We start from the raw sequence: 72,089 nt of genomic DNA, 5'->3' as shown, positions 1-72,089 counted from the left end.
CAAATCAATAGATCAAAGAGATTTATGAAGCTATAATGATCATGCAAATAAGAATTATATTTTGAATTCACGGAACACTAAATATTTATCATGAATAATCTTAACATACACCCGCAATTCATCAGATCCCAACAAACACACTGGACAAAAGAATTACAACAGATATATCAAAGCAAAGATGTGATGATCATTGTATTGAAGATCAAGAGAGAGAGATTGTCATCTAGGTACTAACTACGGGCCCGTAAGTCTGTGGTGAACTATTCACAAAACACCATGGGAGCAGCAAGGATGATGTAGAGGCCCCTCATGATCGATCCCCCCTCCGGTAGGGCGTTGGAAAAGAGCTCAGATGGTCACATGGCGGAACGGAGACTTGCAGCGGCGAAAAAAGTGATGCGGGTGCCTCTCTAGGGTTTTTGGGATATATGTGAATTTATAGGACGAAGAGATGCGCCAGGAGGCAACCGAGGGGGGCATGAGGCAACAGGGCACTCCCTGTTGTGTAGCACCTCCCTCGTGAGGCTTCGAGCCTCCTCCCGAAGCTTCCCAGTCTTATTTTGGTCCAAAAAAATCAAAAAGTTTTGTGGCAACTGGACTTTGTTTGGTACTATAACAGTGAAAAGCCAAAAACATGCGGAAAATAGCAACTGGCACTTGGCACTGGGTCAATAGGTTAGTGCTATAAAATAATATAAAATGTTATATAAAATACCAAAAAGTATCCTAGAGTGATAATATAATAGCATGAGACAACAAAAAATTATAGATACGTTGGAGGCGTAACACCCCCCTCCGACATGGCACCGTAACAGGGCTCCAGATGGCCACACGACAGAACAAAGACTTGCGGTGGCAAAAAAAAGTGTTTCGGGAGGCTTCCTAGGGTTTTGGGGGAATATGTGAACATATAGGACATAAAGGAGGGCGAGAAGCCAAGGGAGGTGGCTTAACCCACCAGGGCGCGGCCGCCCCCTGGGCGCACCCTGTTGGCTCTAGTCCTTCGAAGCTTCCATGTCCTTATTTTGTCTAGCAAAAATCGTCAAAACTTCTCGAGATATTTGGTCATTGTTTGGTACAGTATTGGTGAAAACCAAAAACATGCAGGAAAGAGCAATTGGCACTTGGCACTGGGTTTATAGGTTAGTTCTAAAAAATAATATAAATTAGCAAGTAAATGCCTAAAAAGCATCCTAGAATGATAATATAATAGCATGGAACAATCAAAATTATAGATACGTTGGAGACGTATCAGAGACAAACTTTGTTGCGGAGTAGAGGGCGGTCTGCGAGGCCGCACGTGCTCAAAGCGCTACTCGCAACAAACAATCAGTGCAGGCATCCGCAAAGGCGACAACACGCGCGCACGCACTAGTGGCCGAGGACAAGAATGCCTCCAACTATGTGTTGTATGCACTATCATATAACTTTCGCGGGTGCATGTGCCACGTAGACAGTGACATACTCTCCACGTCTATCATCGACCTCATGTCCACTCGCACTGGCGATGGACAGGTCGTGGACTCCTTCGAGGATGAGTAGAGCATGAGACCTAGTGTCCCATGTGGGCTAGTACGTCTCTCATGTCCCACTCTTCCTTGCTAGAGAACACACATTCACTTCATGGGTCTTAAATCTCCCGGTGCTCATGGAGATGGCATGTGAGGACATGGTCGCTAATTCGTAATACAAAGGAAGTGGACGACGACCGCCACCTTAGAATATGTTTAGAGTCGTGTTTCTTTTTTGTCCTAAGTATTCAAATGCAATGAAATTTTGATGTGTTTGCATGAATCTCACCGGGTTTATATGAAAACCAGCATGTTGGCATGAATTTTGCCCGACTAGTTGAAACCGTGTTTGACGTATCGACAATTTATGAAGTATTCATGCCTTATTTACCCATGTTTACAATATTTTTATATGGTTCTGATCCACTTTATATTATTTAATTGGAACTAACCCAATTTGAGACAATTTTTAGCGGAATTACGATGGTGTTGTTTTTGTGCTAGCAAATAAAAGTTCTCGGAATCACCCAAAACTTTATGATGATTTTTCTGGAGAAAATAAGAAATACTGAAGCGAAAAACCACGAAAGGAGGGCCACCTGTTGGTGCCAAGACAATAGGGCACGACCACCCCCGTGGGCGCGCCGTGATGGCTTGGGACTACCTCGTGGCTCTGTTTGACGTGATTCCAATGCTAAAAATCCTATAAATCCAGAAACCCCCAGAAGTTAACCTATAACTTCCACTCCACCACCGCAAGCGTCTATACCAAAGAACACTCATCCAGAGCCCAGTTTTGGCACTCTGCCGGAGGGGGCAATCATCATCGGGGCCATCTTCATCATCCCGTCGGTGTCCACGATGAGGAGCGAGTAGTTCACCCTCGGGGCTGAGGGTATGTACCAGTAGCTATGTGATTGATCTCTCTCTCTCTCTCTCTCTCTCTCTTGTGTTCTTGAGATGTCACGATCTTGATGTATCACGGGTGTTGGCATCAAAACCGGCAGATCTCGAGTAGGGGGTCCCGAACTGTGGAGCTTAGATCGATGGCTGCAGGAAAGAGGGGAAGACAATGTTTACCCAGGTTCGAACCCTCTTGAGGATGTACTCCCTACGTCAAGCTTGATTATATTGATGGGAACGATGGTTACAGAGTTGATCTACCTCAAGATCGTACGATCTAAACCCTACATGAGATAACCTGCCTCTACACATAAGAGCCTCTAGTTTATATAGACACCAGGACCCCTAGGGTTACATGTTACCGACATAGATCGGGGGTAGATGGGCCGAACTGGTCCTCCTGCGTTGGAGTGCACGCCTAGTCTTCGAAGCTTTCCATATTGATTACACAGTCGTCAGATAATCTGGTCTTCAATAACGCAACCCATATGATCGGCCCATAAGGGACAACCCGACTGCCCGAGGACCCCTTAATCCGGAACTCCCTGAGTAGCCCCCGAACTGGCCTTCAACGCCGTTGTGTATGGTCTTCGGTAGCCGATCACATAGACAGATCGGCTTGCATGGCGAGTTCCCTTTATATTCGGCTGGTATCATTTTAGTCGCTCCAATGATGTAGTATTCTCGAAGACAGGCGTCATTAAATTCAGAGGCTTTTAGCCCGAAGGTGAATAGTAATCCATCTCACAACTCTTATGATGAAAAGTCACAATAACAAATAATGAGTAAAACGAGTAAAACTCGAGTCGCGACTCGAGGCCACTTTCCCTGGGGCACGTTCTATCAACAACAGAGATCGTGTCCCATATTTAAGGGGATTTCGAATTAATGACCCGAGCCAATTGCTACGTCGACAAAAACCTTCTGTCGTCTCTTGAGCTTGCGTTGGTTTTCCCTTGAAGAGGAAAGGGCGATGAAGCACAGGAGCAGTAAGTATTTCCCTCAGTTTGAGAACCAAGGTATCAATCCAGTAGGAGAATCGCGTCAAGTCCAAAGTACCTGCACAAACACAAAAGAGCTTGCACCCAACGCTATAAAGGGGTTGTCAATCCTTTAAGATTGAATGCAAAGTGAGATCTGAAGGCGAAAAGTACAATGAAGTAAAAGAGTAAGGCTGAAAATATGGTGTGAAGTAGACCCGGGGGCCATAGTGTTCACTAGAGGCTTCTCTCAAAATAGCAAATATTACGGTGGGTGAACAAATTACTGTCGAGCAATTGATAGAACCGCGCAAAGTCATGACGATATCTAAGGCAATGATCATACATATAGGCATCACGTCCGAGACAAAGTAGACCGATAATTTCTGCATCTACTACTATTACTCCACACATCGACCGCTATCCAGCATGCATCTAGTGTATTGAGTTCATGACGAACAGAGTGACGCCTTAAGTAAGACGACATGATGTAGAGGGATAAACTCAAACCAATGATGAAAACCCCATCTTTTTACCCTTCATGGCAACAACACGATGCGTGCCTCGCTACCCCTTCTATCAGTGGGTGAGGTCACCGCACGGTATGAACCCAAAACCAAGCACTTCTCCCATTGCATGAATCATAGATCAAGTTGGCCAAACAAAACCCACAACTCGAAGAGAATTACAAAGATATGAAATCATGCATATAAGAGATCAGAAGAAACTCAAATAAGATTAATAGATAATCTGATCATAAATCCATAATTCATCGGATCTCGACAAACACACCGGAAAAGAAGATTACATCGGATAGATCTCAATGAAGATCATGGAGAACTTTGTATTGAAGATCCAAGAGAGAGAATAAGCCATCTAGCTACTAGATATGGACCTGTAGGTCTATCATGAACTACTCACGCATCATTGGAGAGGTCATGATGTTGATGAAGAAGCCCTCCGTATCCGAATCCCCCTTCGGCAGGGCACCAGAACGTGCCCCAAATGGGATCTTGCGGAGACAGAAGCTTGCGGCGGTGGAAAAGTACTTGTGATGATCTCCTGATTTTTTATGGGATTTTAGGGAATATATAGGCGAAAGACCTAGGGCAGGGGAGGCCCAGGGAGCCCACAAGCCTGGGAGGCACGGGCCCCTTGGCCGTGCCATGAGGGCTTGTGGGGTCCCTGGTGACCCTCTGCCTTGGTTCTCAAGTCTCTCGGTCGTCTTTTGTTTCGGAAAAAATCTTTTCGGAAGTTTTATTCCGTTTGGACTCCGTTCAAAATCCTCCTCTGAAAAGGGTCAAAAACAAGGAAAAAACAGGAACTGGCACTTGGCACTGAGTTAATAAGTTAGTCCCAAAAAAGATATAAAAGGCATACAAAACATCCAAAGTTTGACAAGATAATAGCATGAAACCATCAAAAATTAGAGATACGTTGGAGACGTATCACCAACCTACACACGTTCCAACTATGTGGTTGTTTCGGGAAGTGGCGGAGCTGGTGGCATAGTAAGCGGAAACCCCCGGTTTCACGACCTCCCTTTAAAAGGGGAAAAAGATCCAAATCCCACCACACGCATTCCAAACCCTTCCTCCTTCTACTTCCAAGCTCAAGCACCCAGATCCATTCTGTCTCCCACCCCTTCTAGTTGCCCTCCGTCTCAAGCTCTGCAATGGCCAGCTCGGGCTCTCAAGGCAAATGGGAGGTCCCCTTTTTCTCCTAAGGAGAGATCAAGGAGCTGAAGCGTTGTAGCTATATCGCAGCCGGCATCGCCCACCGAGAACCGGAAAAGGGCCAGGTGGTTCCTACGCCAAGGCCCGAGGAGCGGGTGTTGTTCGTCCCCCTCCGGGGACTAGGCTTCCCGCTTCACCCCTTTGTCGAGGTCTGATGTTTTACTATGGGGTAGATTTCCATGACCTCCCCCCAAATTCCATGATGCACATCTCTATCTTCATCACCGTATGCGAAGCTTTCCTGCGGGTTCATCCGCATTTCGGTCTTTGGCTCAAAGTCTTCAATGTCAAACCAAAGTCGGTCAGCCGCCAGCATGCCTACTGTGGTGGGGCCATGATAAGCAAGATATGTCGCGTGCCATGGCCGGAGGGCACGCTGGTCGACACCATCAAGAACTGGTAGAAGGAGTGGTTCTATACCACAAAACCCCGAGAAGAACACTGGGCGGTGCCTGCCGAATTCAGGTCTGGTCTCCTGGTGAGGCTAACCTCATGGGTCAGGAAAGGCCTGGACTGGGGCTCGTCTTGGGATGTGGAGCAGCTGCAAAAATGCATCAAGCAAATGGTGGCGTCCAACATCTGGCTGGCCGATGTGGTCCAGGTCACGCTCCATCGCCATATCCTTCCCTGCGAGCATCGGGACAACCCGATGTGGTCTCACAAGGACGACGAGCCTTGGACGGTGCTCGAGTTCTACCGCACCACCCATGAAGATGTGTGGCAGATACTACTCAAACCGCAGGAGGAGTTGTCGGTCGAGGACGAAGACACCGGCTTGGATGACAATACTCCCCTAGTGGAGGTACGTCCGAGATCTTATATATACTCCGGGTTTCGGTTTTATCGAAGGTCTTACTATCCTTTTTATTTCATGGGAGTGACTGGAACTGGCAGAGAACATAGAAGGCCCAGCTCCCCTGCTTGAGGAACCCCGGACTTCTCTGCTGGAGCTGATGCTAGTAGAGTCGCCGTACGTGGTGCCAGACAATAAGAAGAAGGAGACCCATGGGGTCTCCTTTCGAGGTATCCCTCGGATACAAAATCCAAGGATACCCATGCCTCCTCTACCCATGAGGGGAGGAGGCATACGAGGAGGAAGAGAAAGATTCTCTTCAGGCGAGGAAGAGGGAGGCACCGGAGGTGGCCGAGGAGGGACTATCTCCTATGGCTCTGAAGACATCTTGCAAACGCAAGGTCGCCCTTCTTGGTGCAAGCCCAGCCTCCGACAAAGAGGTCGGAGCCTACGGGGTGGTTCCTCGCCGAACAGTTAAGGTCAAGACCACGACCCGAAGGTACGGAGTCCACTTCCTAATTTAATTGAGTTGTACCAAAATTTTGCCAACAATGAGAATCGAGTTGTTTCCTATCACAGCCCGGTCTGAGATCTTCCGACAGATAAAGTGTCGGAGGGGGATTCGCTACCCACCGAGGTGGCAGAGAGCGGGAACAGGTCCCACAGCACCCCTCCCCGGTCCTCGGACGAGCTGGACGAGGTGGCGTCTCATCAAGCCCCACCGGCCACTTCCGAGGTGGTGATGGTCGAGGCGGACAGATCAAACACCAAGGATCGGGAGGTCCCGGCCGAACTAGATACACCAGCATCCGAGGACCGAGAGGTTCCGACTGGTGTTAATACACTGGTCGCTGAGGACTAGGAGATTTTGGTTGAGGTACATATCTCAGTCATTGAGACCCAGGGGGCAGGTTCCTTCATCGTAGGTGGAGAAAAGAACCAAACTCCCTCCGAGCATTGCCCGGAGACACCTTCCAGGGGACCTGATGCTCCGACGTCTTCTGTGCCACCCCCAGCGCCGCCCACAACAGAACAAGCTATGGTTGGGTGACCGACCATAATGGAGGACGCATTGACTGGCTCCTTTATAGTCCAAGAACATCGCACCCTTATGGGTGTGGTTTTAAAAAGTATCCAGTCTGTTAACAGCGGACTGAATGAAGCTTTCAACAGCTTGCTGACGGGTTTCAAGGTAAGCCGAGTAATTTTGTAGGTTTTATTTTACAAAGTTATCTATATGCCTTTATGGGTATAACAACCCCCGAGCCATGGGTAAGTTTGACAAGCTTACTCGTGGCTCAGAATAACTCCTAGGCACGAAGAGTAATGCTGATATTTTCTAATTATAACGGGACACTGAAGTAGTTCCGGCCACATGCCTTGTATGGTAGTGACTCATAGTCGTTGGAATTTTATAATTCTTCTGTGCAGGCTTCATGCTCCACTGCAAATGCCAACATGCTGGATATAGCTGAGCTAAACCGGAAGCTGAAGGTTTCTGATGATGAGCTTAGCCGTGTTAATGTTCGGCTTGAAGAAAAGGAGGGTAAGCTGCAAGTACTGTCGTAAATAGTATTATTCCTTTTTAATACAGAAGGTCTCTCCTGATTTTTAATGGCTGACCACGTTATGCTGATTTCGCCAGCAGCACGGGATGAAAAGTTTGAGAAAATCAAGGACGAACTGGAGCAGGCTAAGAAGGAGGCCGCTGCTCACAAGGCGGTGTCCGAACAAGCGGTTGTCGAGCTTAGCTCCATTAAGGTGGAGAGTAGCAAGCATGAGGCCAGGGTGGTCGAGATTCAACAGGAGCTGCAAGAAGCCAGCTTCGAATGTGAGGCTTTGGAGCAGAAGTCTCGGGAACAGGTGACTAAGCTCTCCAATCTTTCCGTCGGGCTCAAATCAGAGTTGGTGGAGCGAAGGTTCTATGAAGAAGTGTGCTAGGCAAAGCAGATGGCAACTGGTAAGCAATACTTATTGCAGTGTGCCTTTGGTTGAAACAGGTATGAATTTCTTATGCGGATATGACGTTCCTCTGACACCTTCATGGACCTCCCAGGGAGTGTGGCAGAAGCAAACAAGCACTACTCGGCCCATGACGGGGATGTTGGGTAGAGGCTCTTATGGGCTCAGTTTCAGAATCCCGAGCCCAACCCCATCCTGAGTTATCAAATGAAACAACTCATGGAGCTGCATGGGATGGCAGAGTCGGCCATGAAGGATCTCTTTATCTGGCTATGGCCTACCGAGCCCTTGCCGAATAGTTACTTCGGCTTAGTGCAAAAGTTGGTTGATGTCGTGCCTCGGATTGAGGTCCTGAAGCATTCCGCCTGCATAGAAGGACCTCGGATGGCCTTTGCAAGAACCAGGGTGCACTATCCAGGGATGAAGCCCCTGATGATGGCGACCACGCCTCCACTTGCCGGGAAGGAGCACAGACGCCCCGATCTGTATTTTCCCACTGCGACGGAGAGTGCTCGAGTTGTAGAGACCTAGTGCTCAAAAGTTGTAATCTTTGAGTAATTGTATTATCATGTGCCTCCCAGACAACTTATATTTATAATGTTTAGCATTTGTGTTTTGTGTATTATTTTGACTCCTATCAGTTGGCCGATTAATCTGAAACTTACGAGTCATCGGCTTCAACCCCCAGGTAGATACTACTCGGGGTGTTTCATCGCACTATTACCCTTAGCCGAATAGTCGGTGCCCGAAGGTGGTAGTGTGCGGAGGAAACGAGGCAATCGGACATGCAGTTTTACCTCTTTCACTTTGCCTTAGGAGTTGAAATTATGGGGCTGATCGGAAGCCCCCATGTTTTTCATGGTAGTCGGGTAAGACAAATTTTGAAATAGCTACCATAGGTCCCGCAAAATCGTAAACCCTTTGTATAACACGGAATAGCCTCCAACGAGTTTTTGTGGTTGAGCTCGGGTTGCAGACCGGTTCTCGCTTATTATGATGGTCAGTTTTCGGCTTTCTCAACTGACATATTTTTAGTCGAACTAGTCGGCAATACAATCGCAGTGGTTCTCCCTTTACCCCTTAGCCGAACTAGCGGAACGTAAGGAGGTAAGCACAGGAGCAGGGCAATCCAACTATAGACCCAAGACATAATTCGGAACCGATGCATATAACAGAAGACCTGATAGACCTAACACTTAAGAACCAGTGACAGTATAGTAATCGGGGTGGTGTTTACCATCCAAGCCCCTAGTCTATGATCGATAGCATATGGTTTGATACACGTTCTTGTCCTACTTTCTCTAATAGAAATCTTGGGGTACTCATTGAAGTTCTTTGTGTTGGATTGAATATGATGAATCTGAAATTGTTTGATGCATGTCAAATAATTAACCCACAGATACCTATGGTGAAATTGGAGTATCTAGGTGACATTATGGTTGATTTATGCATATCATATGGTGTTATTATAGTACGAACTCTAGGTCTGCTTGTGACACCTATAGGAATAGCTTAATAGATTGATCGGAAATGATAACTTTGAGGTGGTTCTACTACCTACAACAATTTCATCTTATGTTCTCCATTACCTATGAACTTTGGAGTGATTGTTTGTTGCACGTTGAGGGATGATCATATGATTCTATTATGTTAGCATTGTTGAGAGATTGCACTAGTGAAAGTATGAACCCTAGGCCTTATTTCCAAGAATTGCAATACCATTTATGCACACTATTACTACTTGTTACCTTGTTGTTTTTATGTTTTCATATTACAAAAGCCTATTTCTACTATCCATATTGCATTTGTATCACCATCTCTTCATCTAACTAGTGCACCTGTACAATTTACCATTGTATTGGGTGTATTGGGGACACAAGAGATTTCTTGTATTTGATTGCAGGGATGTTTGAGATAGACCATGTTCATCCTACACCTCCCATGGATTGATAAACCTTAGGTCATCCACTTGAGGGAAATTTGTTGTTGTCCTACAAAACTTTGCACTTGGAAGCCCAGCAACGTCTACAAGGATAAAGTTGCATAGTAAACATCAAGATCTTTTCTGGCATCGTTGTTGGGGAGGTGAGTACTTGAAGGTATATCTTTAGATATTGCAACTGAATCTTTTATTTTATTGTTTCTCACTAGTTTGGTTTATAAAAGAAACTACAAAAGAAAATGGAGTTTAGGTTGCCTCAATTACTTCACCTTTATAATGTCTTTCGTGAAAATGATGGTTCAGAAAATTGTGCCAAAGTGTTAGAAGAAGAATTTAATAAACTTTTTGGCACTAAATCCTTGGATGATGAGCATGCTAGCAATATTGTTAGTATGAATTCCTTGAATATCCATGATGCTAATGATGATTGCACTTGTCATGCTAAAAAATATTTCTTATAAGCATGTCAATTTCTATGGAGTGAATAAAACTTGTGAACACATGCCTTATAGGGATGATAGATTTTGTAAGAAGCATAAACATGATAAAACTAATTGGTGGCTTAAAGGGATTGATGAATTTGCTACGAAATTATGCTCTCTTCATCCCATTACTTGTGAATTTTGTAATAGGGTTGATTATCTTAATTTTCAATGCATGCGTTTTCACGATCGAATCATGATGAAATATTGTAATGACTTGATAACCCTTGAACTTTATAATGAACTTTATTCATTTTTCGGGTGTGAGGAATTGACAAAATATATAGTTGGTTTAAAGCATTCTTATTCACAAACTATTTTGAATCTAATTTACAAGAGGTCTATATGTTTTGTGTAGTAAATTGCAACGAGAATGCTTATATTGCCAACTATAGGAAGATGGGAAAACTGATGGAATATAAAAGAAGTACTAATTAAAAGGTAAAGATTTCCACTTTCTCTCATATTGTCTCTCATGATAAAATAGGTGATGAGAAGGAGCTTCCTATCCAACCAATCTCATTATTAAGAAGCTTCAAAAATTGATTAAACCCACACATGATGTGGTGCAGAAGAAGAAAATAAGAAAAAGTAGAGGTAAAAAGGTATCTCTCCCAAATAATGTTGGTCCTATGATTGTTGATAATGAATCCTATAGTATTTAGGACGATGATACACTTGATGATGTTGTTATGCCTATTACTTGTCATGATAGTTATGGTTGGGAAGATAATGATACTTCTTATAATCTTGAAAATATTTTTGGCGCCAACTTGGAATGTTATGATGATAATAATTGTTACACTATTGGTGCCATTCTTACTATTGATAATAAAAGTGATTATGCTAAGGACATGCAAACCCACAAGCTTGGGGATGCTAAGCTTGATGAGAATTACATGTTTGAGAATATATTTGTTGTTATTAATGTTTGTCCCAAGCTTGGGGATACTATGCTTGATGAGAATGACATGTTTGAGAATATATCTGCTGCAATTAATGTTTGTACCAAGCTTGGGCATGCTATGCTTACTGAAGATGATCCTTTTAGTCCCCCTACTTAGAATGATCAAATTTATTATGATGATCGCATGCCTTATAATTATGATGGTTATTGTGATGATACTTATGTTATAAAAAGTAGTAATGATTATTATTATAAAACTTGTCATAATTATGAATACCCTTTTTATGAACATTACTCTTTTAATTTGAAAACAATTTATAATACTCAAGTTTCATATGATACTCCCACTATTATGTATGAGAAGTTTGCTTATAGGGAGAGTAATAAATTTTCTATGCTTGTGGATCATGAAGATAATGCTTTATGTGATAGCTACATTGTTGAATTCCTTCATGATTCCACTGAAAAGTATTATGAGGGAGGAACATGTTCTTGTAGGTATTGATATAATATCAAGTTTCCTCTCTGTGTGTTCAAAGTTTTGAAGTTCCACTTGTTTAGCCTTCATATGCTAGTTGATTCTTGAAACAACAAATTGTTTGCTTGAAAAATCCCTATGCATAGGAAGTGGGTTAGAATTAAATGTGCTTGACATGTGATTCATGATGCTCTCTTTCATGTTTCAGTTACTACTTTCTATGTGAGCATCACGGAAATCATCATGCCTAGCTAAAAGGTATTAAAGAAAAGCGCCTGTTGTGAAACAACCCAGTACTTCTACCTACTGTTTCTACGTATTCATAAGATTAAGCTAATGTAGTAACCATGTTTTATGCCTTTTATTTCAATAATGTGCTAGGTAAGGCCTTTGGGATAGTGTGGATACTTGTTGATTTGATTCTATCCAAAAATAGAAACTTTTGCATCCAGTATATGAATTATGTGATTTTACTGTAGGGTAAAAAAATCCGAAATTTTTATAAAGTTTTGATATGCAACATATCTGCGTTGACCCAATCTCTCATATTTTCAGAGATAGGGAAGTATGGTGTTAGTTCAGATCTTTATAGAATGTTTTGTTTGTTGACATATTTTTTTCTTGCATAGTTTGTTTGTTTGAATGTTTCCATGGCTTATATTGAGTGATATAAATTACGATAATGATATAATATATTAGGTATTATGTGAGAAAAATTATGAATCTTGTCTTGCCTCTACCTAAGTGAATGATATATCTTTATTACACTAACCCATCTCACGAAGTTTCGTTAAGTTTTGTGTGATTGAAGTTTTCAAGTTTTTTGCTGATATACCGATATGAGGAGAATAAGGAGCAGCATGAACCTAACCTTGGGGAGCCCCAAGGCACCCCACGGGTAATATACAAGGAAGACTAAAGCGGCTAAGTGCTACTTATTGAGCTTGCGTTGGTTTTCCCTTGAAGAGGAAAAGGTGATGCAGCGAAGTAGATAAGTATTTCCCTCAGTTTGTTGAGAACCAAGGTATCAATCCAGTAGGAGGAATAAGGAAAGACCTAATAGTAGTACCTACATAAAAAATCGAACAATTGCACCCAATGCTATAAAGGGGTTGTCAATCCCTTCAGAGTTATTTGCAAGGATGAGATCTGATAGAGATAGATATAAAAGATTGCAGAAACAAAAGTAAATAACTTGCACTAAGATATTTTTGGTATTTTTGGTTCACAGATTTGAAAGTATAATATGGAAAATAGATCTGGGGGCCAAAGGTTTCACTAGAGGCTTCTCTCATAAAGGAAAATAATACGGTGGGTGAACAAATTAGTGTCGACCAATTGATAGAAAAGCGAATAATTATGAAGATATCCAAGGCAATGATTATGCATATAGGCATCACGTCCGTGTCAAGTAGACCGAAACGATTCTGCATCTACTACTATTACTCCACACATCAACCGACTCCTGCCTGCATCTAGAGTATTAAGTTCATGAAGAACAGAGTAACGCATTAAGTAAGATGACATGATGTAGAGGGATAAACTCAAGCAATATGGTGAAAACCCCATCCTTTTATCCTCGATGGCAACAATACAATACGTGCCTCGCTACCCCTACCATGTCACTAGGTGAGGACACCGCAAGATTGAACCCAAAACTAAGCACTTCTCCCATTGCAAGAATTACCAATCTAGTTGGACAAACCAAACCAATAATTCAAAGAGACTTGCAAAGATATGAAATCATGCATATAAGAATTCAGAAGAGACTCAAATAATATTCATAGATAATTGGAACATAAATTCACAATTCATCGGATCTCGACAAACACACCACAAAAGAGTATTACATCACATAGATCTACATGAAGATCATGAAGAACATGGTATTGAAGATCAAAGAGAGAGAAGAAGCCATCTAGCTACTAGATATGGACCCGTAGGTCTGTGGTGAACTACTCACACATCATCAGAGGGGAAATGGAGTTGATGTAGATGCCCTCCGTGATCAATTCCCTCTTTGGCAGATTGGATCTCGCGAGAAGAGAGGCTCCCGGCGGCGTAAAAGTATTTTCGTGGCTTTTTTTTGCATTACGGGACTATTTGGGAAATTATAGGACAAATAATAGGGTTACGAGACCTGCAGGGGGCCCACAAGCCAGGGGCGCGGCCACCCCCCCAGGGTGCGCCCTGCAGGCTTGTGGTCTCCCAGCAAATGCCATGCCCCTACTCCAAGTGTGTTGGGTGCTTTCGGTCCAAGAAAAATCTTTCCGGAGATTTTGTTCCATTTGGACTCTGTTTAATGTTCCTTATCTGCAATACTCAAAAACGTTGAAAAAACGGAAACTCCCACTAGGCTCTAGATTAATAGGTTAGTCCCAAAAACAATATAAAACAACATATAAATGCATATAAAACATCCAAAATAGATAATATAATAGCATGTCACAATAAAAAATTATAGATACGTTGGAGACGTATCAAGCATCCCCAAGCTTAATTACTGCTCGTCCTCGAGTAGGTAAATGATAAAAACAGAATTTTTGATGCGGAATGCTACTTAACATATTTATCCATGTAATGTTCTCTATTGTGGCACGAATATTCAGATCCATAAGATTCAAAAGAAAAGTGTAATATTGACGTAAAAACAATAATACTTCAAGCATACTAATAAGGCAATTGCTTCCTTTTGAAATAACATGGTCTTAGAAAGTTATCCCTACAAAATTATATGGTCTGGCTATGCTCCATCTTCACCACACAAAGTATCTAAATCATGCACACCCCCGATGAAAATGAAGCAACTGTCTCAAACTTTTTATAACTATCACGCAATACATGAGCGTGAGCCATGGACATAACACTATAGGTGGAATGGAGTGTGGTGGAGGTTGCAAAAAAAAGGAGGAGATAGTCTCACATCAACTAGGCATATCAACGGGCTATGGAGATGCCCATCAACAGATATTAATGTGAGTGAGTAGGGATTGCCTTGCAAAAAATGCACTAGAGCTATAAGTGTATGAAATCTCAAAAATAAAACTAAGTGGTTGTGCAAAAGATTTAATCCCACTAGTTATATGGAATGACAAAATAGGAGACTCTCTATTGAGAACATGGTGCTACTTTGAAGCACAAGTGTGGAAAGAGGTAGTAGCATTGTCCCTTCTCTTTTTCTATCATTTTTCTTTCTTTTCTTTCTTTTTTTTCCTTTTTTGGTGAGCTTCTTTGGCCTCTTTTATTTTTTTATGGGCTTCGCTGGCCTCTTTTATTTTTTGTAAAGTCCAGAGACTCGTCCCAACTTGTGAGGGAATCATAGCTTCCACCATCCTTTTCACACACGGGACAATGCTCTAATAATGTAAATCATCACACTTTTATTTACTTACAATTCAAAGTGACCAAGTCTGAGCCAACAATGTTAAAAGGGTGAGCCAACAATCAATGTACTAAGAATGACACTATCAGTCATTAACTTCAAAGCAATAGGGTTGCCAGAAGTATTGGCATCACACATCGGAGTTCACTTGTCGGTATTCCGGTTAGGAACAACACAGGGACCAAGAATGAATGGTTATGGTGAGAAGTATCATTACATCAAGAATTCTTAATAGGTGCAACAACTCTCATAGCACCCTTGACATAAAAGATGGTAATACTTCAAGGTAGAACATAGCATAAGCTGGATAATAAGGAACTCACGGGACAACACAAAATAGGAACAAGTTTATGTTGGAGGGAAGGCAACATGGTTGTTGAAGTTAACACAAATCATCGAGGGGAAAAGATGGTATTTCTCATAAAGAATTCAATTGATATCCTGGAAGAGCTCAAAATGCTGCTCATGATCACGAGACATTTGTCGAGAAGTTTCATTAAGATGTAATCGTTCAACAATGACATCGAGCAAAGTAATGGTGAAGCGAAAGGTTCTTGAAAACACAGATAATATTGCTAGCTCGGAATCAAAATTGCCTTTCAGGACAACCAACATAATGTTGAAAACTTGATGTAAGCTTATTGCCATGTTGGAAATATGTTTCAGGGATGAAGGACATAGAAAGCATGGTCAAGCTTTATCATGATGATGATGATGTAGCCAATCAAATAGGAATGACATGATCAAGTAAAACTCGTATGTAAAGGAGATTACTAAGAGTTGTTGAATCGCAATGCATACTCGATTTAGTTATCGGTGTCCTTGAGTGTCCAACAACTCAGAACACGAGGAAAAATGGAATCAATGAAATATCATAGTCGATGAGGAGTTCATAAGAAGTTATATATCTCTATGGTATTCTCCAGATACCAGGGATAATACTTAGAGGTAGATCATAATAGAGGTTAAGACTAGTGTATTAATCTGTGGAAGACAAGAGCTTTAACTTTTCTAAGAATGGGATCAAAGGACAGCAATCATGGTTGGAACCACGACTGTAAAGTACCAAATCACAGATACAAGACCAAATCATACAACGAATGATTATTGATACAAGAAGCTTCTATGATAGTATCAACATTGTTTCCTTGGGCAAGGTTGACTCCCACTTCATCAATGCATCACATGCCATTTACTCCTCGCTGTTGATGAAGTTGTAGCTTGGAAAGATTATCCGGTCAAACACCAGAAGAGTAAAACTCATGAAAACTCCCGGGTTCACACAGATTAGGGAAGGTATAGGTTCAAACCATTAGGGAACATATGCCGCAAACTTTAAGAGTAATTAACACATGCTTGAAGAGCATGGCTGACAAAAGCATAGGGTACAACTTATCAAAGCGAGAAGACACAATTTACCAATCGTATCATGTATGAGGGAAACAATATCACAAGAATTTAGAATGTGAAGGATGCCATTGGATGATAACCCAACAATGGGTCCGGTGGTCCACAAATGGACCTGATATGAGTACCGATACCCAATGAGAGGAAGAAGAAATGCAAGGCATCGGATTAGAGATCATGTGAGCAGTATCGGTACTTAAACACCAAAAAAATTATGATCTCCATGTTGGTGTATAAGAATCAGATGCTTCGATCAAATATAAGTAAGTTTAATGGACTTAGATGGGCAATCAATCAAGGTTGATTTGCCAAGAACTAGCTCCTGTTTAGAAGACGTTTGAGCCGAAAGATAATTTATGAGGATCAACTGATGATTGCGTGCATTCACACATAGTTTGAATCAATAAGATCAAATGACAATCACAAAGGATTTTAATGAATGTTGCTAGATATATGGAATTAACCATAATGCAAGCAGGTGACGAAAGTCAAGAGCAATAGGCTACTGAGAATTTCAGAAGATCGAATAGCAATTCAAAGGACTCGCAAAACCCATGACAACTAACGACGAATGAATCCCTGGTAAAATAATTTAATGTACCTTGTAATAATAAGAGCAACTGGAAAAATGAAAGTATTAGCGACAGTCGTATGCAATCGTCCATGGGGGTTGACGATGGAAGGGAATCGCAAAAGCGATGGGCACAAGTTCTCGCGAGAACATCGAAGAGTATCTTCGGAGTCTTCTGATGAATCAAGTCATCATCTGGGACGAGGGGATCTCCGGGGGGAAGTAGTTACAAGAACCTAGAGTTAGAGTTAGTTAATTCTTGAACCCAAAAGAGAGGAGAGATCAAAACCAAGAGTATAGAAGAGAAGTAAAAGATCCTAATACCACCTCATTGAGATGTGGGCCCGTAAGCCGCACAACAATGTTAGTAACAGTTTTTCAAGTACTAGACTCAATTTTGGCCAAGGAGTTGGAAAGGGGGCTACCTACACGCAGTTGGCTCTGGTACCAACTTGTGATGCCCTTGATTTGATCGTACGCTAATCATGCATGGAAATGCGTATGACCAAGATCAAGGACTCATGGGAAGATATCACAAGACAACTCTAAACACAAATAAACACATACAAGCTTCATATTACAAGCCAGGGGCCTCGAGCGATCGAATACAGAAGCCCGAGTACAAATGACTCAACAGAAGCAACAATATCTGAGTACAGACAAAAGAAACAAGTTTATGCCTTAGAGAAGGCTAGCACAAAAGATACATTGATCGAAATAGGTGAGGCCTCCTGCCTGGGAACCTCCTAATATACTCCTGGTCGTCAGCAACCTCCACGTAGTAGTAGGCACCGTCAGGGTAGTAATCGTCGACGGCGGGATACGCCATCTCCTGGAATCCATCATCTGGTTGCTCCAATCGTATCAAGGGGAAAGAGGGTGCAAAGCAGTGGTGAGTACTTGTCCAAATTACTCACAAGAGTGACATTATAACTAAGCTAAGTTATGCATGAGTATCAAAGCAATGGGGTTATATCTTGACTGACTAGAGCAATGCGAGGATAGAGAGAAGGTCTAGTCCTATCGAAGACTAGCATCTTCAGAGTCTTGCATCATTAGAAGAGTACAGATTAGTAATACATTTATAGTCATAGAGAGGCGATTTCCTATGCATGGTGGTAGCTACACACATTGTGGCATAAGTGCATTTTTGATATATGCGGTGTTGGGTTTCAATGGTATTGGCACAAGTGCATGTTTGTTGTATATAAGTGACTTTTTCTCACTTATGTTTATCTTTTTTATTTACCTTTTTGACACAAATGTATTTTTGTTGTGTAGAAGAGACGCCTCTGACTTCACTTAGTCTTTTTTCTTGCCTTTTTGCCTAGGGGGAGGCTGCGCCACCAGGCAGCATGGGCGAGTGGGACCTCCCTTGGTGCCCCCCTTTGGCCCTATTTTTACCCCCATGGAGGAAACACTGATTCCAGAATCCTTTTCTCCAGAAGTAATTCCGATCTCCGCCGCCATCGCCAACAAGTTTCGGGGAACCAAAATTCCTATGTCGGCACCCTGTCGGGACGGGGAAGTGCCCCCGGATTCATCTCCATCGACGTTGCTTCCTCCCTCCATGAAGCGGGAGTAGTTCCTCCTCGGGGCTGAGGTCTTTGATAACCCACAAGTATAGGGGATCGCAATAATTTTCGAGGGTAGAGTATTCAACCCAAATGTATAGATTCGACTCAAGGGGAAGCCAAAGAATATTCTCAAGTATTAGCAGTTGAGTTGTCAATTCAGCCACACCTGAAAGATTTAGTATCTGCAGCAAAGTATCAGTAGCAAGATAGTATGATAGCAGCAATAGCAACAGTAACCGGTAGTAGTAAAGTGACAGCAGTAGCAGCAAAGTAACAACAGTAGCAACAGAGTAACAGTAGCAGTAATGACAGCATTAGCAGCAAAGTAACGTAGCAAGGACCAGTAGGAAAAGACTCGTAGGCATTGGATCGGTGATGGATGATTATGTCGGATGCTATTCATCATGCAACAGTTATAACACGGAGAGATATGTAACTAGCTCCAGTTCGTCAATGTAATGTAGGCATGTATTTCGTATGTAGTCATACGTGCTAAGGGAAAAGAACTTGCATGATATCTATTGTCCATCCCTCCCGTGGCAGCGGGTTCCTAATGGAAACTATGGGATATTAAGGTTCTCCTTTTAATAAAGAACCGGACCAACGCATTAACACTTGGTGAATACATGAACTCCTCATACTACGGTCATCTTCGGGAGTGGTTCCGACTATTGTCACTCCGGGGTTGCGAGGTCATACCACATAGCAGGTGACTACAACTTGCAAGATAGGATCAAGAACACACATATATTGGCGACAACATAATAGGTTCAGATCTGAAATCATGGCACTCGGGCCCTAGTGACAAGCATTAAGCATGGCAAAGTAGTAGCAACATCAATCTCAGAACATAGTGGATACTAGGGATCATCCCCGTCAAAACTAACTTGATTACATGATAGATCTCATCCAACCCATCACCGTCCAGCAAGCCTACAATGAGATTACTCACGAACGGTGAAGAGCATCATGGAATTGGCGATGAAGGAAGGTTGGTGATGACGATGGCGACGATCTCCCCTCTCAAGAGCCCAGAATGGACTCCAGATCTGCCCTCCAGAGGAAGAACAGGAGGTGACGGCGCCTCCGTATCGTAAAATGCGATGAACTCTTCTCCTTGATTTTTTTCTGGACAAAAGGGACTAAATAGACCTCGGATTGGAGGCGGTGGAGTTTTGTGGGGCCCCCAAGCTTGCCAGGCACGGCCAAGGGGTGGCCGCGCCTGGTGGGCTTGTGGGATCCACGCTCAACTTCCTCCGTTTACTCTTGCGCCAGTATTTTTTATATATTCCACAAAAATTCTCCGTAAATTCATTCGAGAACTTTTATTTCTGTGCAAAAACAACACCATGGCAATTCTGCTGAAAACAGCGTTAGTCCGGGTTAGTTTCATTCAAATCATGCAAATTAGAGTCTGAAACAAGGGCAAAAGAGTTTGGAAAAGTAGATACGATGGAGGCGTATCAACTCCCCCAAGCTTAAAACCTTGCTTGTCCTCAAGCAATTCAGTTCACAAACTGAAAGAGACAAAAGAAAAACTTTTACGAACTCTGTTTGATCTTATTGTTGCAACTATGTCTAACTCATAACCAGACTTTCAGCAAGATCACAAGCAAACCACATAAGCAAATGGCATGCATCTAGGTCTCATGGTAAACTCATATCAATGGTATAATCAACTAGCGAGCAAATAATAATAAGTCTCAAACGTCAACACTTCAATCAAAACAATCATGAAGCAGTACGAATAGATGGTATCTCGCTAGCTCTTTCTGAGACCGCAAAACATAAATGCAGAGCACCTTCAAAGACCAAGGGCTGACTAAACATTGTAATTCATGGCAAAGAAGATCCAGTCACAGCCATACTCAACACAGTTAAAAGCAAAGCATAAAAATGACAGAGGTGCTCTCTAATTGGTGCTTTTATAAGAAGAGGATGACTCAACGGGAACATAAATAGACAGGCCCTTCGCAGAGGGAAGCATTGATTTGCAGAGGTGTCAGAGCTCAAGCTTTTAAAACAGAGATAATAATTTTGGGTGGCATGCTTTCATTGTCAATACAATGACTAAGAGTTTTCACCATCTTCCACGCTACACATGCTATAGGCGGTTCCCAAACAGAAAAGTAAAGTTTTGACTCCCCCACCATCGATCAATCACACTCCACGACTAGCCGAATACTCGGGTGCCGTCCATACCAACATCAATCCAGGGGGAGTTTTGTTTGCAATTATCTTTTTGATTTGAGCATGGAACCGGGCATTGCAATTACCGGCCCCTTTCTCGTAAATGATAGTGAATAAACACATATTGAGGATAACACGCCTAGCATGGAAGATACTGATAGCCCCTTGTCACCACATGAGCGGTTCGGGCATGCAAAACAGATTATTTCTTGAAGGTTTAAAGAGTGGCACATGCAAATTTACTTGGAACGGCAGGTAGATACCGCATATAGGTAGGTATGGTGGACTCATATGGAACAACTTTGGGTTTATGGAAGTGGATGCACAAGCAGTATTCCCGCTTAGTACAAGTGAAGACTCGGAAGCGACCAACTAGAGAGCGACAACAGTCATCAAAAATGCATTTAGATTAACCAACATTGAGTGCGAGCATGAGTAGGACATAAATCACCATGAACATGAATATCATAGAGGCTATGTTGATTTTGTTTCAACTACATGCATAAACATGCGCCAAGTCAAGCCATTTGAATCATTCAAAGGAGGATACCATCCTATCATACTACATCATAGTCATCTCAAGATTCATGTTGGCATCCAAGACAAACCATTATAAGCTCCTAGCTAATTGAGCATGGCATCAGAAACTATGATCTCTAAGTTGTCATTGCAAACATGTTTCTCTCACAACAAAGTTGAACTAGGAATGATGAGCTAGTCATATTTACAAAAACAAAATAGATCGAGTTCATACCAGCTTTTCCAGGCTCAGTCACTTCATCATATATCGTCATTATTGCCTTTCACTTGCACGACTGAATGATGTGAACAATAATAAGCGTGATCGTGCATTGGACTAAGCTGGAATCTGCAAGAAAACACAAAGGAGAAGACAAAGAAATATGGCTCTTTGACAGATAAACAGATATGCATGTGAGAGCCACTAAACATTGTAACCATGGTCTTCTACCTTGACCCAAAGAAAAAAGAAAACTATTTACACAGGAAAGCTCCCAACAAGCAAAAGAAGAACAAGAAAATCTTTTTGGGTTTTTCTCAAACTAGACAGACACACGAAAATAAAACGAGAAAAAGAAATAAACTAGCATGGATGATACAGTGGCAAAGTGTGAACACCGACAAACAAGGTGAAAGCATAAGCAAGAATATAAAGTCGGTGAGAAACACGTACTCCCCCAAGCTTAGGCTTTTGGCCTAAGTTGGTCTACTCCCAAGGAGGGAAATAACCAGCTCCGGGGTACTCCGGCAGTGGACTGAGGATGCCACTGCTGTGTGAGCTCCTCTGGCTCCCACTGATAAACTGGCGTTTGGTACTCGACTGGTGGCTTGGGCACGGGCACCTGTGGTTGGGCTATGCCCCAATATGCGTAGATGTCTGAGGGCATAATAATGTACCTGCCTGCATGAATATTGAACAAAGAAGGAGCAGGCAAAGTAATAATCTCACGAGTACCCTGACTAAATACCAGGTTATAAATCGTCCTTCCATTTATATCTCTATCAAGAAAGTCATGGCGAACCATGCTATCATAATCTAGATATCTCTCGGGAAGAAGAATCTCTTCTTCCTTGTCCAGTCTAATAGGTATCTCAAAATGTCTAGCAAGACGAGTAGCATAGATACCTCCATAGACAGCGCCTTTAGAACGGTTCGTGTTCAACCGTTGAGCTACTATAGCGCCCAAGCTATAAGTTTTACCATTATAAAGGGCTTCGCACAAAACTGCAAGATCTGGGGAGCTAAGGGACCCAGCTTTCCCACGGCCAATCAAACATTTCCCCACAAATAATGATAAGTACCGAAGCACGGGAAAATGTATGCTAGCAGCTCTAGCGCAAGACACTCCTCTCTCTTCTCCTACGGCAATAGTATCTATGAAAGCTTCCAAGTCCCGTGGACGAGGTTCATGAATATCCCCAACATAAGGTAATTTCAAACATTGCAAAAATCCTGAAGTGACATGCGCTGGGCGATATCATATAATTTGAACTCAACCATAGGAGGATTCTTCCTTGGATAGAAGTTAAAGTTTTGTACGAAGATATTAGTGAGGAGGAGGTATTGCGGACACTTATCTTCAACGAACGTGGTATGGCCTGCGTTCTCCACCAAGTAATAAAAGTCCTCATAAAGTCTGGCGGCGCATAAGAACACATCGCTTGGCCACTCGCACGCTCAAACTTCTGCAACTCGAGGGACATGATACATGGGTTTCTTCTTCTCACTTCCATCATCCTTGGGGTCACGGCTTGAAGAGCCTCTCCTCATCTTTTCCCTTTTCTATCTCTGAAAATTTCTGAAATTTTTAGTGATTCTAAGGAAAAGTGAACAAGGCTCAACAAAACTCATAGCAACTACTCCCACAAGTGTCTAGAGGCCATATTACGCATCAAAAATACTTGGGACCAGCTAAAATTAGCATGCAAAGCTCATGAACATGGTCACCAAGGCAGCAAAAATACGCGAATTATAAGGCACTAGAGCAAAAACTAATTGGACCAATGGAGGAGTCACTTACCATGGAGCGATTTCCCCAAAACAGTTTGGTGAATGGTGCTTTGCACAAGGAGATCGAAAATCCTAGCAAGAAGAGCAAGAACACGGGTTTGAACTGCGAAACGATTTTTTCTGGAGGTAGGAGAACCAGATGGGAGCTAGAATGAGTGGAGGCGGTGCACGTGGGCCCCACAAGCCTGGGTGGCGCGGCCAGGGGTGGTGCCCGCGCCTCCAGGGCTTGTGGCCCACTGGTGCAGCCCCCCAGACTAGCTCTTCGTCTCAGTATTTTTCAAAAAATCCAGAAAAAATCATACTTGATTTTCACGACATTCGGAGAACTCTTATTTTCGGGGTACTTTTCTACAGGACGCTAAAACAAAAAACAGGGAAAACTAAACTAAATCTATCATTTTTCTTCTAAGAAACCGAAGGTGAAAGCTTGGAACAGAGGTTTGTGACTCCTCGATTCATCCATCTCATGGTCATCGAAAGAAATCCGTCAATGAGGTTGATCAAGTCTCCTTGACAAACTTTTTCGAATCGCAAAATAGAACGGAGAATTTTCAAATAGTCACTAGGTCACCCAATGGGGATGTGCATATCCCCGACAATCAAATCATACTTCATCTTGACAGGAGGTATAGGGCATTCAAAGCTCCCAATAAGAATCGATGAAGTTTTTTTGATAGCATTGATGCAATGTACTCGATATTGTTTCTTCGGAAAGTGCACTGTATGCTCATTACCGTTGACATGGAAAGTGACATTGCCTTTGTTGCAATCTATAACAGCCCCTGCAGTGTTTACAAAGGGTCTTCCAAGGATGACCGCCATGGCATCATCCTCGGGAATATCCAGAATAACAAAGTATGTTAAGATAGTAACGTTCGCAACCACAACAGGCACGTCCTCGCAAATGCCGATAGGGAAAGCAGTTGATTTGTCGGCCATTTGCAGAGAGATTTCAGTGGGTGTCAACTTATCCAGCTCAAGTCTACAATAAAGAGACAGAGAGGCATAACACTAACACCGGCTCCAAGGTCGCATAAAGCAGTTCTAACGTAGTTACCTTTAATGGAGCAAGGTATAGTGGCACTCCGGGATCACCTAATTTCTTAGGAGTTCCACCCTTGAAGGTATAATTAGCGAGCATGGTGGAAATCTCAACCTCAGGTATCCTCCTCTTATTAGTCACAATATCTATCATGTACTTAGCATACGGAGATATTTTGAGCATATCTGTCAAACGCATTTGCAGAAAGACAGGTCTAATCATTTCAACAAATCGCTCAAAATCCTCATCATCTTTTTTCTTGGATGGTTTGGGAGGAAAGGGCATGGGTTTCTGTACCCATGGTTCCCTTTCTTTACCATGCTTCCTAGCAGCAAAGTCATTCTTATCGTATCTTCTATTCTTAGGCTATGGGTTATCAAGATCAACAGGTTCAATCTCCACATACTTATCATTGCTAGGTTGAGCATCAACATGAACATCACTATCGATATTATCATTAGGCTCATGTTCATCACTAGATTGCGTTTCAGCATCAGAGACAGAGACATCGTTTGGACTCTCAGGTGTAGCAGCAACAGGGTTGCTAGCATGCAAATCCCTATCATATTTCTTCCTCTTCCTAGGATGACTAGGTGCATCAGTGCTAACTCCTTGAGAATCTTGTTCAATTCTCTTAGGATGACCCTCAGGATACAAAGGATCCTGAGTCATTCTACCACCTCTAGTGACGACTCTAACGGAATTGTCATTCACCTCATCGAGCAAGTCATTCTGAGCCTTAAGTACTTGTTCTACCTGAGCAGTAACCATAGAGGCATGTTTACTCAAGATCTTAAGATCATTGACATTTCTGTCCACACAAGCACTTAAATGACTAAGCATACGAGCATTATGTTCCAATTGTCTGCTAACATAATCATTGAAACTCTGTTGTTTGGCAACAAAGTTATCAAATTCATCCAGGCATAGGCTAGCAGGTTTATCAAAAGAAATATCACTCTCATCAAACCTACGCAGAGAATTTACTTCTACTAACTGTATCGGGTTATCAAGACCATGGATCTCTTCGATAGGTGGGGGAGTAATATCACTTGTTAATGTTGTTGGTTTATCACATTATGGGGGAGTAATATGCTATGTGCATATTACAAACCTAGAAAATGTGTACATTTGACGTGTTGCCACTTAGTGTTGATATTGTAAATTATCTTGTTCCTAGGTGGCATGTTAGCTCTACAAGTGTCATTTGCTTGTGTTTTATGGGTAAAGATGATCTTGGATATATTTGTGATCTACCAATGAGTATCACTTCGAAAATACTTCTTGTCCATGACAATTGGTATTCCCATCATGTGATAGGAATTGCTAATCATCTTTACATTGGATTTTGTGTTTCGTTTGTCTTCCTTGCCTCTTATGAATCTATTTTAACATGTCTAGTGTTTTTATAGATATAGAGGAAGTGATGATCCCATCGAGTGCGTTTTGTATTCAAATGCAAATTCTATATAATGCACGTCCCTTGGGGGAGCTATCCTATTTTCTTTAGAACACTCTCTTTATTCACCCATCATAAAATATTTTGATCCCCATCAAGTGTGTGTTGATGGGAGGCAAGTCTTGCTCTTTATGATGCTTTGTGCCATCATGAAAATTTGTCGAGGGCTTGGTTTGTTGGAACCTAGCTCTCTTTTGGAAACTAGATACCTCGTGTTTGTTTTCCTTCAATTGGTTTCTTGTTGCCTTCTATTTGGCATGTGTCAATGGATATCTCATTCCTTGAGGTATCTTTTAATTGATATCCTTCAAGTGATAGTTCTTTTTGTTTTAGGATCTTATTATCACTTCATACCTTGTCTTTTGGTGACTTATCAACTTTGTGTTGAGTTGATTCTTGAGAGTCTTGAGCATGCGTATCTAGCTACTATATACAACTTCTTTTGCTTGCTTTCCTTCTTTGACCCAATATATAGGGGAAACTCCACCTTGTCATAAATTGGCTAAAGTGTGCATGAAATTCAAATTCATATCTATATGCACATATGTATGTGGAGTTTGTCCTATGTATTGCTGGTTTTCTAACTCTTTGGTCCCAATGAGTTTGGGCACCATTTTGTTTGTTTTGCTGTTCCAGGAACAACTGGAGATGCATTGGATGCTCGGCTCACCTATAAGGAAGGTGTTGAGACCATGTGATTATTGGAGCCAAGTTAGGATGATCAAAGAACAACTATCTACTACATCAATCCAATGTTGTCTCGGTAACAAGTATCCACTTCATGCATTCTTTTCTTGCAAAGGCCCCAACCTGTCTTTTATTTTCCAGGTTGCATCATAGCATGAATCTCTTGATTCGTTCTTGTAGTACTTGTTTGCTTTCTCAAAGCATCCGAACGATGATGTCTTACTACTAGTTGGGATGTCTTTGATGTTCGTATGTTGTAAGTTCATATTATACAATAAGAAAATATTAGGCCATGTGCTATGCTTCCAAGCAAAAGATCTCATTGATATATTTATGACTTCCTTTTTGGATATCTAGTTTGTTCCTTCTTGTAACCATTTTGTGTGTCTATCCTTCTTTGTGGATATATATCATCATGATTGTCTTCTACTTAGAATCTTTTACACATAAGAGAAGTTACATCTCTAATTGATATCCTCTTTTCTTTCACGTCCATCGTTACATTTCCTTTTTCAGTTTTTCGTGGCTTCGTGAAAATATTTGTTTTGAGTGCGTATCTTATTTTCCTACATCTTGATGCACTCTTTGGTCGCGAAGATTATTTTTCCTCATGCTTGTCTTGATGAGGGTTTTGCCATTTCAATTAGTATCCCTCCTCTTGATAAGGTTCTTACTTCCTATCTTCACAATGGGTTGCCACAAGCGTTGGTTCTTATTTTGTTTATTAGTAAGCTTGTGAACCCTTTTTCTAGTATGTGTGTGTGGGAATGATATGTCTTGCACTTTGTATCTCATTTCATCAAGACTATGTTGATGAGTAATGCTCATCCTTATCTTAGTCTTCTCAAGTGCTTTGCCATGACTCACACACATTACTTTGGTTGAGCCTATTCTTAAGTTGCTTCTTTTACATGTTGCTCAACCATTTGTTTTGTGCAATCGATATGCTTATTGTCTCATCTATCGTCTTGCACTCGTTGTGTGTTTTTTTTAATTTTGGGGGAGCAACCATCCTATTTTGTGCACCTATATCAAATACAAAAATCTTGTATTAGTGCACAAATCATGGGGAGCTTCTCTAGTTTTTGATAAAACACTTTGTTGCCTTTATCATAATATCTTCTATTCATGTGGTTCGAAGGACCATATGATTGTTTGTTCCATCAGGAATCTTTTGATTGCTTGCCTCTATTTTTGTATGTCTTTGTGGCATATGATCCTTTTATTTGCAATCTTTGGGTCCTCAATATAGTTTGTTTCCCTCCAACTACTTATCATTGTATTTGTGTATTTCTCTGCACTCATTTGCTGAGAAGTACACACCTTTTGGAGGACCACCTACTATATTGACTTTCTAAACTTTTTGTCCATTTTGGCAATTGATGCCAATGGGGGAGAAGTTTAGAGAGTTTACTTCGGATATGTTTAGAGGGTTTTGCTTTTATTGCATAAGCATTTACGTCTTCACGCATGCATTATTACCTTGTATGTGTGCGCTTGGTTATGCTTATTTCTTATATAAACTCTCTTGAAGTGGTTGTCTTCAATTACCAAAATGGGGGAGATTGTTAGAGCATATATCTCCATATGTGGCTTTGGTAATTGATGACAATTCCTATGGACTAATGGTTTCCTTAAGTTATATTTATAGGATTTGTCCATAGGGACTTCTTGAAGTCCATCTGTTGGGTTCAAGGAGTTTATATGATGACCAAGATGGTATTCAAGGTATTATCCAAAGAATGGTCATAGAGACACTAGGTTGATCAAGATCTTAGACAAAGAGTAAATCAAGATGATCAACACACAAAGCGTATAAGATGTACCGAGAGGGATCAAGTGATCCCATGGTATGGTAAGCATTGTACATTACATGTTTGTGTACTAACCCATGGTCTTTGTGAGAGTCCTATGTGGGGGTTAGGTGTGCTTCCATGGGCTTGCGTCAAAAGGAAGATCTCATACAACCCATGAAGGATGACGTCAAGTGGCGATCGTCATCAAGATTGTGGTGTGCAAGTTCAAGTGGATCATCACGAATATATCATTGAAACTATTGTTAATGATCATGTGTTGATAAGGACAAGCTCATGTGCTAACAAGGACAAGATCAAGATAAGCATTCCTGAGCACTATATGCTTGATTCTTGTGGATGTTCACATGGTGGACAAATGAAGATGAATACATAAGCTAGGCTTTCCACATTGTGTATGGGAGAGCTACTTGAAGACTTCATCATGTCCTGCTTTCAACTTGAGCCAAGAAGGAACAACAACATCAAGCTCAAGTGAAAGGGCTAACTCAAAGGTATCAGTTCCTTTGACGTTAGTTGTGCGGAGTGATGATCAGTGAATAAAATTATACACTCAAGTATGGATCATCAGTACCCCTTTTATGATTCTTGAGTCTTTAAGGATCCCGCACTATTAAGAGGGGATCAAAGGTTTTGCGATGAACTTGCTCAAACTACATCTCCACTATTCTGCTCAGACCACATCTCCACTTCTCTGCTGTTATCTGAAAACAGAACCAGTGCCTTGGACATCCGGCTTCCTTCGGACGTCTGAGGGCCGGACGATCGACTGCTTCGGAAATCCGGAATCCTATACCAGAGAAATCAGAGCCGTATAACTCAGACTTCCGGCTCCCTCCGGACGTCCGAGGCCCGGATCCGACCAGCTTCGGAATTCCGAAACTATGCACGAGAGAAACTTGAGCCATATAGCTCGGACTTCCAGCTCCCTCCGGACGTCCGAGGGCCGGTCAAGGGTCGGACGACCGACAAGCTTTGGAAATCTGGAGCCCTGCACCAGAAGAACTTGAGCCCTATAACTCGGATTTCTAGCTCCCTCCGGACATCCGAGGGCTGGTCGACCGACCAGCTTCGGAAATCCGGAGCCCTGCACCAGAAGAACATGAGCTCTATAACTCGGATTTCCGGCTCCCTCCGGACGTCCAAGGGCCGGACGTCCGTCCCCTTTCGGAAATCCGGAACCTCCCACCAGAAGAAGTTGAGTCGAATAACTCGGATTTCCGGCCTTCTCCGGACGTCCGGTCGCTGTTCAATTCACAATGTTTCCAATCATAGCTACAACCCTCGGACGACCGACCCTTGTCGGACGTCCGACCCCTTGCGAACGCCCGGACTTCCGAGAACTGCCGGACGTCCGGACCCTGTGTGACTTAAAGTGTCCCCAACGGCTGTTTTTCTCTCCCCACTATAAATACCCCTCTCCCACTTCGTGAGAGGGTGCCCAACACAGCCTTATCCTCATAAGAACACACTTCTACCTCACACACATTTGCTCACACCAAATCTTAGATCCCAAGAGCATTTGTGAGCCCCTTTGAGAGTTGTTCCAATCAAAAGATAGATCGTCTCCCTCTCCTCTCAACCCAAGCTATTTGAGATTTGAGCAAGTTTTGAGTATTCCCTGTGATCTTGTTACTCTTGGAGGTTGGAGACTCCTAGGCGGTAGGAGTTCTTCAGAGAGGAATCAATCCGTGTGATTACCCCCCGGAAAAGTCTGTGAGGGTTTGGAAGCCACCTCAAAGGCTTACCACTAGTGGTTGAGAAACGCCTTCGTGCTGTTATCTCAAAGGGAGAATAGGGTGAGCCTTCGTGGCATTGGTGTGCCTTCGTGGTAACATCCACCTCTCTAACGGTGACTAGCTTCCCTCCAAGGAAGTGAACATCGGGATACATCTTCGTCTTAGTGACCTTGGTTATCCTTAACCCTAACTCCTTACTTGTGGTTTACTTGTGTTACTTGAGCATACATACATTGCATATTGTTTGTGCTCATTATATTGTGTTGGCTATTTCTTGTACAAGATTAATCATTCAAGCATACCCTCTATATCCACACGTTCATACTTGCAGCCTTTGATATATCGTTTGATATAGTGTGATCTAGTATCTTGTGTTGTTCACCTACTTGTCGCGTGATATAGCTCAAGTAAGTTTGTGTAACTTACTTGTGCTTGTTAGTAACTGTATTTTGTCCATCTTGATAGATCGTGTTGTTGATACACGTTGCAGTGCCTAGTGCATTTAGGATTTGTGCTTGACAAGTACCCTCTTAGTTTATTTCCGAATTAGTTTCAAGCCAAATCCGAAGAAGTTTTTAAATAGCCTATTCACCCCCCCCTAGGCGTCATCGAGGTCTTTTCAACAGGCGACATATCAAGATTTCTAGCACGAGGTGGTGTCGCAAACTTACTCATAACTGAAGGTGAATCAAGTGCAGAGCTAGATGGCAGTTCCTTAACTGTCCTCGTAGTTGAGGGCAATACTTTAGTTCTTGGATCTTTCGGATTCCTCGTAGTGATCAGCAGACGTAAATCCCAAGTGACTCAGAGAATATAGTTGTGCTTCCCCGGAAACGGCGCCAGAAAATAGTCTTGATAACCCACAAGTATAGGGGATCGCAACAGTTTTCGAGGGTAGAGTATTCAACTCAAATTTATTGATTCGACTCAAGGGGAAGCCAAAGAATATTCTCAAGTATTAGCAGTTGAGTTGTCAATTCAACCACACTTGAAAGATTTAGTATCTGTAGCAAAGTATCACTAGCATGGTAGTATGATAGCAGCAGTAGCAGCAGTAACCAGTAGTAGCAAAGTGACAACAGTAACAGCAAAGTAACAGCGGTAGCAACAGAGTAACAGTAGCAGCAGTGACAGCAGTAGCTGCAAAGTAACGTAGCAAGGACCAGTAGGAAAATACTCGTAGGCATTCGATCGGTGATGGATGATTATGTCGTAGGCAACAGTTATAACACGGAGAGATATGTAACTAGCTCCAGTTCGTCAATGTAATGTAGGCATGTATTCCGTATGTAGTCATACGTGCTTAGGGAAAAGAACTTGCATGACATCTATTGTCCATCCTTCCCGTGGCAGCGGGGTCCTAATGGAAACTACGGGATATTAAGGTTCTCCTTTTAATAGAGAACCGGACCAACGCATTAACACTTGGTGAATACATGAACTCCTCATACTATGGTCATCTCCGGGAGTGGTTCCGGCTATTGTCACTCCGGGGTTGCCGGGTCATAACACATAGTAGGTGACTACAACTTGCAAATAGGATCAAGAACACACATATGTTGGCGACAACATAATAGGTTCAGATCTGAAATCATGGCACTCGGGGCCTGGTGACAAGCATTAAGCATGGCAAAGTAGTAGCAACATCAATCTCAGAACATAGTGGATACTAGGGATCAATACCCGTCAAAACTAACTCGATTACATGATAGATCTCATCCAACCTATCACCGTCCAGCAAGCCTAGATTACTCACGAACGGTGAAGAGCATCATGGAATTGGCGATGAAGGAAGGTTGGTGATGACGATGGCGATGATCTCCCCTCTCTGGAGCCCAGAACGGACTCCAGATCTACCCTCCAAAGGAAGAACAGGAGGTGGCGGCGCCTCCGTATCATAAAACGTGAAGAACTGTTCTCCTTGATTTTTTTTCCAGACAAAAGGGACTAAATAGCCTAAGATTGGAGGCGGTGGAGTTTTGTGGGGCCCACAAGCCTGCCAGGCGCGACCAGGGGGGCCGTGCCTGGTGGGCTTGTGGGCTCCACGCTCCACTTCCTCCGTTGATTCTTGCGCCAATATTTTTTTATATATTCCACAAAAATTCTTCGTAAATTTTCACGTCATTCCGAGAACTTTTATTTGTGCGCAGAAACAACACCATGGCAATTCTGCTGAAAACAGCGTTAGTCCGGGTTAGTTCCATTCAAATCATGCAAATTAGAGTCCAAAACAAGGGCAAAAGAGTTTGGAAAAGTAGATACGATGGAGGCGTATAAGTCTTCTAGAGTAGCCATGTGGTTAATTCTCTCTCCCATGATGTGATCTTGATTGTGATCATAGGCTATGTTAATCTAGGGTGATCCCATGATGTTTCCCCTTCTTCTATGTATTGGATTGATGTACTCAATTGATCTTATCTAGTATAATCTTCGAGACCATGGTGACATCAGTCTATTGTACATGGATTAGAAGAATATTTTCATGAGTGATTTCCTCTTTTGTGAATTGATTGAAGATTGAGAGTCTCTTGGAGCTTGTCTTTGACTATCCTTGAGATATGTTGTGGTGATTTTGGCACTCTCTTTGGATGGTTGCGGTGACATTGGGCAATCCATAGATGAGAACTACAAACTCTGAGGTATGCTTTTGTAGCGCTACATAATTTTTGTCCTCCCTTGATCACAAAGGAATGACCTCCGAGTACGTCTACATTGCATGTTTTAGTGGAAATATCATGTGAATAGACTATGTTAATGTTGTTGGGAGTTGCCCCTAGTGAAAGTATGAAGCCTAGGCCTTGTTTTCACCATTGTTACACCGTTTGTGCTCACTTTTGTCACTTGCTACCTTGTTGTAATTTTTTATTATAGATTTATATTACCTTGATTTGCCACACCTATCACCCATATTTTACCATATCTCCGCTAAACTAGTGCACCTATACAATTTACCATTGTATTAGGTGTGTTGGGGACACAAGAGACTTCTTGTTTCTTAATTGCAGGGTTGCTTGAGAGAGACCATCTTCAACCTCTACTTCCCTGAGTTCGATAAACCTTAGGTCATACACTTGAGGGAAATTGTTGCTGTCCTACAAACCTCTGCGCTTGGAGGCCCAACATAGTCTACAAGAATAGAAGTGTGCGTAGACATCAAGCTATTTCTGGCGCCGTTGCCGGGGAGGTGAGTGCTTGAAGGTATATCTTTATATCTTGCAATTAAATCTTTTCGTTTCTTGTTTATAATTTCACTAGTTAGGCTTATGGAAAACTGCACTCTTAGTTCGCTGCTTGGGGAAGGCCGCTTTACCACACCCGTGGTAGAGAAGTCTCCTCCACCTACTGAATGTATCCCATTCGAAATACCACTTGGGATAATTGAAATAATTAGGAATGATTGTTATGCAGGAGATGGAATAGTCAATCCGAGTATTCATTTGTTGAAACTTACAGAACTTTGTGAGTTGTTTAAGATTTCAGGTTTGAAAAGAGATGGAGTCATAAGGAAATTAATTGCCTTTTCACTGAAAGGAAAAGCATTGGAATGGTATAGGCTACTAGATGATTCTCACCTACGGGATTCGGAAGAGATCCAGTCTCTCTTTTACTCCAAGTTTTATTCTCTTCATGAAGTCCATGAGAATAGGAATTATGTTTATAATTTCTATCCTCATGACGGAGAGAGCATAGCTCAAGCTTGGGGGAGACTGAAAACTTTAATGCTAAAATGTCCTAACCATGGGCTCCCCAAAGATATGATTATTACTAATTTCTATGTGAGACTCTCTCGACGGGATAAAGACTTGCTCGATGCTTCCTCTATGGGTTCTTTCACAAATGAAAGGATTGATGCTAAATGGGAACTCCTTGAAAGAATTCAACGCAATACTGAAGATTGGGAGATTGATAAAGGTAAAGAGTCAGGTATAAATTATGAGTATGATTGCATTAAGGCCTTTGTTGAAACTGCAAGTTTTAATAAGTTTAGTGCTAAGTTTGGGCTTGATTCTCAACTCCTTGTTGATTTCCTCAAATATTTTGCTTCACATCTTAATATGCCTAAGGAGAATTGGATCAAGCATCATGAACCTTTTAAAGAGTTTTGCAATGAAACGAAATTGTTAATGATAATTGCAACATGCATGATCCAATTCCTGAAAATGAAGTTTTATATAAGCATGTTAATTATTGTGGAGTGGATAGACCATGTGAAAGTCCTATGATTGAAGAAGAGAAGTATTGTAAGCAACATAATCATGAAAGAACAACCACTTGGGTTAGAAATTTAAATGAAATTGCTAGAGAATTGTGTGACCTTTATCCTTTTACTTGTGAACTTTGTGGTATAGAGGGTCACTTTAATTTTCAATGCATGTATTTTCAAAACATAACTGTTAACCAATTGTGTGATAACATGATCACTTCTGATCTTTATGATGAACTTATGTTATTTTTGATGTGTGAAGAGTTATCAGAAAAAACTTCTTGGCTAGATGATAATGCCTTAGGAATAAACAACACTTTGCAAAAATGACATCTCTATTGTGTTGTTAATTGCCATAAAAATGATTACATAAGTAAGGTTAGAAAGGAGGGAACTTTACCAAAGCATAAAAATGTCTCTTATGTTTGCACTTATAAAAAGGAGAGTTTCTCCCAAGTCTCCCCTATTGCTTCTAATGATAAACCAGAATATGTGGAGAAACTTCCTCTCCAACCACTCCCTCCTAAGGTGAAGAAGAAGAAAAATAAGAGGAGGAAGATAAACAAGAAGGAAGAAAAATGGGTATCAACCTGGCCTGAGCATATTCCTCGCATCAACTTTTATCCTAACGGACATAAATTTATGGAGGATGGTGGTCCTGATTGCACATTATTATCTTGATGATAAGTACGTAGGTACTATTTACGATGATTTTGATAATGATATGCATGTTACTTATTGTGATTGGGAAGATGGTGATAATGCTACTTATGATCTTGAAAATCTTTTTGGTACCAACTCTGAAAATGATGATATGGAAAGCTCTAGGCTTGGGGATGTTAGGATTGCAAGTCCTTTACCCATTAGTGGTGTGATAATTGATAATTCTTTTGTTGGTAATAATAAAGAGAGCATTATTACAAATATAGTTGCTAGCAATAATAATGCTCTTCTCTACCATGATGATGTTATAACTCTTATCTATAGTGATTGTAAAGATACCTATTACATAAGGATAAATTATCCATATGAAACTAGTCATAATCATGGAGGTAATTACTCCCTTGCTGAACACCATCTCCCCAATACACAATTAATCTATAGTGTTCAAGTTGTCTATGATAGTCCTACTCCCACTATTACCAATGAGGAAGATTATGCTTATGTGGAGAGTAAGAGTACCTTTTTGCATGTGGATAATGGTAACAATGCTTTATGTGATACTTATATTGTTAAGTTTATTCATGATCCCATTGAAAATTATTATGATAAGGGAACATATGCTTATAGATATTTCAATAATCAAGTTCCCTCTCTTTATGTTGAAGGTTTTGAAGCTGCACTTGTTTTCCCTTCCTATGCTTATTGATTTGTGCTCTTGCAATATTCCTATGCATAGGAACCATGTTAGACTTAAATGTGTTTTATATTTGCTTCTTGATGCTCTCTTTTGTTCTACAACTCTTATTGCTACGAGAGCATCATTGAAATCTTAAGCCTATGTTTATGGCTATAAAGAAAGAGCTCTAGGGAGACAACCCTTGTTATCTTTACTTTGAGTTTTTACTTTCAGTTTTTAGTGGTGTTGATGTGTGTTACTACTGTAGCAACATCATTATATCTTTATTTTTAAGTTTTGTGCCAAGTTTTAGCCTCCGTTTGCAAGAAAGTTCAAAAGTTGTGACATGCTGTCCAGAAACAGCTAATGTCTGCTTGACGGAAAAATTCACCAAAAATCACCATATCATATTTTTGATCCAACTTTTTTGATAGTATGCTCTATACAATTGGATTTCTGGCGTCTATTCTGAGTTTTTTTATTTGAGTTGCAGAAGTGCCCCAAAAAAATTATTTACTACCTGTTGGTCTGGTTTTCACAGATTTTGCCACGTTTTGCAAATCTTGAGCTTGCTTTTTCTTTGCAATTTTGTTGGCAATCTTGAGAAATAGTAGCTCTTCATGAAAATATTTATTTCCAGTGTAGAAAAATTATTTTATTATGGGTACTAACCACTCTAATCAGCTTACGATGAGTTTCGTATGAAGGGAGTTTTGAAGTATGCGATGGAAGATGATGAAAGAAGATCGAGGAGTGTCAAACGCTCAAGCTTGGGGATGCCCCCATGCACCCCCAAGAAATATACAAGGATACTCAAGTGTATAAGCTTGAGGATGCCCCCCTGCATCCCCTTCTCCATCAAAAATCATCAGTTCGTCCTTCTCCATGCTGTATTTTTATATCTTCATGTGTTATGTGCTAAACTTGGAGCGTCTCGCTCTTTACTTTTTAGTTTGCTTTAGTTTTTCTTGATGTTCATAACAAGTTGGACCCTAGCCTTCATTGTTTGGGAGAGAAACACGCTTCACTCCACCCTAGAACACAACATAGGTTTTCATGCTTATCTTCTTATGTGTTCTTTATCTTTTCATAGCTGTTGTCATGCTTAGCTCTTAGTTTTCATGCTTATCTTTTTAAGAGCTTTTATTTAGGTTGCTTTTGGAACTCTCTTGAGTTATCATGCTTATCTTGTTTAGAGAGTTGGCTTGTTGCACGGGTTTGTCTTGCATGAGTAGGTAATTGAGGTTGCTATTTAAGTATAGTAGTAACTTGCAATAGTTTTGAGGTATTGATTTGAGTAATATTTAGACCTTTGGTGTCAAGAGCCTGAGACTATTAGTGGTAGGTGTCGTATTTTGGGCAATCCGTGTGTATTTTCAAAACTAAAAAAATAGCTGAGAACTCTAGCTACTAGATGGGTCGCTAACCTCTCGAGGGGTTGGAATATATTGAGTACCTCACGTTATCATGGGTCGAGGATGCGCAAGGATAAGCAAACCCCCAATCACTCCTCCTTGGGGTACTTGTCTCTTTGTGAATCTCCTGACTAGATAGAGAGTTACTGATAATAAGTGCATGAGTTCTTAAGACTAATGCGAGTATTCAATTGTTGGCACTTCCACCATCCATATTTTGCTAGCCTCTTCGGTACCGTGCATTGCCCTTTCTCATCTTGAGAGTTGGTGCATACTTCGTCGGTGCATCCAAACCCTTGGCATGATACGCTCTGTCATCATAAGCCTCATTATATCCTTCCTCAAAATAGCCACCATACCTACCTATTAAGGCATTTCCATAGCCTTTCCGAGATACATTGCCATGCAACATCCACCATCTCATGACTTGATCTTCATGTCATACATGGTTTTGCTTGATCGAGGAGCCGCATGCTAGTTGGGCTTTGCCCTTATTATTGCTACATGACGTGCTAGTATCATTGCATATCCTGCTACACTGGCAGAGGTGTACATTTGAATACATCATGATAGTTTTCATTTATCTTTATGTTGAGTACTAGTTATAAAGTGTGAAGATCTTCTTTTTATTTCTTGTAAAATATAGAGTGTTGCCCTTAAGTGAGGAAAAGATTACAAAGAGGACAAATTAAAAGATCCCAAAAGAGGACACATGAAAAGATCCCAAAGAGGACAAATAAGAGATAAATATAAAGAGCTAAAGAGGCCATAAAAAATAAAAAAAATAAAAAAAGGAAAGAAAAAAAAGAGAGAAGGGGGCAACACTACTATTCCTTTTGAAAGATCCACATGCGTACTCCTTTGTTATATTTGTACTACATAGAGATTATCATTCATCCATAACTTGTTGGAAATATGCCCTAGAGGCAATAATAAGTTAGTTATTATTATATTTCTTTGTTCATGATAATCGTTTATTATCCATGCTATAATTGTATTGATTGGAAACACAATACTTGTGTGGATACATAGACAAAACACTGTCCCTAGTAAGCCTCTAGTTGACTAGCTCGTTGATCAAAGATGGCCAAGGTTTCCTGGCCATAGGCAAGTGTTGTTACTTGATAACGGGATCACATCATTAGGAGAATCATGTGATGGACTAGACCCAAACTAATAGACGTAGCATGTTGATCGTGTCATTTTGTTGCTACTGTTTTCTGCGTGTCAAGTATTTGTTCCTATGACCATGAGATCGTATAACTCACTGACACCGGAGGAATACTTTGTGTGTATCAAATGTCGCAACGTAACTAGGTGACTAGAAAGATGCTCTACAGGTATCTCCGAAGGTGTTCGTTGAGTTAGTATGGATCGAGACTGGGATTTGTCACTCCGTGTGACGGAGAGGTATCTCGGGGCCCACTCGGTAATACAACATCACACACAAGCCTTGCAAGCAATCTGACTTAGTGTAAGTTGCGGGATCTTGTATTACGGAACGAGGAAAGGGACTTGCCGGTAAACGAGATTGAAATAGGTATGCGGATACTGACGATCGAATCTCGGGCAAGTAACATACCGAAGGACAAAGGGAATGACATATGGGATTATACGAATCCTTGGCACTGAGGTTCAAACGATAAGATCTTCGTAGAATATGTAGGATCCAATATGGGCATCCAGGTCCCGCTATTGGATATTGAACGAGGAGTCTCTCGGGTGATGTCTACATAGTTCTCGAACCCGCAGGGTCTGCACACTTAAGGTTCGACGTTGTTTTATGCGTATTTGAGTTATATGGTTGGTTGCCGAATGTTGTTCGGAGTCCCGGATGAGATCACGGACGTCACGAGGGTTTTCGGAATGGTTCGGAAACGAAGATTGATATATAGGATGACCTCATTTGATTACCGGAAGGTTTTCGGAGTTACCGGGAATGTACTCGGAATGACGAATGGGTTCCGGGTGTTCACCGGGGGGCAACCCACCCCGGGGAAGCCCATAGGCCTTGGGGGTGGCGCACCAGCCCTTAGTGAGCTGGTGGGACAGACCAAGAAGGCCCTATGCGCCATAGGAAGAAAATCAAAGAGAAAAAAAAGAGGAGGTGGGAAAAGGGGGAAGGACTCCTCCTTCCAAACCTAGTTGGACTCGGTTTGGAAGGGGAGGGCTGCCCCCTTGGCTCGGCCGAAGCCCTTAGGGGTCCTTGGACCCCAAGGCAAGGCTCCCCCTCTTCTCCCTATATATACGTAGGTTTTAGGGCTGATTTGAGACGACTTTTCCACGGTAGCCCGACCACATACCTCCACGGTTTTTCCTCTAGATCGCGTTTCTGCGGAGCTCGGGCGGAGCCCTGCTGAGATAAGATCACCACCAACCTCTGGAGCACCGTCACGCTGCCGGAGAACTCTTCTACCTCTCCGTCTCTCTTGCTGGATCAAGAAGGCCGAGATCATCGTCGAGCTGTACGTGTGCTGAACGCGGAGGTGCCGTCCGTTCGGCACTAGATCGTGGGACTGATCGCGGGACGGTTCGCGGGCGGATCGAGGGACGTGAGGACGTTCCACTACATCAAACGCGTTCACTAACGCTTCTGTTGTGCGATCTCCAAGGGTACGTAGATCGAATATCCCCTCTCGTAGATGGACATCACCATGATAGGTCTTCGTGCGCGTAGGAAATTTTTTGTTTCCCATGCGACGTTCCCCGACATAACTATGTGGGGACCCTTACACTATAGAACTTGGCTTGTATATTCCAATGATGAGCCTCCTCAAGTGAGCTCTAGGTCTTCATGCGCAAGCAAGTTGGATGCACCCCCACTAGTTCCATTGGAGAGCTCACCTTAGCTCATATATGCATCCATTGCATGGCAATCCCTACTCCTCACATCATATCTATCATTTGGCTTTCTCTTGCCTATGATTGTCCTCATTGATGTGAGCCTTTCACACCTTTTTTGTCTTCCTTCCCCATCACTATTCTCTTTGCCATCCTAAGTGCCAATATATCTTGCTCGCGCTCATCCATTGCATGAGTGCTCAAAGTCGAAAGGGAGAGGATCATTTTGACTTGTGCCTGACTAGTGGTCTGGGGATGAGGCAAAATAAGATTCCGAAGGAGACCAAGTGTGAAGTTTTAGTAGATTGAGTTCTCAATTAAACTATATAATATTTTTGTGCTCTAAACCCATCTCCCACTTCTTGCACGCAAACACCATTTGGAGACATTCGAGTCACGGACAGCAAGAGCTCTTGCACCTTTATGTTCTTACTTTGCTAATTTCAATACTAGATATAGACTCTTGCTTGTTATTGTCTTGACTTGAATTGCATATCTTACTTCCTTTACTTTGAAGTTCTTATATGTGTGTTAGCATTCACCATAGAAATTATTTGTGTTATCATTTACCTACTCGAGGACGAGCAGGAATTAAGCTTGGGGATGTTGATACGTCCCAAACGTATCTATAATTTCTGTTTGTTCCATGCTCTTTTGGTGACATTGTTATGTGTTTTGCTACACTTTCATACATTTTTACACATATTTGGACTAACCTACTAACTCAGTGCACCCAGTGTCAGTTTCTGTCTGCTGATGTCTGTGAATTGCAGGTTTATACCCATATTTATAGTGCCCGAAAAATTCCACAGAAAATATATAAAAAATCAGCGTTCTAGAAGACTCCACACGCCAGAAGGAGAGCTAGAGGGGGGCCACCCCACACCTAGGCGGCCACCTGGCGCGGCCTAGTGGGAGGCCGCGCCACCAGGTCGCCTAGGCGAGTGGGACCTCCCCTGGTGCCCCCCTTTGGCCCTATTTTTACCCTGTGGAGGAAACCCTGATTCCAGAACCCTTTTCTCCAAAAGCAATTCCGATCTCCGCCGCCATTGCCAACAAGTTTCGGGGAACCATAAGCACCCTGCCGGGACGGGGAAGTGCCCCCGGATTCATCTCCATCGACGTTGCTTCCTCCCACTATGAAGCGGGAGTAGTTCCTCCTTGGGGCTGAGGTCTTTTAAACTAGCTATGTGGTTAATTCTCTCTCCCATGATGTGATCTTGATTGTGATCATAGTCTATGTTAATCTAGTGTGATCCCATGATGTTTCCCCTTCTTCTATGTATTGGATTGATGTACTCACTTGATCTTGTCTAGTATAATCTCCGAGACCATGGTGACAACGGTCTATTGGACATGGATTAGAAGAATATTTTCATGAGTGATTTCCTCTTTTGTGAATTGATTGAAGATTGAGAGTCTCTTGGTGCTTGTCTTTGACTATCCTTGAGATATGTTGTGGTGATTGTGGTACTCTCTTTGGATGGCCGCGGTGACATTGGGAAATCCATAGATGAGAACTACAAACTTCGAGGTGTGCTTTTGTAGCCCTACATAATTCTCGTCCTCCCTTGATCACAAAGGAATGACCTCCGAGTACGTCTCCATTGCATGTTTTAGTGGAAATATCATGTGATTAGACTATGTTAATGTTGTTGGGAGTTGCCACTAGTGAAAGTATGAAGCCTAGGCCTTGTTTCTCACCATTGTTACACCGTTTGTGCTCACTTTTGTCACTTGCTACCTTGTTGTAATTTTTTATTATAGATTTATATTACCTTGATTTGCAACACCTATCACCCATATTTTACCATCTCTCCGCTGAACTAGTGCACCTATACAATTTACCATTGTATTAGGTGTGTTGGGGACACAAGAGACTTCTTGTTTCTTAATTGCAGGGTTGCTTGAGAGAGAACATCTTCAACTCTACTTCCCTGAGTTCGATAAACCTTAGGTCATCCACTTGAGGGAAATTATTGCTGTCCTGCAAACCTCTGCGCTTGGAAGCCCAACATAGTCTACAAGAATAGAAGCGTGCGTAGACATCACCAACCCGTCGGTCACAATCCTAAGCACGCAGGGGTCATGGGCCCATCATCCTTTGCACTTCTGCATGATGTGTGGGTGGACGGGGTCAGTCCTGGCCCCTCTAATACGAGATCAATGTTGACACGGACAACTCGGGCACGCGCCCCTACAATGGTGATGTCTGAAGAGCTTTGGCTGATACTACGACGCCGAGTACCCATAACTTCTCCTACATGAAGGTTAGTGCGTAAAGGTCATAGACCAACTCAGATCAAATACCCAAATCCCATTAGCATTTTATTTAAGACTATGGTGACGATCAACAATCCACGATATGTCGTCCCGTCTCAAGGATGTGTGGCAACGACCAAGAATACCCGGCCATGCCTTGTTACATCCACGTGGGAATCCACCTGCAACACACATTTCCCATGTTCCGGTAATAAAGACAAGTAACCGTATGGTTTTAACACCCGAGGGATCCGATCTATCACCCTCGATGGATTCCAGATAATGTAACTGTCATGGTGACCAGGGAGTAATCACCCTCGATGTTCCACGCTTGAGGGGGTTGCACGACAGAGTAGTTATCGGAAGTGGTGAAGGAGCAATCACCCTTCGTTAACCACTATCGGTTCACTACACTACAGATTTAACATCAGGAGCACATGACGAGGTCTCACCCTCGGTACTCGATAGTAGCTCTAGAGCATCGTACAACAAGGGGGTGTGAGTAATATGACGGGTCATGGATTGTCGATCACTTGATCGAGTCTTCGATGATAAAGCAAGGGCAACTGGGACTACGAGGTCAATGGGGATCACTGAGCCACCTATACTAAACATTTAATATGCAGTAGAGTATAACATCAGTTTGTTAAAAACAGGCTATGCATCAGAATAGGAGCTATCTACAATAGTAGGAAAATCTAATGCAAGCATGAGGGAGAAGGAATGGGCGATATAGGAATGATCAAGGGGGTTTGTTTGCCTTGCTGCTCTGCTCCAAAAGGTTGGTCGTCAGGAGGATAGTCGTACCCGGCAGCAGCGTCAGCGTCGGTGTCTCCCAGAGAGAAGAGGGGGAAGAAACAATAAATAACAGCAAGCGGGTGCATCATGATGCATGGCATGGCTATATGCACTGCTAGAAATGAGCTAACATAGTACTACACGGCATGGACGGAACGGAAAAATATCTGACGATATTTCCCGCGTCTCTCGCTACTAACGGACAGATGAAATCGATGGATAAAATTTCATGTTCTCTATGATAGGGGCATGTGACAAACAAACGGACGACGTATTCAGATTTGTTGGATTTTTCTGATCAACTTTCATGTATAAAATATTTTCATCTGACTTATAGATTATTTTATATTAATTTTCAAAGTTTATTAATATTCTGAAATTAACATAATTGATTCAAAAAATGCATTTATGACATCAGCATGGCATCATTGTGATGTCAACAGTCAACACGGCTGTGCCCAGGTCAAACCTCACTCGTGGGCCTCATGTGTCATAGTCAGTGAGGTTAACAAAGTTTATAACTAATCTAAATTAGTTAATTAACACACTCGGTCCACTAGTCAGTGACTAAATAGGTTAATTAAAATGTCTAACTAACTTAATTAATTAGAAAAGCGATGGGGCCACTTGTGAGTGAGTGGACCGAGTCTAGTCAGCAAGTTGACCCGGTCAACTGGCCAACTAGCCCGCAAGACCCAGCTGCTAGTGACCCAAAGGGACCCGGTGCCAGCGCCACGTTGGCGACGAAACTGGAGATAGCTCCCGTGAGCCTCCCACGACGGCTACTTCGCCGGACGGGCTGAGGATTCATTTACGACGGCTGAAATCATTCACGGGTGGTTTTTTTTGAACGACCACTCCGAGCCGCGTCGAATGAAGGTGGTGGTTGGTCCCCGGGAGGTCGGAAACATCACCGGCGTCGGGCGACGACCGATTTGGGCGAGCGTGGAACTAGCAGCAGCAGCAGCATGCGGGCGACCTGTTGGAATTATGCCCTAGAGGCAATAATAAATGTATAGTTATTATTATAATTCCTGTATCAAGATAATAGTTTATTATCCATGCTATAATTGTATTGAATGAAGACTCATTTACATGTGTGGATACATAGACAAAACACCGTCCCTAGCATGCCTCTAGTTGGCTAGCCAGTTGATCGATGATAATCAGTGTCTTCTGATTACGAACAAGGTGTTGTTGCTTGATAACTGGATCACGTCATTAGGAGAATCACGTGATGGACTAAGACCCAAACTAATAGACGTAGCATGTTGATCGTGTCATTTTGTTGCTACTGTTTTCTGCGTGTCAAGTATTTATTCCTATGACCATGAGATCATATAACTCACTGACACCGGAGGAATGCTTTGTGTGTATCAAACGTCGCAACGTAACTGGGTGACTATAAAGATGCTCTACAGGTATCTCCGAAGGTGTTAGTTGAGTTAGTATGGATCAAGACTGGGATTTGTCACTCCGTGTGACGGAGAGGTATCTCGGGGCCCACTCGGTAATACAACATCACACATAAGCCTTGCAAGCAATGTAACTTAGTGTAAGTTGCGGGATCTTGTACTACGGAACGAGTAAAGAGACTTGCCGGTAAACGAGATTGAAATAGGTATGCGGATACTGACGATCGAATCTCGGGCAAGTAACATACCGAAGGACAAAGGGAATGACATACGGGATTATACGAATCCTTGGCACTGAGGTTCAAACGATAAGATCTTCGTAGAATATGTAGGATCCAATATGGGCATCCAGGTCCCGCTATTGGATATTGACCGAGGAGTCTCTCAGGTCATGTCTACATAGTTCTCGAACCCGCAGGGTCTGCACACTTAAGGTTCGACGTTGTTTTATGTGTATTTGAGTTATATGGTTGGTTGCCGAATGTTGTTCGGAGTCCCGGATGAGATCATGGACGTCACGAGGGTTTCCGGAATGGTCCGGAAACGAAGATTGATTTATAGGATGACCTCATTTGATTACCGGAAGGTTTTCGGAGTTGCCGGGAATGTACCGGGAATGACGAATGGGTTCCGGGAGTTCACCGGAAGGGGGCAACCCACTCCGGGGAAGCCCATAGGTATTTGTGGGGGTCACACCAGCCCTTAGTGGGCTGGTGGGACAGCCCACCAAATCCTATGCGCCAAGGAAGAAAAAATCAAAGGAAGAAAAAAAAAGAGGGAGAAGTGGGAAGGGGGAAGGACTCCCTCCCACCAAACCAAGTAGGACTCGGTTTGGGGGGGGAGAGTCCTCCCCCCTGGCTCGGCCGACCCCTTGGGGTTCCCTTGGACCCCAAGGCAAGGTCCCCCTCCCTCCTCCTATATATATGGGGCTTTTAGGGCAGATTTGAGACGACTTTCTCACGGCTGCCCGACCACATACCTCCATAGTTTTTCCTCTAGATCGTGTTTCTGCGGAGCTCGGGCGGAGCCCTGCTGAGACAAGATCATCACCAACCTCCGGAGCGCCGTCACGCTGCCGGAGAACTCTTCTACCTCTCCGTCTCTCTTGCTGGATCAAGAAGGCCGAGATCATCGTCGAGCTGTACGTGTGCTGAACGCGGAGGTGCCGTCCGTTCGGTACTAGATCGTGGGACTGATCGCGGGATTGTTCGCGGGGCGGATCGAGGGACGTGAGGACGTTCCACTACATCAAACGCGATCTCTAATCGCTTCTGCTGTACGATCTACAAGGGTACGTAGATCACTCATCCCCTCTCGTAGATGGACATCACCATGATAGGTCTTCGTGCGCGTAGGAAATTTTTTGTTTCCCTTGCGAAGTTCCCCAACACGACCTAGCTACGGGTCGGGGACGTCACAGGAGAGTCCCTAGAGCACGCCCGTAGCATGCGTGGGTGCTCAAGAGCATGCACGACTCGTGCACGACAACAATGGCGTCCGACAAATCTTGGCAATGATGGCAACCAGCTAGCGGGCCTAGGGAGTGCACAGAGGGAGGGGCTACGAGAGGGAGCTCATGACCGTTGTAGAGAAGGCCCAGTGAAGCTCTTGATGCAGTGGAGGTGGCGAATCGAGGCGGTGATCACGAGAGCCCGGAGATGAATAAGTGGACGCTAGCGATGATGATGGAGCTCCCCAGCTCGATTCGATGAAGAGGACGAAGGAGCAGTCGCCCGCGGAACTCGTGGACGTGCAACAGAGGCTTGTGAACGACTGTGGCCGAGGGCACCACCAAGACGCGGCCATGGCAGCACTCGACCGAGCTTGGTTGCGAGGGGCAGAGGCAGAGGGGGGGGTACTGGGGTCCTAGGGTTTGTGGGGGTGAGAGAGAGAGCCGCGGGGTCGACCTTATCCCCGAGGAGTGTCACGGGATGCTCGCAAGCGAGACAATCGTTGCTCAGACGGCCGTGCACGCGCCATGGCCTCCCCTCTCGCGAGAGGTGGAATGAAAGGCTGGCCTAAATGGGCGAGGCCAGCCTGTAGCACTTGGGCCTGAGTGCCTAGTAGGTCTTTTTATTTTTATTTCATTTTCTGTTTCTATTTTCTTTCAATCTTTTCCATTTCATTTATTTTTAGGACCAATTAGCTTTAGCAAAAATGTTTGACTTACTCCACTAAATAACATGCAATATTTAGTACTCCCACGATTAGTTTGAGATTTTATTGAATAATTTTGAATTTATCATGGAATTTAATGTGCTTTCAAAATGCAATCTGGGCTCTTTTTTGAACGGTGGGTCCACACGATTAGGTTGGTGATATTGTTTTCCATAACATCATCTGTTTTGGGATTTTTAACAAGTGTGCAACATTTTACCTTTGCGGCTTGGGGTTTTTATTGTATCACAACAAAAATTCAACGACCTTTAGTGGTGGAATTTGAAATGAGATATGATTCCAAGATTGATTATGCACTGTTTAGCAACATGATTAGCTTAATCATGGTGATCACTGTAGCTTGATTATAGGGGTTACTGTAGCTGGTAATAAGGGGTGTCATAGTCCCCAGCCATAGAGCTAAGCACCATTAAAAGTACTCCAAATATCCACATCTCAACGAGCATAAAATCTAAAACTTAAGACAAACAGAGGAGGCTAGCTAGCGACATAATTCTGCAGCAGTCTACGGAATCATATCCACGTGATGCAAAGTAGCTCCCCACGACACTTGTCCAACTCACTAATGAATTGTCGGAGAACCATCTCCTCGATGGCATCGCAGAGTACTCCCCATTGACAAAGAATACTTCAAAGTATCACAATAACGTATTCCAGACTTTTCCAAGTATGACCCTGAAAACAAAATTCATTTCTCAGTCTCCAGATACTCCACAAGGAGGCAGCTACAATCACGCTCAAGACAGGTTTTCCCTTATGTTTATGCCAAAAAACACAAACATCCTTAAAGCAGGAAATAGTGGGCATTTGAAAGAAACCAGAAATCATCTTCCACGTGCATTTAGCCACAACACACTCAAAGATGTTGTATTGATTCCATTTCATTACAAAATAGATAGTTAAGATCATCAACGGTTCTATGCTTAGCTAAATTGTCCCTAGTTAAGATCTTGTTATAAACACTCAGCCAAAGAAAAACATGAATATTTTGGGGACACAATATTTTCCACATCTTATCACCAATGGTAGAAACCAGACCACCAAAATTAAATAGCGTTGTAGAAAGATTTAACAGAATAAATCCCTTTGGCTTCCAACATCCAAATAGGTACATCAGGGCTATCACATAGAGGAATATCTTGGATAATACCAAGCAATTGGTTCCACCTATCAAGTCCATTCGTGTCAATACATCTCCTAAAAGAGAGTTTAAGTTGCACCCCATCCCACCTATGAGAAATAGTGCAATCAGGCTGGTTGCATATGTAGAACAAATCCCAGAACTAAACTTTCAAGGAAATATCACCAGTCCACATGTCATGCCAAAGTTTAAAATATTTCTACCATTCCCCAGTTTCCATTTGTAAAATATTTTGGAAGCATTTAAAGCCCAAGTCACGCTCTTCCAAAAAGGGAGAGCCATTATCAGGTTTGGACCACAAGATATTAGGAGATTTGGTGTTATATTTGAAAGAGATTACATCTTTCCAATCTTTCTTGCTAAGGTAAAAAAACTTCTTCCCCTAGGAGGATAATAAAGCCATATTGAACTCCTTCAGGTTGGGTATCCCCAACCCACCAAACCATTTCTTCCCGGTAACAAGACCCCAATTAGCCAAGTGGTATTTGTGTTTATCTCCCATACTACCCTAGAAAAACTAGGCCATCTGGGATTTGATCGCATCAATTGCCCACTTGTCGAATTTGATGACAACCATAAGGTATGCTGGAATACTAACAATACGGGCACCTAGCAGGATCAGCTTCCCTTTGTATGTAAGGTGTCTGCCAAACCACCCATAAATGCAACTAATAATCCTATCAATAATGGGTTGAAAATCTTCTCTACGGAGTTTGTCATAGTGCGGAGGCACTCCTAAATATTTGATGGGGAAGGAGCAAAGCTTACAACTAAAAATCTGAGAATCAGTGTCTGTTGTCTTCGTAGGGAGAGAATGAGTGGTAGCCCTCAAGGTGAAAATACAAACTTTATGTGGTACCTTTGCTTTCCATATTAGATTCCGTAAGCTCTCCCTACCATACTGGGATTTTTTTGAGGATCCTTCGCTAAATTCACCCTGCAAAGAAACTCCAAGCTGATAAGTACTCCTAACCGTGAATGTCCCATTATTTTCATAATTCCAAGCCAGAATGTCTACCATAGGATTTGGGAGAAATTTGATCTTCCTTGTCAAAATTATAGAACAACTTGTGTATGATTTGCTTGTTCCCCTCATTAGAATGAGGAAGCAACAATTGGTTTACCCATCTTAGCCGACATCTACTCTTCATAGAATGTATGGCAAGACCGGACGATTGGATTGTAAAATTTGTATTTTTATTCGGTTATGAAACTATTTGATTGTAAAACTATTTACAATGTTTGATTTATTTGGTTGTAAAATTATTTACAATTTTAATTAAAAAATTATCTATATTTGGCCCGGTCGACCGTGGCGGACCAAATATGTCGGCCGCGTTGGATGCATTGCCAGTGCATTTTTAAAAAATGGTCAGACATCATCTTTTCTTCGACTCAAACGTAAAAAATACTCGGATAAAACGAACATATATTTTATGGACATGGCTAGTGTGCGCCGAGCGCTTGTTGGTAGGATCGAGCGCTCTTCCTAATATGGAAGGAGCAACTAACGCGTCCTACGCAGTCCATCAGAAAAAGAATATCATCCCACGTGCATTTATTTGAGGCTTTAAAAAGTTTAAAAAACTGTAACTTTTGATTTAAGCATCGAAATTTAGTTTCGTTTTCACAGTTAGGTTTCTCGCGACGAGTTCTTCAAAACTAGATCTCATATCAATAGGTTTCGTTGAACTTTCTTTAGAGACAACTTTGGGTACGACGAAGGCAACTTTAGTGTTATAGAAAAGCAATTTCATTTTTTTGCCTAGTAGGGCTGCCTAATAAGTTGGTTTGTGTAAAAATGAAAAAAATCACACAAAACATGAGACACCTTTAGTGCTACAAATAAGCAACTTCATTGCACTATGTGTATCAATGAATTTTGTTGATATTATCACAACTTGGGTACCATGGTTGCTCAGTTGCCTACTATGGATTTTCAGTTGTCTATCATTGATGTCTAGTTGCCTACAATATTATGAAATTGGTCTACCATTTATGTCCACTTACCTACTATTGGTAATTAGTGACTTACCATTACCGCTCAGTTGTCTAACTTCGCAAATTAGTTGCCTAAAAATGTTATGAAGTTGCTTATCATTGTTTTTCCTAAGTTGCCGAACAACACAATGAAGTTGTCTATGAGTTCACCATGGATGGGGCTTTGGAGGCAACATTTACGGACAACTTTTTTTCTAAGCTCAACATTGACCATGCTATTGGAGGGGGAGCAAGGAAAATAACTTTAAGATTGCTATGCACTTGAGCATCATACAAAAGAAGTTAGCAAATTTTAGGGTGACTTTGTGCAACTCTAATGCATTGAGCAAGCAACCCATGTGGTGTTTTCCATCATTATATCTGAATATTTCAATTATTTTTGCGCGTAACTCGTGCCAAAATTATGAACAACTTGTGTAGGTTTGCGAGCAACTATCTGATCCACCCCCTACGAAACTTCTCATCACCCCATAGACAACTTCTCATCTGTCCCCACTTATGCAACTAATCAACACCGTGACTTGGCTAGCAACACCCGCACGCTCAGTAGGGTAGGCGGGTGGACTTCCCCAGAAAGAAAAGAACAAGGCTCTCATACCATCCATCCTTATGTAGTTTCAAAATTTGAAATCATGATAGACAACTTAGATCCCACGAAAACTTGTTAACATCGTAGGCATCTTAGGCCCCTTAATGGATAACTTTCATAGTATCGTAGACAACTTACAACTCATGTTAGGCAACCTTCCACCCTATCGTAAACAACTTTCACATTATCATAGACAACTAAAGTATCTAGAATTTTTTTGATGTATGCAATTTAGCAACCATGGTAACCATCTATTAGACTACTGCACACAACTATTAGTAGCCTAGTAGGTGAATTCACTAATAAATCCATCTAGCATCAAAATTGCCCCTATTTAGTATTAAAGTTGCCTCATCTAGCATCGAAGTTGCTTTTGATTTTTTTCTTTAAAACATACTTATATGAGATCTAGTTTTGAAGAGTTCGTCATCAGAAACCCAACGATGAAAACGGATCATAGTTCCGACACGTGGTTTGAAAAATATATATTTTTAATTTCTTTCATACCGAAGTTAATGCATGTTACGTCATCATTGAGGTTCACATGATTACTTACAAATGATGTTGAGTTGCCTAAATACAATAAATTTGTCCCACATAGTTTTTTATGTTGTCTATGATATACTTTTTAGGTAAATTCACTAGTACACATGGTGCAATAAAGTTGCTTATGTTTAGCACTAAAATCGCCTCGACTAGAACCAAAGTTATTTTTTAAAAGAAATCATTGAAATATCTCGTTATGAAATCTAGTTTTAAAGATCTCGTCGCGAGAAACCTAATGATAAATACAGATTTTCGTTCTGACGCTTAGTTTAAGAGTTATATCTTTTTTTTAAAAATACTATAAAATAAAGTGAGATGACATCATCACATGCATATGGAATTCTAATCATCCACCACCTAAGGACGTCAGGTACATCTCGACAAGGAAGGAGTCATGCGCGCAAGTATCGGATACTCGTAGACGTGCGTTCGACGCGACGTAATAATACAGCTGTATTTTTAAGTATTTGAATTATTTTATTTACAATAAACATCGCAATTGGGGTTGGCCGTCCGCAGGCGCAGCCGCACACGTAGCCGAACCCAGGCGTCTTTGTCTTGTTCAGACCAGATTTGCCAAGCAAACAGACCCAATTCATGGAACCATAAACCCGTACAGGGATACCCACCCATTAATGCCTCCTAGTCCCGAACTCATGCTTCATTTAGTAGAGCAACTCTATCGTCTGCCAGATGATGAGATGGACCAAATCAGTCAGATCTACCAGTACGTACCAGAGTACCAGATCAGCCAGACGATGACAACCACAGATCGACGGATACGGCATGTTGCAAGAGCTCCAGGGTACCAGATCTACCAGCTTCTATGCAAATTTCTTCAACAATAAATTCAGGTGTGAACAACCGGCCACCCCGCCGGTAAAACCCAGTCACGCGGAAAAGCGCAAAGCCGGTGGCCGGAGCCGCACTTTCCTTCAGTCCTATCCCACCAGTGGTACCCCACCACGCATCTACCGGCCCGCCCTTTCCGAGCCGTGGCTTGGACGCCACACCCTGTCCGTCGCCGTCTTCGCCACTCCGCCCCTGTCTCCACTGCCACCTCCTACTCATTCCCGCCCGTCTCCCTCACCGCTCGTCAGATTTGATCGACAGCGCCTTGGTGCTACTACTAGTATTAATAAACTGCTCTTATCCAGTGAGCAACGACTGCAAGGTGCCCTGCTTCTTGGAGTTCCCAATCGATCGCGTCGCGTCTCGTCTGCGCTTGGCGTGGGTTTGTTTAATAAACGGCGACGGAGGTGACCAGCCAGTTCAGCAGCAGCAGCTGAAGCCGCCGGGGTTTCCAGTTGAGATTCGCCATTCGCATGGTGAGTTCGCCTGCTCGGGCCTCCTACCCCTTCCTTCCAGCCAGGTCGCGTTGGTTGTTCGTTTCTTTTGTTTGTCTCCCGACGTGTGACAAATTGGACGCGTTTCGCTGGATCAGGCCATTAAATTGCGTGATTGTACTAGGTTTTGATTGTAGTCGGTGTGGATTTGGGGTTGGTTTTGTGCTCCGGTTGGGTTGTCTTGGCTTTGTATCCTGCCAGTGGCAGTGCCCCCAGACTGTCACACTGAAAGTGCTGCTTGTTTGGTGAGAGAGTGGCCGCAACCCGCGTGGCCTTGCTTGTGGAATTTGGCTTACTTTGGACGTTACAGGGGTTGCTTGTCTTGTGAGAGACGCGGCCTTGACGTCCAGTCGCGTTGGTAGGCAATCCCCATTTCAAGGATTTAATAGCGTGCGTGCTCGACCTGGTGATTTAGAAGCAAGTTTAAATGGTGTAATTATCGTGCGATCTGCCCTACTACTATATGTATGTCATGCTCTTGTTGCTTCTGCCGTGACAATGTCGAGGAATCCATATGTCAGGCAACATAAATTTCTTCATGCTCAATAGGTCTCGTCTGCTCATAATGTGTTCATGTAAAGGAACACAGTGAAATTGTGTTGCCACTGTTTTTTTTTAAATTATTTTAGAAGCCCTTATTGGACAGTTTACACCCTTTCCCCTTGCACCATTATGATAGAATGTTCAGCTAGTTTCTCATAGGCTTTCTTCTCTTTTGTAGTGTACAGTAAATTTGTTCTTCTGAGATTTTGGACTTGCATGAGTTGATTAATAACTCCATTCCCTGATTCCTGATGGAGGCGTCATCTTGCTTGCGCTGTCAAGTCCGTGGTTTTGGTTCGTCAAGGATATGGCTATGTCTTCTTTTGGTTCTTGTCCTTCAGAATTGCACCCCGGTGCTCTCTGACTCTCCATATTTGGTCGGCATGGGAAGCTATGACATAACAGGGCCAGCAGCAGATGTTAACATGATGGGATATGCAAATACTGAGCAGATTGCATCAGGGATTCACTTCAGGCTAAAGTCACGCGCATTTATTGTTGCTGAGCCTAATGGAGAGCGTGTTGTCTTTGTGAACCTGGATGCTTGCATGGCATCACAGCTTGTGAATATAAAGGTGCTCGAAAGGCTAAAAGCAAGGTAAGAGCTAAATTCTGTTGAATTTTTACTTATCAGATATTCCTAAAATGTTGCTTTCAACTGTGTGTGTGTGTGTGTGTGTGTGTGATGTCTCTTTGTAGATTGTGCATAAGGTTGCATGGTTCCATCATCCTTGGCTCATTTATCTCTCTTGAAATATTAGTTCATTATGAAGTTATCTTCTTACTTGTACCCAATTTATTCCCTTGATTATGTTAAGCCATCATTAACTGCTGATATTGTTCTGCACATTATTTAGCTTATTGAACTGAGGCACTGCCACTTTAGTCATTTCACATTGCACATACACACTGTACAAAAAAGCACTCAGTGACTTAATTTGAAGTCTTCTGCTGTAATGTGCTTGGTCTACTTATCAATAAGACTGTAGATTCTGCCTTGCATGCTCATAAACTTGGCAAACCTCAATTTGGCAGGTATGGTGATCTTTATAATGAGAATAACGTGGCTATCAGTGGGATCCATACCCATGCTGGGCCTGGAGGTTATCTGCAGTATGTAGTCTATATAGTCACTTCTCTTGGGTTTGTTCGTCAGTCATTTGATGTAATTGTCGATGGGATTGAGCAAAGCATTGTTGAAGCTCATAACAACCTCCATCCTGGGAAGATCTATGTGAATAAAGGTATGAAACTATTTGCACTGTCTTGGACTAATGTGTTACAAAATTGCCATTTATCTTGATCTCACACATCTAATTAAAATACATTCGTTGGGTAGTATTTGGAGTGTCATCCACCTCATTCTATAATATCATTTAGTTTCAGTTTGGTCTTTAAATGTTCCTTGAAGTCTGGCTACAATCTTATTTCTCGCTACTGTAGCTATATAAATGCCCCAGAGTATAATTTTGGAGGTCCTATTCCATGTTGCCTGCTTTTCTCTCTCTGTATGGTCTTGTGATGCTGGCTAAGCTTAGATTTAGTTTTTGTAAAGATTTTGTTATCAACCTCTGAACATTGATTTTCAGGTGACCTTATTGATGCTGGTGTGAATCGCAGCCCGAGCGCGTACCTGAATAACCCTGCTGAAGAGAGAAGCAAATACAAATACAATGTTGACAAAGAAATGACCCTTGTTAAGTTTGTAGATGATGAATCGGGTCCAGTTGGAAGTTTTAATTGGTTTGCGACTCACGGCACATCAATGAGTCGCACAAATTCTTTGATAAGTGGTGATAACAAAGGAGCAGCTGCACGTTTCATGGAAGACTGGGCTGAACAAAATGGCCTTCCAAAGCAGACAGGTGTTGCAAGTTCTGATGATCTTGGATCTTTGCACATGACATCTGTACTTCCGAGAAGAGTCTCTACAATAATACCGGAACCTGATGAGATAAGTATGTTACATGCTTCTTGCATTGTTTAGATAGTGTATTGGAATGAAACATATTAGGTTGTGTATAAACGTATCTCCATTTGCTTTTGTTCAGCTGACGACTTAATGCAATTGGCATCATCCTACGAGGCATCGGGTGGCAGACGATTGGCAGGTTCAAATATAACTAGACGCATTAGAAGCTCTCAAGAAAACAATGCAAAATTTGTTTCCGCGTTTTGCCAGTCAAACTGTGGAGATGTTAGTCCAAATGTCCTGGGGACGTTTTGCATAGACACCCATCTTCCTTGTGACTTCAATCATAGCACATGTAATGGGAAGAACGAACTTTGCTATGGACGAGGCCCAGGGTATTCATCATGCATAACAATTTATTGACCTTCCGTGCACATAAGCCACAATTAGATATAAATGAAATTATGCTGTCTTGCAGATATCCTAATGAGTTTGAAAGTACCCGCATAATTGGGAATAGGCAATTCCTGAAGGCTGTAGATCTCTTCAATTCAGCTTCTGAAGAAATACAAGGGAAAATTGACTATCGACACACCTACTTAGATTTCTCGCAACTCAAAGTTAGTGTTTCTACAAGTACGGGTGGTCCGCAGGTGGTGAAAACATGCCCAGCAGCCATGGGGTTTGCATTTGCTGCCGGAACCACAGATGGCCCTGGAGCTTTTGATTTCAAACAAGGAGATGACAAGGTTCAGTATATCAATTAAATATTTGCTTCAGAATTTGATGATGTCCTCTTCATTGACTGCGAAGCTCGTCTTATCAGGGAAACCCTTTCTGGAGATTAGTGAGGAATTTACTAAAGACACCAGGGAAAGAGCAAGTCGAGTGCCAAGCTCCAAAACCAATATTGCTGGACACTGGTGAAATGAAGGAACCATATGATTGGGCGGTATGACTTACTTTTTTCAGTAATAATAAGCAGGCTTGTTGCTTTGCTTCCTCTGGAACGTCTTAATTGCTATTTCACTTGATAGTTAAAACCAACGCCGCCATGATAAGGACCTATTTCTGCAACATCGAACCAGCACTGTATAGCCTGATATATAAGATATAGTTCCGTGTAATATATGCGAATGTCACATTCTTTTCTTTTTGTGTAACCAATCTGATTTTTTTCGTGGGAGTTACTTAGTTTAAGAGCTTAAAGTGTACTAGCTATCATACATCTTCATGTTCAGTCTCGATACTATTTTTGTTGTAGAGGTGATGGGACCAAATGAGTCTTCATTTGTGAACTGTAGAGCACCTGTTGTTCCTGAGCTTCACAATATTCAAATCAGAACCATGATTTCTAATTAGATTTTCCCCTGATCAGTTAACTTTGCAGCTCGCCTGCTAACTTCTAAAAAAGATGACCTCTTACTAGTAACCAACTTACTGAATTAACACAATTTTTATTTGCTGGTCTTGTATTGATTTTTGTAATCTTTTGCAGCCTGCGATACTTCCCATCCAGATCATAAGAATTGGTCAGCTGGTTATCTTGTGTGTTCCTGGAGGTATATCACAATTCGTCAATCCTAAGATGTCTGTCAAGTTAGAAGTGCATGTGGTTCTTTGATCTATTGAGATATGCTATGATAATGCCATGCTCATGCTATAAAATATTTGTGTTACCGTGTCTTTCTCAACAGCAGCTGCAACATGCATGGCTGCATCATTTTCCCATTTTGCTTTGCCAGGCAATGAAAAGCTGGCCCACTTAATGTGTATTTTGTGTCTTAATATAACTTTTACTGAAAATAATATAACTCTTACTGAAAATAGTACTCCCACGCTCTTATATTTCTTTACAGAGGGAGTATATGGTAATTATTAAGAACTACTTAGTGGACCGCAAGTCCACAACATGACAAAATGAAGAACTTGCCCATATGGCGAGCTTGCTTTAAATAGCAAGGTTTTTGAGCTGTGCCAAACACCTAGCCTTCCGGGGCAAGAATTGGGTGGGCAATTTCTGGGATATAGAGCTAGCAAGGCAAATACTCAGCAACAATGCGCACCAGCACTCCTAATTCTTTTGTTACGTTTTGGTACAGAATTCACGACAATGGCTGGCAGGCGGCTACGTGATGCTGTAAAAAATGTACTGATAAGTGGCAGCAATAGTGAATTTGGTACCAATATTCATGTTGTTCTTGCGGGGCTGACAAACACATATTCTCAGTATGTTACAACATTTGAAGAATACCAGATCCAAAGATACGAGGTATATCCAACAAAATAGAAGTTGCACAATTTTTTTTCTTTTCAGAGTTAATTTTTACTGGCATATTGTTACAGAGTTACTGGGTTTTATGGGATTAATTGATATGGCTAAATGGTTACATTATCCCATGTCAGGTTTTACATTACTAGATTTCTCATTTTATTTTTCATTTTCCTGCTAAATATTTTTTGGGAAAAGGTCCCTCTAAATATACTTTCCCGAAAAGGAGAGAGTACTCTCGGCCTCTGCATTTAGTATGCAGGTAGTGCATAACTCCATATGTCTCTACTCAGAGATGTGTTAGAATGTTAGTTGTTCCTCTTCGATTTGCTTGCAAGGCTGCACTAGAATTAAGTGTCATGATTTGAACTTTGAAGATGTCCTGCAATGTCAGGGCTTGTTTCAGCCCCATCCATTTTTGCAGTGCAAACTAAAGAAAATTATATCTTGTTTTTGCTATATACTTTCCGCAATTATACCAGTTGGCTTTTATTGATGTTAAGTTGCTGAAGATCTGATGTATCTTTAACCTGACTCCATCAAATACATAAAAGACCCACTCAGCATATGTATCAATGCATGAATAATTCATTGGGATGAACATATTTTGCAGGGTGCGTCAACATTGTACGGTCCCCATACCTTGAGTGCATACATTCAAGAGTTTCAGAAACTTGCCACAGCTATGATTGAAAACAAAGAGGTCCCGACAAACATCCAACCTCCTGACATGTTGGAGAAGCAAATTGGACTACTGCCAGGTGTTATGTATGACTCTACACCTCGTGGTGTTCACTTTGGGGATGTTAGCTCCGACGTCGCAGCAAACTCAAACTTCAGGAAGGGCAGTACTGTGAATGCTACATTCTATTCGGCCTGTCCAAGGAATGACCTTCTAACTGAGGGCACCTTTGCACTTGTTGAGAAGCTAAATGGTAACAACTGGATTCCTGTCTATGATGATGATGATTGGTCATTGCAATTCAAGTGGTCTAGACCTTCAAAATTCAGCCCAAGAAGTTTCGCGACTCTGGAATGGACCATTCCTGAGGATGCTGCCTCTGGTGTATATAGGTTGAGGCATTCTGGTGCCTCTAAGCCATTGATAGGGTCAATCAAGCATTTTACTGGTACTTCTCGGGCATTTGCAGTGCGTTAAGGAATACACAATGCTTTCGATGGTATACCTGGCAGAGTTTACTTCTTGGAATATAATCCTTTACTCTACGTGATCATGTCCGGGATGTGTAAATTTGATAGAGTCCGATCATACGAAGCTGCTGCTCTATATGCTTAAGTTATAAGGAAATATATAGCTTGTTTTTTTCTTTTCTGATAGATGGTGCCACATGTGGCCTCTTCATATCTAGGATGCACACAATCAACAATAACATACACACAAAGTAGCATTGATAGATACAATTATAATGAGCACACACCTGGTCTCTTTATATTCAGGATGTGCACAATCAACAGTGACACACACAAAGAGAATCAGGAAGCTATGTCTAGGTGGGGTAGAGAGAGAGAAAACCTAAAGTGACGATATACAGCAGTAAAATTCTCTGAAAGTAGATCTTGGGTCTCACCCTGGAAAAAGAGTTTGAATGAACTTTCGGCAATGTCGTCAAGGTAACGACGCAAATAACGTCATCATATACATGTGTAACCAATTAGGATCGCTTGAGGGGCGTCAACTAACAAAAAACAACATACCAGACCCTCCTAGGAACGGGTGGAGGAAAGAAGTGATGAGGTGTCAGGGGCATGTTGCCTTCATCGTGCCTTACTACCAAGGGGGAGGGGTTGTTGGTAGATATATTTATGTACTCGTTTTACTACCAAGGGGGAGGGGTTGTTGGTAGATATATTTATGTACTCGTTTTGAGAACACCATATAAATTTTCTTTCGTATTCGTCCGTAGACAAGAGAGGACCAGTCCGTGGATATGAATGCATGAGGTCGACATTCAATGTTGTTCGCATATATTTTAACCCGTATTTGAACAACCGGACGGAATTCATGTAAACCGGCCAATATTCATTAAAGTTCGGATAGAAAATAATACAAATCATTCATACATAGCATGCAAATTAAGTATAATACAACAATGACTTAAATTCGACTAGATTGACCGGATGTTCAACAAGTTTTTCATCAACGGAAAAAATGCTCTCCCACACATACTCCCCGTTCACTTACATCCAACAGTGTGTGCACGTAAATGACACGACAGCGCGTGCGGACTACATAATGTGTAGACTAATATTGAGTGAACGAATTAATCAACAAGTTAAGTAAAAGGAAGGAAAACTTACGATCTCGTCCTCTGCCATGTTAATGGCCAACTCGCCTCCAACTGACGAACCACGTTACAAAACTTGGTGACGCTGGTGTGGATAGTGTACTAGTGATACGATAACGACCTCACATTGCGTACTTGAATGATGTACATGTCGTAGACGCAATGTGCTTTCGTCGGTGAAACAATTCATGCACTTGCTGTTAGAAAGTCTCCTCTCTGCTCCTACCTACAAAATCCATGGCAAACACGCATCGCACAACAACTCATCCTCCATGGTCGAGTAGCTCAGCATCCTTCGTACTCTAAAAAATGACACGGCGTTCGAAAATAAGCTCAATGGCAATTCATCAAAGACCTGCGGGGTGTGGTGTCCGTCATGGAGGGCATCCATAGTGGGGTGGGGTGTACTTGGATAAAAACGGCTCCAGGGTGGCAGCACCATCGTAGAGGCGAGCGGACACGTCACTGCTAGTTACGGACGTCCGACAATGCCTTTGTGGCGGTGGAGATGTAAAACAACGGCGGCGGAGTTGAAGGGTGCAGGTGCAAGGCAAGGGGGAGAAGGGACGTAGTGGAAGGAAATGGGACTAGGAGGGGGTTGGGTGGGTCGGGGGTGTTGGAGTCCTACATTTCACGTGTCCGAACTCCCACAAAGCCCCCATGCTTGTCTCCAATTTGCCGGAGAGAGTACGCCCGTACCACCCTACGGATTGATACATGATCGGCTTGTATGGCTTCCGAGGTTCGAACATCGTGGTCTCGGCATATGTGTGCGGTTTGCGGGTCGCCGTTCGAGATGCCCTGAGGACCCTAGGTCTTGTGCCCCGATAATTGTAGGGGGGCACCTGAGACGAGATGAGGTTGAGAGCGTGAGATTGTGGATCTAATTATACGAGGACTCGAAAGCAAAATTATCAAACTACCACACCTTATATGAATTGTGAGGAAAACCCCCACTTTGATGCCTTCCCCCCGTCTCCTCCGCATGCACCCACACCATCACCTTTACCACCCCTGCCATTCGGCCGGCCGCCTACTGCCTCACCAAGCCCCTAGTTAGCCAGTTTCTCCTCGCCACCCATTCCTGCCGATGATCGCCTCGATGACTCTCCGGTCGACGGTGCCATTCGCGCAGCTCTGGGTGTTCGGAACACCATGGGCCTGGACTTCGAATATCAATGCTGGCGGGCTATCCTCCAACCAAAATCGCCTCTTCGCCACAATAACTCGAGAATCCATCTCAATGTCAATGTTAAATCCGCCTCCTGGACATCGACTGCCTGCTCCTTGCATGCTACCTCCAGGTGTGCCTTGGTGGGCAATCCGACTTGTTCATGCCCCTCCAGCTCTCGTGTTCCTCCTTCTAGATCACCGTGTCTTGCGTGCAGGTTGCCAGGGCCATCCTTTCGGAGGTGGAGATCGTCTCGTCTAAGATACACATTTCCTTCTCTCCCTGCTCTATTGAGGATGCCGCCAGAGAAGGTTTCTCATCCATTTCGCCACGACTGCTGCCTCCTTCTCCACATTGTGAGCTTTCACATGCTGCCCGCTCCTCTCGCCCGGTGGATGCATTGGTTGGCTCGGCAATGGCCCTCTGCACACACTCGATGTTGGTGATCGCTTGCAGCATGCTTTACACTTCATTCGTCAAACCCTTCTTACCGACGACTCACTTGGTCTTGCATTCCAGGCCACGTTATGGTAGGTCAAACGATCTATGGTTTCCCCTTCAAGGCAAGCCACTTCAACCCCCTGCCCAGTGATATCCTACAAGTGCATAGGGTTATGTAGCAATTTAATGATAAATAAGGTTTGTCGATCCCATAAGGAGTGAATAGGATGGCACCACAATCCCCGCATTTGTATAGTCACTAACACAACCACGCTCACACCCAAACCGGAGTTTGGAAATAACTCAATTAAGTAAGTTTCAAGGGAAAGGTAAAAACAAAGAATTAAACTAAACTAAAGATAAGGGAAAATAAATATTAAACAAAGTAGAGGAAATAAACTAAGAGAAGTATGTGATGTTTTAGATGAGGTTGGTGGCATCTAGGTACGCCCTCTTTTGGTACGTGCATGGAATGGAGTTAGGGTTTTACGACTATGCCACGTTGTGACTAATTCAATACTTGCATTATAGGATAGAATGGTTTACTTTTGGTGGGGGTCCCTCATATAACATTATCTCTCAAGACGCGCTTTGACATAACTCATTCATCCTACTTCTTGTCCCATACCCGAGGCGGCTAACACAAAGATATTAAGGTCATTGTGGTTTGAGGACTAGATGAAGGCATTAAGTTCTATGGATCGTGCTCCTAGAATAGTCATGTTCCCCTCAAGATATCCTCACTGTCACATCGTACGTCAATCGGTTTGCACAACCATCTATATACCTCATGTGTGGCCTAGGGAGTTGGATGTCTCCACCTACGCCAATGGATAGGACATCTCCCAACTATGTTACCTAAGGTAAATATGCAACACAAAGCAACACACATAATTATACAACACATATCAAATAACCACTTACTAATCGACCGACTAATATCCAACAATTAATCAAATAACATCACATAAAGAGGGGTTCAAGAGTTGTTACAACCCATCACAGAGACCATGATGGGGGAGGAACAAGGGGTGATTGTGGTGGTGGTGATGGATGCGCGACGGCGGATGATGGTGGTGATGGTGCGGTGGCCCATGGCAGCACCCCCCTACTTTCATCGTTTGAACTCCTTTCATCATGATAAGTACTTGGGAAGTATACCTCACCTACAAGACACACAAAGACAAATAAAACTAACAAATAATAAAGATTACACAATGCTCGCAGTGAAAAGGATAAAAAATGGAAATCATGCACATGGACATGTTATTGGCTCAATGAAACATGATATTTATTGATATACAGATATAATGTGCAACAATTGAGCTCTAAAGATGTGTAACATTTGGAGCCATCACCTAGCCATCATATTCTTCCACTCCATACACCTGCAACTAGATGACTTCTTTGTCGCCGGCTTGTGGCAAACAAGTTTCGGGGGATGCACCACGACATTTGCCATAAAACAAATTTCGTGGTCCACCTACTCCTTCTGCACCACATCGCCTCATGCATGCGCATCCTCACCCTTCCCCTTGCCATTTTTCTACACCTCCATCCTCAATGTGCCAGTATCGCTTGAATCCACATCAAAACATATCGTTCAAGGACCACCTCTATTGGTCTGTTGAACGCCTCTACTGTCCCTTGGTACTCATGATGTTGATGATACTACATCGCCACCCTTGGATGCATCGGTTGCCTGCCCATCACTGACAACCCGACCGCTCGGCACTGCAAAAGAGGTTAGGCCTTCCACACTGTAACTAAATTCTATAACCGTATTCTTAGCATGTATGACAGAAAGATCACAAAGTCACTCTTGTCTTCACATTGCCAGCCAAATACACAATTTTGGATTGTTTGCCACTCCATCATTGTTATGCCATCAGTTCAACGCATAGTCTCAGCTCTATACCTTTGTTTTTGGTTAAAATGTATTTCCAGGCAACTAGGCTCTCTTATTTTAGTCTTTGGTGCTAATCACGGAAGTGAGGTTTGAAATTTTAAAAAATCACCGTTCGATTACAAAAGCTTCTCCTTATCCCTCTTTGACCAAACTTCCTCGGCGTCCATTCATGCTCAGAAACTTTGTCCACCTGTCGACGATCCCATGCTTGGCCTGTGCGCGCCACATTAGTCCTCCCAGCCATGCTCCATCCTTGGACTGCACCCCTCCACCGAGGCCACACGCTCAATTCTTGTCTTGCCATTTCCAACGAGCACCAACGTTGTTGTAGCAGCCCGAGACCGACGTTCCAGGAGATTCCCCTTTTATTCCATTGCTGCCCTTTGATTAGATTGTTTGTCGCACTCATCTTCGCATCATTCGCATCATCACCATTGCATCATCACTCCGTTGCTGCCAGTTTTCAAAACCTGCGTCTGTTATTAGTTGCCAATTCTCTTCGTTCTTGTCGTTGACCATTTTGAGTCCGTCCGTGCACGCACGCGCCTGCGACATCTTTAAAATATTGCTTTTAAAAGTGTGTGTACAACTTTCTCGGATTGGGTTGAAACTTGGCGTGTGGTCTTGTTATGATGCAAGTAGGCCACTTACCAAATTTCGTCCCAAGCGGAGTCCGTTTGATACTCGAACGGTCGACCGTAGCAGCACTGTCTTCGGTTATCGTCGTACGTTTTCCGTTGTTTTAAACTCTATCGCCCGGTTGCCCATTTTCCCTCTCGTCTGATCCTATACCCCCTCTACACGGCCTAACCTAACCCTAGGACGTTTCCGGAGCGACCGATCGAGATCGAAGGGTTCGAGAACTCCCGAAAACGCTAACCCTAGCCCTGTTTTTCTATAAATAGGCAGCTCCCCTAGCCCACCTCGTTTTTTGCGCCTACCCAAACCCTAGCCGCCACTTGTCTCCTCCTACCACCTCCTGAGCCGTCGCAGCCCGCCAGGCCCGCCCGGGCCCGGATCCGCCGTCGCCACGAGCCGCAAGCAGCACCTGTCCAGCCCTGCCGTCGCGCCACTCTGGCGAGATGCCGCCGCCGGCGACCAGCAGGGCTGTGCCCCGCGCCCCTCGCTCTACCTCTCCTTCTTCTTCCTCTCCCCCTCTGCCTAATCTCCGTGTGCTCTCTCTCCCTGCACGAGCTGCCGACGGCCAATCTGCTCGTCCCGGCTCCGCCTTGAGCTGCCGTCGCCGGGAACGGGGCCCCAATGACCGGATCCGTCCAGCCCCGCCGCTTCCCCTCGTCCTCGCCTCGCCGGAGCTCGCCTGTGACGACTCCTCCCTCCTATGGTCACGCGAGGACGACGACGACGAGGTGCGGCGCAGCATGCCGCTAGCACCAGCCCCGTGGGCCACCGGGCGCCTCGGCCAAGCTGGCCAGCCTCCAAGCGAGGCCCAGTCGGCCTCTTCCCCGAGCCCACCAGCCAGATCCGGCCCGTATGGCCTCACGTGAGCCAGAACCCTTTGCCGCCTATTCCTCACCCTAGGTGACTTTTAGTAGTATTGTGCATGCCCAGATTCGACCAGTTTAGATTTTTTTTGGTTATGCGAATTTAGCATTTTCAGGAAATAGGATATTCTAGAACGGCGATAACTTTTTATTCGTGCGTCGGATCGCGACTATTTAAATATGTAACTTGACTAGTTTTTCGTGTAAAACAATATTTTACAACTTGCATGCATGTTTGAAGTGGTTTGACCTGCCGTTTGCCTAGTTTTGCGTGCCGTCCTATTAGGTTAATATTGTCGTAGCTATTTTGGAGCGCGTCAAGATTGTTCAAATCCCGTGGATAAAATATTCACTTTATTTGTAAGCCCTTGCCATGTATGTTAGAAATTAGTGTCTTGCTGTTTTAGTGTAGGTGGCATTATTAGTTTGCGATATCGGGTTTAGGCATATTCTCGCATATACGTGTGGCATTAGTTTTATTTTTCAATCCCACATATTATATATGTTTTCGGGGTAGAAAAATCCATAGAATTTATGTGTGCATTTAATTTTGTCTTTCTAGTAAGTTAGTGTGCATGATATTTTGCCATGTTGCCCTTTTGTTTATTTTGTGTGATTTGTTCTGTGCATGATATGAGTTAGTTTTGAACTAGAGATATGCCCTTGGATATGCATGCTAGCCCTTGGTAATTTTGGTTGCTATAGAAATCCATGTTTAGGTGTTGTTTGCTTGTTGTCAACATGCTAGAAGTAGTGTTGTTTTGAGATGCTGAAATATTTCTAAGTCTGAGATCTGTAATACTTTGTTGTTGTCTTGCCATGAGATTTGCTAGTGATCTACAACTCCTCTTGGGTTGGTTAAATGGAGTTATTTGTAATCCTTAAGATTCTCTAGCATGCTGTAAAATTTTATGACATTTGATGCCCTATAGCATATTGTTTTACCGCTGTCAATATGCCTTCTCGTTGAAAACTGCACTGTCAAAACTGTTTGTTTCACTAAGTATGAAAGTGTGTGCGAGATGCCTCTAATGCCCCAAGAGTGTAACTTGCCATATTTGGAACCTTCTGTATGTGGGTCCATCTTGTCATTGATCTGAGAGCTCTATGCATGTGTTAATTCATGTGTCACATTGTTTTGTTTTTCCTTTGCATGCATGCATTCCATTCATCCATGTCTTTGTGTTTGTGCCTTTGTGAATCCATGTGTAGTAGTGGTATGTGATGTGGTGATGTGTGTTGATAGGTGTTGCTAAGTGATATGTTGTGGAGTAGTGCATTCGAAAGTAGAGAGTACTTGTGCTTTGCAATAGGATTCAAAACAACCCCCTCTCTATTTATCTCTAGGTCAAGATTCACTTGTTCCATTCCTATTTCTAAAATGCCCATGTTTTAGTATGTTTTGTGGTGAATGTGGTGGTTTGTATTTGTTGTTTTGAAGCTATGTCTTGGGGTGCAAATATTCACAAAATAGATCAACTTAATGCTGTTTTGTAAATATTTACTTGCTCCAAAAATCCCTTTTCTATTTTTATTAAATGGGTCATAATTCCCTTATGACCAGGGGTATTTTGTTTTATTTTTTTTAACTCCAACAGAATTTTCTATGTTTTATTTCCTTCTCTGTTTGTTTTAAAATAAGAAACCCCAGTGGGTTCTTTTCCCCTACCAGGCGCCAGATGGGCCACCTTCCCCCTCGATGAGGCCCATCTCTCTGTGTTTCCCCAGCGAGCCCAACTGTGCGTTCCTTTCTTCCTCCTCCTGACGGCGTCGATCGCGTGTTTGCTTTTCGTCAGAGACAGCGAAGAAAGAGCGAGAGAGTTTGATGGCGCGTCCCATCCGCGGCCCCCATATAGCCTTGGCGTGCGTGCCCCCCTTGGCCTAGGGTTCCGCGCCCCCCTCCTTGCGCCACCACTTTCCCCTCCATCTCTCCTCCCTTCCCCAAAGGTAAGCTCTATAGATCAGGGAGTAGAGAGGTAGCAGTAGCCCGCCGCTGACGTCCACCGTGCTTCCCTCGCCTCCGGTGCCGGCCAACATGTCCTGGAGTGTGGGGAAGGCGCCCGCGTTCCATTCCCGTCATCGGTGAGGCCGGGGAGCGACCACACCGACGAGCAGCTCCTCCTCTCCGGCGTGTTCCCGGCGGACTCCTTCCCCTACTTCGGTTCTGCGTCCAGGCTTCTTCAGATCGGCGCCGCGTCGTCTTCGTCAGGCTTCTTCCCCGATCGACGTCCTCTTCTCCTTTTCTAGGTGAGCCTAGCTCCTCCTCCCTTTTCCCTCGGTAGATGCGGCATAGGGTTCGTGGCCATGCCTCTCTGTTCGGAGAAGAGCACGAAGTGCAGGTGCTGTTGTGTGTCTGATGTGTTGTGCATGTGTGACTGAGCTCGTGCCGATGCTCAGCGGCTTCCATTAGGCATGAGTAGTAGTGATAGGAATCCCCGCGGCGCAGCAGCAGTAGAGTAGAAGGCCATGCTCTAGTGGAGTTGCTGCCGGCATCTCTATGGAGAGCAGTGTAGGATGATCTTGTTGTATGTGTGTGTTACCAGGTATGTTACCTCTGTTATGCCAAGTCTCTGATCGTAGCGTAGTGGTTGCAGGGTGTTGTGTTGATGCAGGCGGTGTGGGTTCGAGTCCCCACGGTGCCAACCCCCCTTTTTTCGTGTTTTGTTTCGCACGGTAGCATAAGAAGCAGCAGAGATAGTTTACCCTGTTAGCCATCCCTGTTCTGTCAAGCATATGGACAGTAGCAGAGTGGTCGCTTGTTTGTTGGTGAAACAGGGGGTCTTGGGTTCGAATCCCTTCCCCATCCTTTTATTTCTTTTGCTTTCTTTTACTGTTTTGCATATGTGTGCTTGTATAGTTCCTGCAGCTGCTTGGTTACCATGTGAAGTATTTTTTTGTTACTCCTCACAACCAGCATGATGCCTAGTGACTTTTATAGCTAGTATGTGTAGTAAGTTGGTGTAGGCTTTGTGTGCATGAGTGTGTATGAGGTGGGTTTAGCACTAGAGTTATGCAAGTGTATGTGTTATTCTTATGCTTGGAGTTGAGCTCATGCCCTAGTGTGTGCAAGAGTGTGTGTGTGTGTGTGTGTGTGTGTGTGGGTACCCCCCACATACTTTGTGTTTATTTGTGCTTATTCTTATGACTACTTATGTTGCAACTCCTATGCATGTTTACTTGTGTGGTGCAAGCACCCAAGGGTAGTGTTTATGCACATCTACATGTGCATGTGATTGTGAGTTTTACTTATGATTGTGCTTGTGTGTGTGTGTCACACACATGCCCAAGCATGATGTGCCTTCATGAGCACATGAGCAAGCTAGTATGGTGGGTGTAGGATGCATGTTATGTAGTGTATGTATGTGAGTGGTATATGCTTGATGATGGTGTGTGTGATGGTGATGTGCTATTGCACACATACATGAGGTCTAAACCCTCATGTCACCATTGTACTTGTGCGAGTGTGCAAGTGCTTGTGTAGGTGGTGTTCTAGTGAGTAGCACATGTGATGATGCACTATTCATCTACTTATGATTCCATGTAGATTTTCCTTTCAAGTTTGTGCCCAATTGTTCTAAGCAAGTGCATAGGTTTTATATATATTTTTGGGGTAGAATCATCCCAGGAATCCAATGGTGGGTTTAGATTCCACTTTGGATCACTTTCTGGGAATGTCATATTTCAGTTTTTTTCCATGTTTAGAGCTTGGTTCCATGTGATGTGAGGAGCCCAAGAGGTTGATTCCTTGTTGTGGCATTAGAGGGCGACCCCCTCTATAGTATGTTGGTTTTGTTTTATGCTTAGGAGTTCATATGTGCAAGTTGTGCCTAGTCAAATTAGGCATGTGGCTGAAATTCCACTAAGTCTGAGAATCTGTTTATATTTTCTTCTCCTATTGTTGTGCTTGTTGAAGTCCATATGTTGGGAATCAGCCTTTGCTATCAACTGGAAAGTTGTAGCTTTTGTGTTTTTCTAGCTCTCTGTCAATTTTCATTCCATTTGTATTCCTGTAGATATTGTTTTGGGTGCTGTCAAAATGCTTTAGAGCATAAACAGCTAGAGAGAATTTGGAATTTTGACTAAGTCCCTGAAAACTGATATTTTGGCCAAGTTAGCAGTTGTAGAACTTTCTGTGTGAAACTCCTTTGTGTGATCTTTTTGCTCATGCTTGTAGTAATTTTGAATAGCTTCTGCCACATATCCTATTTGGCATATTTGGGTGGCTGTAGGTGCTTTGCATGTAGCCCTCAAACTGCTATGATGCTGGTTTAGGACAGATTGTGTAGTTTTGATGTTTTGATGCTTGTGAGTGCATAGTTGATGATGTGGTGATAATCCTTGCACCACCCCATCCATTCTTGTTTGTTTTGTGATATGGCAACCTGGGAATACCTATGCCATTGGAGTGTGTTGTGATGGATTTGATCCGTAGAACTCCAATTCTCGTTTCGTTGTTTCCGGTTGATCCGTAGCTCCATTCGTAACGTTCTTTATATGTTTTTGCATCGTTTTCGCGTGACGCATCTGATCATGTCATCCTCATGCATGTCAAGATAGCTTAGAGTGCAGTTCCGTCCAGAAGTCTGTAGTTTCTTCTCGTGCATGTGCTAGAGACTAGAATAGAGATGCATGTTCATTTTCATCTCATGCATCATGTGCTTGTTGCATCTTGTTGTGCTGTTGTTCATTGGATGCTATTCTTATGTTGGGTAGCATCGGGATCAAAGAGCGAGTACGTGGATCCGGAAGAGTACGTGCAGGACGATCAAGAGCAGTCCCAAGCTGAGGACATCACAGGCAAGATGATATGACCTTGATTCAATCTCTAGACTTGTTATGCTAGATTCACGTTTCCTTCATCATATGCTCGCTGCCTACCACTGAAATAATTGCCTCCTGATATTGCCATGAAACCCAAACACTTTCCCCTCCTAGCAAATCTTGAATGGCTAAGTAGGCTTTCCCCAGCTTCTAATGTTAGCGTTGCTAGTTGCATGTGCTTTGTCTCATGTGATAACATGAGTTAATATCATTATGTTAAATCTGTTATTTAATTAATGCACCTATATACTTGGTAAATAACGGAAGGCCTAGCCTTTTGCCGGGTGTTTTTTTCCGTTATTGCCGCCATAGTTACCGGCTACCGGTGTTTGATTCCACAACTGATCGCTCCTAACACGTTTGGGGTTGTTATGGGGACCCCTTGATAAATCGTGTAGTGTTAAGACTTGTACGGCACGACCCAACATTGGTTTTAATTTTCTAATCACTTTATAATAATTTGCATAGGGAATAGCTACCCCAAGAAAGTAATCAACAACCCGGGCCAGTGCTCCTCATGAGTGTTGGTCCACCCACCTAGTAGTCGACAATACCACCTCGGGGAAACTTGAGGCATTGATCATTGTCCACTACGCATAGACGTTGTTGTCCTCAGACTGAGATACGCGGCTCTTATCAGGGTCGTCGACACACCGGGAGGGCCTGCTAGTCTTGTCTTACCTTAGAGATATATCTTGCGTATAGGAATCCCGGTGAAGCTTTGGTTCTCCCTAGAGTTGAGGGTTTTCGTCTAAGGAATCCGACGAGATCACGAGATTCATGATAGAGTATTACTTTGCGGCCCGTGACCGTTTGTGATGGACTAGTTGGAGCACCCCTGCAGGGTTTAATCTTTCGGAAAGCCGTGCCCGCGGTTATGTGGCAACTTGGAATATTTGTTAACATCCGGTTATAGATAACTTGAACCTAATCTAATGAAATTACCAACTATGTGTGTAACCGTGACTGTCCCCTTCGAAGACCTCTCTTCGATCGGGAACACGGTGGGGTTATGATTGACGTAAGTAGGTGTTCAGGATCACTTAGTGATCAACTAGTCTTCGCCCGCTAGAATAGACCACCTCAATAACTTGTTCTACGTAAGTTAGCCACCATAAATGCTTAGAATGCTGCAACCTAAACACTGAACCTTCCTTACCTAATAACTTGACTAGTTCTGGCACCGAGGTCATAGATTGCTGAGTCCCTGTGGCTCAGAGATTACTTCAACACCCCAACAGGTACAGGTACGCCCGACACAGGTGATCCCGATGGCACGCAGCTGGCGTGGCAGTACAATGAGGAGAACGACCGCCTGTACGTGAACTATCCAGAATACTGAGGCATGGTCGTGATCATGGGCAAGCATGCAGGGTAACATAGCCATTTCTCATGTTATGTAGTTCGTAGCGGAACTACCTTGTCTGAAATTATGTGTGATCTAAACTCTGATATTATTTATGAGATGGCAGATGAATCCCTATTTGTCATTCTATTATTATGTATGTGCTATGTTATCGTGCTTGCGAAACACTTAGATGCGCTTCTTTCCATTTTGGGGCCTCGTTCCCTAAATCGGAAAGGACCGCATCTTAGTCGTTACAAGTTGGCAATCAGAGCCTTACGACCATAGGAGCCTTTGTGTGATCGTACTTGGCCGAGTCGAGTCTAGTAAAATGTTTTGAGTCTTAGTTATATCGGAGAGTAGGATTCTTTTTTCTCCTCTTCCATGCTCTGGTGAGGTTCCCGACTTAGGAAATCTTAATTCTACTCCTCTTCTCTCTCAATTTTTTTTAGGATCATGCGGGTATTTTTGAAATCTATATGATTTTGATGTGACGGAGTTCTGTCTTGGTGCCTCCTATCTTCCTTGATTTCTTCCGGGGATTTGAGCTCCAGGGGATTCTTGTGCACATCGCCATCATTAAGATTTCTGAGTATCTCAGAATGAAGGATGTTTGTAATTGCTTCAATACTAGTAGTGGGGAGATAACCCCGATGTCCCCAGTACTGGTGCAGATTGTTCAGGAGTACTGCCATACTTTGTATCGTTGTGATCACGAGGGTCTGTTGTAGATGAAGGTCCGAGATTCTGGTTATGTGGTAACGGATGTGATACAGTGGACGGGTATAGGAGTTGTGTGAATATTACTCCTTGTATCCGTGTACCAGATTGCATGACCAGATATTTTGGGAATTCATAGGTGGGATATCAAGTAGTAACTTATAGGACAATCTTCCTACAAATGCATGATGTGAGGTTGGGATTCGACATCCAGTGGGTATATTTGTTCACGGTCGTCTTACAGCGGTTCTCGTTGTGTCTTATAGAGTCCTTGTAGCTCGCTATGACTCAGGGATACTTCGTAAGTTGTGTGCACTACCTTGCACAAGATGGCTACTGTAAGTTCGAGCCCGTGCGATCTTATCCACGAAGATATCGGATGAAATCTCGATCATATGTTTGTTCCGAGCAATTCTAGCTCATACTTGTTTGCAAGTGGTCTTAATCAGAATTTTGTCGACCGTCACTTTGAGGAAGCATTCTTACTATTTTGTTCGAGTGCAATTGCTATATTCCTGCCTTTTTGATTCAGCTATACCTTCAATTTATTCTGTGGGCTAATGTGTTGTCCGTCTTCAGGATGGTTCCACCAACTCGTCAGAATCCAGGCCGTGAGGATGTGCCGCCACCACCTCCTCCTCCGGAGAATCCTCCTCCACCGCCGCCTCCTCCTGCAGAGGCTTGGCAAGCGGTGATGGCTGCTACAAATGCAAACACTCAGATGCTGCTACAGTTGTTAAAGGAGAGGGGTAATCAGCAACAAGGCAATTTCCAGCATGGTGGCAATCAGTTTGCTAATCTGAGTCAGTTCCTGTCAAATCAGCCGAAGACTTTCACTTCTTGTGACCAGCCGTTTGATGCTGAGGATTGGATCCGTGACATGAATAAGCACTTTGAATGGAGCAATGTTCGTCCTGAGGATTTCGTCAAGTTTGCTACATTCCAGCTGAAGGGGCAAAACATCTATCTGGTGGCAACAG

General features: G+C 42.9%; 1 protein-coding gene across 1 annotated transcript; it reads left to right on the top strand.

Moving 5' to 3' along the window:
* The first annotated feature begins 51,603 nt into the window (after positions 1–51,603).
* On the top strand, positions 51,604–58,227 carry LOC123443916 (neutral ceramidase). Its single transcript, XM_045120479.1, has 10 exons — positions 51,604–52,149; positions 52,889–53,308; positions 53,746–53,954; positions 54,300–54,668; positions 54,762–55,017; positions 55,101–55,371; positions 55,449–55,574; positions 56,121–56,184; positions 56,725–56,894; positions 57,508–58,227. The coding sequence occupies exons 2-10, from the start codon at positions 52,962–52,964 to the stop codon at positions 58,051–58,053; spliced, it is 2,358 nt and encodes a 785-aa protein (XP_044976414.1). The 5' UTR covers positions 51,604–52,149; positions 52,889–52,961; the 3' UTR covers positions 58,054–58,227.
* Positions 58,228–72,089: the final 13,862 nt, after the last annotated feature.

Source organism: Hordeum vulgare, chromosome 3H (assembly GCF_904849725.1).
Source record: "Hordeum vulgare subsp. vulgare chromosome 3H, MorexV3_pseudomolecules_assembly, whole genome shotgun sequence".
NCBI lineage: Eukaryota > Viridiplantae > Streptophyta > Magnoliopsida > Poales > Poaceae > Hordeum > Hordeum vulgare.
Note: the sequence above shows the minus strand (reverse complement) of the source record. Positions and strands in the feature narration are given on the sequence as shown.

Excerpts from the sequence above, each read along its gene's own strand:
- LOC123443916 (XM_045120479.1), top strand. The coding sequence starts at position 52,962 with ATGGAGGCGTCATCTTGCTTGCGCTGTCAAGTCCGTGGTTTTGGTTCG. Across the intron at positions 53,309-53,745 it reads CTCGAAAGGCTAAAAGCAAG|GTATGGTGATCTTTATAATG; the intron begins GTAAGAGCTAAA and ends TCAATTTGGCAG. Across the intron at positions 56,895-57,507 it reads ACCAGATCCAAAGATACGAG|GGTGCGTCAACATTGTACGG; the intron begins GTATATCCAACA and ends CATATTTTGCAG.